Source organism: Vigna unguiculata, chromosome 3 (genome assembly GCF_037176805.1).
Source record: "Vigna unguiculata cultivar grain cowpea cultivar isolate G323 ecotype 2 chromosome 3, ASM3717680v1, whole genome shotgun sequence".
NCBI classification, from domain to species: domain Eukaryota; kingdom Viridiplantae; phylum Streptophyta; class Magnoliopsida; order Fabales; family Fabaceae; genus Vigna; species Vigna unguiculata.
This window is the reverse complement of record NC_140794.1, coordinates 35,233,208-35,294,155: the sequence shown is the minus strand read 5'-3', so window position 1 is coordinate 35,294,155 and position 60,948 is coordinate 35,233,208. Positions and strand designations below refer to the sequence as shown.

Below are 60,948 nucleotides of genomic sequence, written 5' to 3'. Positions count from 1 at the left end.
TTCTGATTGGTTGCTTCCATTGTCTGTTTCAACTCATTGATTTGTCCCTTCATCATGTCAGCCATCATTTTCATCAATGCCTCCATGTTTGAATCACCAGAGGTTGCAGCTGGTTGTGGTTGTTGCCTCTGTTGAGGTGGAACATAGACTTGTTGGTGTTGAGGCTGTTGATTTCCCCATTTCTGGCTGGGATATTCCTTCCAATCTGGGTTGTACTTGTTGGAGGACAAATCATGGTTGTATTGCTGCCGAGGTGGTCTATTATTGCCATAGATGTTTGCAGCATATGCCTGAGGTTGTTCATTGTCTAACGTCCCTGTCTCTTTTTTAACATAGAACAAGCCTCTGTAGGATGATTAGTAGAAGCACAAATTCCACATAAAGTAGAAGGGATAGGCTTTTTCTGTAAGTCTGTCAAGGTCCTTACCATGGCTGCTAAGTCATCCAACTTCCCTTCTAATTTCTTGTGATCTGTAACATATGAAGCTTCTACTCCATGGGTTCCCTTCAATAGAGTTATAGAATTACTCCTTGTGGAAAATTGTTGATGGTTCGACGCCATAGTTTCAATCAATTGTCTTGCATTTGTTGGCGTTTTGTCCACCAATGACCCTCCACTTGCAGCATCTATCATTTGTCTATCCATGATACTCAATCCCTCATAAAAGTATTGAATGAGGAGATGCTCGTTTATTTGGTGATGAGGACAGGAAGCACACAACTTTTTGAATCTCTCCCAATACTCGTGAAGACTTTCTCTTTCTTGTTGCCTTATCCCATAAATATCTTTGCGAATAGCAGCAACTCTAGATGCTGGAAAAAACTTTTCCAAAAATAATCTTTTCAGAGTCTCCCAGGTATTGATGGATCCTGGCGGAAGGCAGTATAACCAATTCTTAGCGGCATCTTGCAATGAGAATGGAAAAGCCTTAAGCTTGATATGTTCCTCTGTCACTGTTGTAGGTCTCATGGATGAACAAACAACATGAAATTCCTTCAAGTGATGGTATGGGTCTTCTCTTGCTAATCCATGGAATTTGGGTAAAAGATGGATTAACCCAGACTTAAGCTCACATTCTCCATCTGGATATTGGATGCACATGTTTTGTGTAATTGCTGCATCCGGCGAAGCCAACTCTCTTATTGTTCTTTCTTCCATTCTATCTTCTTGAATTTCTCGTTCAAGTGATGGATCAGAAGATATGCTAATCACCGGAGGTGATTCTAGTGGTACACTTTCAGTGGTAGGTTCAGATGATGATGGTGCTCCTTCAGTAGAACACCTGAGTTCAAGTCTCCTACGTGATTTACGCAAGTTCCTTTCAAGTTCTGAATCAAGTTGATAAAATTGACCCGGATTGGCCCGAGTCATGCACTATGCAGTCCACCTGAAAAGTGTTTCCCTGTGTGTTTTTTTTTTCTTCCTATTCTTGTTTTGGAGAAAGATTTCAAGAAAGAAATAAGTTAAGATGTCGTTGGGTCTACTCCCAGGAAAGAGAGGTGCGTCACAGTGGACAACTTAAATACCAAGTCTTTCCTAGACAGAGTTTTCCAAACTAGTCTCAAAAATTTCTTAAAAGAAATTCTTAATCAAAACAAAAATAGAACTTTGCTTGGAGTATATTAACTGAAAACTAGATACTACAAAATAACAAACTATATCAAACGTATATGCGTAAAAAAAATAAAAAATAAAATAAAATAAAATAAAATAAAATAAAATAAAATAAAATAAAAATAAAATAAAATAAATAAATAAAAACAGAATCAAAATAAAAGAAATACTAACCGTATTCCCCGGCAACGGCGCCAAATTTGATATCGCTGTCGTTAGGCGATCAAATTACCACTACTTTAGCAACTTCAGTATTGCCAGTTTGTAGTGAAGAAAATAGTTAGGGTTAAGATAACCCTGAGTCGTCTCACAACGAATACGGAATTGATCTCAAATATTTGATTCTCAAAAATGCAATTAAAACTAGCAATTATAAAAATAGGGGGTTTTGATATGCAAAGAAAATGACACGGAAGATTGTAAACACAATAATAGTAAATAGGTCAATTCCACTGCTTTTTCTAAATAAGATTCTTCATTGGTTATCTAGAGATTATTGTTAAATTAATTATTGTTGTTGATTTACAAATCAATCAATGTAAAGACTAAATTAATTTGTTGGCGTTCTCACTTTTAACCAAAGTACAGTCTCAATTAAAAGTGAGAACTTTTAGATTATCCATAGTAAATTCAATCAAAGTACAATCTCAATTAATTTTACTATGCCTAATCATGTCTATTCCTTTGTTTCTTTACCAAATAGAAAACTTAATTAATCAAAGTAAAGTCTTGACTAATTTTAGTTAAAGTAATTACCTCTAATCAAATTAAAGTCTCAATTATTGGCAAAAACTTATTTAATCAAATGAAAGTTTCTAAACAAAATCAAAGTAAAGTCTCAGTTTAATTTAAAAACCTTTTAACTCATATGATTAGCATGTATGTAGATTTAAAATCATTATTTTCTATTCAATTAAGAAGCAAAGGACATAGATAAACAAAAACCACAACAATAATCAAAATAACAAAACATATATATTCATCTAACCTCAGAATCCATTTAAGAAATTACAGTGGAATCAACCCTAAAAGCTTAGCCATCATGGCTTTGATGAAATACATGATGATATGAAGGAAAGAAAATAAAAGAAAGAATGAGAGATGTGGTGGAGACGGTATCTGCCAAAACCAGAAAGTTCTAAGTGTCTAAGCTGTTAGCTGTAAAATGTCAGTCCCTCTTCTGCTCCCTTAAGTCTCTTTATATAGGCTTCCACTGGACTTTGGGCTTTATCTGTCAGTTGCTAAAATCTTTTATTTTTATTTAATTAATTAGCAACTTAATTCCTGTCCAATTTCCAATTCTGCCCCTCTCATTTAGCCATATTTGCAAAATTGACCAGAGTTTGACCAGTTTGACCAGAGTTGACCAGTTTTGACCATTTCAGTGTCCATTGAGAGGATGACACGTGGCAGCTCCTTCTCTCTCCCAAATTAGGGTTTCCGCTTGCTCCTTTGGCTGCAAAGAAGTGCAAGGTTCGTGTGGAAGCTGCTGCGACGGCGTGGTGGCTTCTCCGGTGGGCGCGGTGGTTGCAGGTGCAGTGCTCGCGAGAAGATGGTGTTGTGCGATGGTTATGGAACGCGAGATGCGTTTCTGGCGAGTTTCAGTGGTGGCCATGGTGGTTGCGCGTTGCTGCGCAGGTTGGTAGTGGCCGGCGATGGTGGTGGAAAACGGCGGCGCTGCTGCAGCTGCGTGGTGTGCGCGAGGAAGCTCCATGGTTGTTGCTGCCGCTGGTTTTGCTCCGGTGGTGTTGCGAAGGCGCGCTGGTTTCCATCGCTGCTCGCGGAGGCGTGGTGGTCTTGCGGTGGCAGTTTCGATGGCTGCGGTGACTGCGGAAATGGTGGCCGGCGGGAAGGAGATGAATGTGCGGTGGAGATGGCGGCGGCGGCGGCTGCCATGGTGGTGGAAGGAGAGAAGAAAATTAGGGTTAGGGTTTTGGGAGATGAAGATGATGACGTGGCAGAATCTGAGTGGTCAATTTGGTGAGTGGAGGATTATGACACGTGGCGGCTTATTGTTGGCTAATTTTAAAAGGTGGGGATTGCCACATGGCATGATCTGGTTGAATGGAGTTTAAGTGGTAGGAGGGGTGCAACTTAGTGAAAACTGGGGGTGCAGAACAGGTTTTTGGTGGTCCACTTGAGCAAGGAGTGTGCAAATAAAAACTGGGGGTGCATTTAGCTCCTGATTTATTCTTTTTCAGAATTTCTTGTTCTTGGACTTATTTTGTAACTTTGAATATTTTAAAATAATTGACCAAAAATAAATTCCAGCTGCATTAACAAACGTTAGAATATCCAATAATATTTTATGCAACTAAAATCAATTTTTACGCCACTTTTACCAAACTTACTCAATAAATCCAATAATCAAAAATCCTAATTAAATCAATCTTTAAGCACAGAAAATTCAATTAAATCCCCAAATTTAAATATTAAATGAGGGCAAAAATTTGAACTCATCAGACCCCTATGAACTCTTATTTAAAGGGTGCTCCTTGTCTTGTAAAAGGGTTGATCATTTTGTTTCTAAACTATTGTGTTTCAACCATTAAATTTTCATGAGCTCTCCTTCCTAGAAGTGAATTCACCTTTGTCTTATCTTGCTTGCAAGTGGCGGCACCATCACTCATCTCTAGGGCTTGGTTGGCTTAGATCCTCCCCTATGAGTGGCGTGCTTCTTTCATTTTGGTTCTTTAAGTGTTGTTAATGCCGTGTGAGTTTAAGCTTGAATCCAACTCTCTTCTTCCTTTCATGAGCTTGAGAAATGAACCTTCACATCTAGATAGCTTGATATCTTAATGTCCAGTGGGAATTTTCAAAAAGCTTTCTTAAACAACTTCACCATATTCATAACTCTAAAAGAAAACCAGATAATCCTTCATCACATCCACTCATCTTCAAGGTTGCCATGGCTTCTAGCCTAGCCTTGTAGTGGCGTGCTTCTCACATTTTTACCATTTCTTTCCTTTCCATTTTATTCTTTCTTCTTCCTTTAATTGTTCTTGGTTTTCTATGGTTTATGTGCCTTCCATTTCCTTTTTGTTTTGAATCAATCCATCATCTTCTTCTCTTGAGCTTTGTGAAAGGAACCTTCACATCTAGATAGCTTGCTATCTTAATGTCCAGTGAGGATTTCACTTAGCTTTCTTAATCAACTCACACCATATTCAATCATCTTAAAAAGGAACAAGATAATCCTTCATCATAATGGTTGATTGTAACTAATTTTAAGGCTACCAAAAGTCATCCACAAACTTTGAGCAAAGGTCCTCTTGATCTTCCAAAGGTTGGTTCTTAAGTTGGCATATGGACCCTTACTTCAACTTGAAGATAAAGCAAAACTAAAGCCCATTAATTGGTTAAGCACAAATACAATTTGGTCAGCCAATTTTACAAAGCATTGGGCCCTTATTTAAATAAAAGAAATTGCATCAACACGGCGCATTACTCATCCTCCATTTGACCCATATGCAATTCAAATCATACCCTCCTTCTTCGAGAAGATTTGTCCCGAATCTTAAGACTTTAATTTTAATGTAAGTTTATCATGATCTTGTAAAGGACTTTTATTTTTTCACAAGTTGAAACTAAATCTCTTCTTCTAGGATCAAATTCAACTTGATATTTGTTACTTTCCAATGATTCCAATCCGTCGATAACATTTCTTGGCAACACTACCCCACCTTGTTATGTAACAATAAATAATTCCAAGCATTGTGTTTGACGAATTAGCTTCTTATCGACAAACCAAATGCATAATAAAGCACTATGAACAAGCTTCCTTTTTAAACATGGAAGTTGGTGTGTTTTATTCACATGTTTATCCTTTTGTTCCTGTAAAATGACATCACAAACTGTAGAAAAAAAAACATTGACGAATAAACTTTCTCTAGTTCCATTTCTTTTTCTTTATTTTCCCTTCCTTCTGCAGTTTATATTATTTCTTTTTCTATTCTTTCTTTTTTTGTTTTCTCCTTCAGCCTACGTTGATCCTTACTGACTTGTTTTGGTGTCATAAATATCTATTTCTTTTGATGTCCCTCATGCCTCAAATAAAGGGAACATTCATCAAGATGGAGTGTTTTAAAACAAAGCCATGCCCATCCCAAAAGAAGATGACAAAAGTCCATGGGAGAAATATCACATAATACTTCTTTCACACATTGCCATGTACTGAATTTGATCCATGCTTGATCCAGATGAAAGGTTGCTGGTAACTGGAGTTTCTCCACTAATCTTTGGCTCACAACATTGTTTTCGCTTCCGCAATCGAATGCAACTAAACATGGATGGCCTTCGGTTAAACACTTTGTATAATAAACTACCTTTCCTATTCCAAATCTAGATAGCCAGGCTCTGAATACCAAATGATGTTAATTCACAGGGTTCGATTCGTTTGACTGATAAATCATTGTTGGAATGCTAACAAGCAAGAAATTTGAGAAATTATTTAGGACGGGAAAATGGAAACATAAAAGAAGATGGAACTGAAATTGATAGACATCACACTTCCAAGAATGGAATATACGCCTAAGAGTTGAAACACACAAAGGGATAAAGGACATTTGATTAAACTCATGGATTCCTGAATCACTCAAGAACTTAGGAGAATCACTCTCACTAAGATAGATGTGATAAAACTCGTTTATTTTCTGAATAAACCTCAACTTGCCTTCATTCATGAAAATGGTTCAAGTTATATAGGAGCTTTAACCATCAGAATTACAAAAGACACATAAATTTCAATTACAACCCGATTAAAGCTATTAAGTAATGATCCACTCAAGCTAATGACGATGCGCTACTTAATGGTTGATTGTAACTGAATTTAAGGCTACCAAAAGTCATCCACAAACTTTGAGCAAAGGTCCTCTTGATCTTCCAAAGGTTGGTTCTTAAGTTGGCATATGGACCCTTACTTCAACTTGAAGATAAAGCAAAACTAAAGCCCATTAATTGGTTAAGCACAAACAGAATTTGGTCAGCCAATTTTACAAAGCATTGGGCCCTTATTTAAATAAAAGAAATTGCATCAACACGGCGTATTAGTCATCCTCCATTTGACCCATATGAAATTCACATCATACCCTCCTGCTTCGAGAAGATTTGTCCCGAATCTTAAGACTCTAGTTTTATTGTAAGTTTATCATGATCTTGTAAAGGACTTTTATTTTTTCACAAGTTGAAACTAATTCTCTTCTTCTAGGATCAAATTCAACTTGATATTTGTTACTTTCCAATGGTTCCAATCCGTCGATAACATTTCTTGGCAACACTACCCCACCTTGTTATGTAACAATAAATAATTCCAAGCATTGTGTTTGACGAATTAGCTTCTTATCGACGAACCAAATGCATAATAAAGCACTATGAACAAGCTTCCTTTTTAAACATGGAAGTTGGTGTGTTTTATTCACATGTTTATCCTTTTGTTCCTGTAAAATGACATCACAAACTGTAGAAGAAAAAACATTGACGAATAAACCTTCTCTAGTTCCATTTCTTTTTCTTTATTTTCCCTTCCTTCTGCAGTTTATATTACTTCTTTTTCTATTCTTTCTTTTTTTGTTTTCTCCTTTAGCCTACGTTGATCCTTACTGACTTGTTTTGGTGTCATAAATTTCTACTTCTTTTGATGTCCCTCATACCTCAAATAAAGGGAATATTCATCAAGATGAAGTGTTTTTAAATGAAGCCATGCCCATCCCAAAAGAAGATGACAAGAGTCTATGGGAGCAATATCACATAGTACTTCTTTCACACATTGCCATGTACTGAATTTGATCCATGCTTGATCCAGATGAAAGGTTGCTGGTAACTGGAGTTTCTCCACTAATCTTTGGCTCACAACATTGTTTTCGCTTTCGCAATCGAATGCAACTAAACATGGATGGCCTTCGGTTAAACACTTTGTATAATAAACTACCTTTCCTATTCCAAATCTAGATAGCCAGGCTCTGAATACCAAATGATGTTAATTCACAGGGTTCGATTCGTTTGACTGATAAATCATTGTTGGAATGCTAACAAGCAAGAAATTTGAGAAATTATTTAAGACGGGAAAATGGAAACATAAAAGAAGATGGAACTGAAATTGATAGACATCACACTTCCAAGAATGGAAGATACGCCTAAGAGTTGAAACACACAATGGGATAAAGGACTTTTGATTAAACTCATGGATTCCTGAATCACTCAAGAACTTAGGAGAATCACTCTCACTAAGATAGATGTGATAAAACTCGTTTATTTTCTGAATAAACCTCAACTTGCCTTCATTCATGAAAATGGTTCAAGTTATATAGGAGCTTTAACCATCAGAATTACAAAAGACACATAAATTTCAATTACAACCCGATTAAAGCTATTAAGTAATGATCCACTCAAGCTAATGACGATGCGCTACTTAATGGTTGATTGTAACTGAATTTAAGGCTACCAAAAGTCATCCACAAACTTATAGCAAAGGTCCTCTTGATCTTCCAAAGGTTGGTTCTTAAGTTGGCATATGGACCCTTACTTCAACTTGAAGATAAAGCAAAACTAAAGCCCATTAATTGGTTAAGCACAAACAGAATTTGGTCAGCCAATTTTACAAAGCATTGGGCCCTTATTTAAATAAAAGAAATTGCATCAACACGGCGTATTAGTCATCCTCCATTTGACCCATATGAAATTCACATCATACCCTCCTGCTTCGAGAAGATTTGTCCCGAATCTTAAGACTCTAGTTTTATTGTAAGTTTATCATGATCTTGTAAAGGACTTTTATTTTTTCACAAGTTGAAACTAATTCTCTTCTTCTAGGATCAAATTCAACTTGATATTTGTTACTTTCAATTGGTTCCAATCTGTCGATAACATTTCTTAGCAACAGTACCCCACCTTGTTATGTAAGAATAAATAATTCCAAGCATTGTGTTTGACGAATTTGCTTCTTATTGACGGACCAAATGCATAATAAAGCACTATGAACAAGCTTCCTTTTTAAACATGGAAGTTGGTGTGGTTCATTCACATGCTTATCCTTTTGTTCCTGTAAAATGACATCACAAACTGTAGCAGAAAAAACATTGACGAATAAACCTTCTCTAGTTCCATTTCTTTTTCTTTATTTTCCCTTCCTTCTGCAGTTTATATTACTTCTTTTTCTATTCTTTCTTTTTTTGTTTTCTCCTTCAGCCTACGTTGATCCTTACTGACTTGTTTTGGTGTCATAAATTTCTACTTCTTTTGATGTCCCTCATACCTCAAATAAAGGGAATATTCATCAAGATGAAGTGCTTTTAAACGAAGCCATGCCCATCCCAAAAGAAGATGACAAGAGTCTATGGGAGCAATATCACATAATAATTCTTTCACACATTGCCATGTACTGAATTTGATCCATGCTTGATCCAGATGAAAGGTTGCTGGAAACAAAAGTTTCTCCACCAATCTTTGGCTCACAACATTGTTTTCGCTTCCGTAATCGAATGCAACTAAACATGGATGGCCTTCGGTTAAACACTTTGTATAATAAACTACCTTTCCTATTCCAAATCTAGATAGTCAGGCTCTGAATACCAAATGATGTTAATTCACAGGGTTCAATTCGTTTGACTGATAAATCATTGTTGGAATGCTAACAAGCAAGAAATTTGAGAAATTATTTAAGACGGGAAAATGGAAACATAAAAGAAGATGGAACTGAAATTGATAGACATCACACTTCCAAGAATGGAAGATACGCCTAAGAGTTGAAACACACAAAGGGATAAAGGACTTTTGATTAAACTCATGGATTCCTGAATCACTCAAGAACTTAGGAGAATCACTCTCACTAAGATAGATGTGATAAAACTCGTTTATTTTCTGAATAAACCTCAACTTGCCTTCATTCATGAAAATGGTTCAAGTTATATAGGAGCTTTAACCATCAGAATTACAAAAGACACATAAATTTCAATTACAACCCGATTAAAGCTATTAAGTAATGATCCACTCAAGCTAATGACGATGCGCTACTTAATGGTTGATTGTAACTGAATTTAAGGCTACCAAAAGTCATCCACAAACTTTGAGCAAAGGTCCTCTTGATCTTCCAAAGGTTGGTTCTTAAGTTGGCATATAGACCCTTACTTCAACTTGAAGATAAAGCAAAACTAAAGCCCATTAATTGGTTAAGCACAAACAGAATTTGGTCAGCCAATTTTACAAAGCATTGGGCCCTTATTTAAATAAAAGAAATTGCATCAACACGACGTATTAGTCATCCTCCATTTGACCCATATGAAATTCACATCATACCCTCCTTCTTCGAGAAGATTTGTCCCGAATCTTAAGACTCTAGTTTTATTGTAAGTTTATCATGATCTTGTAAAGGACTTTTATTTTTTCACAAGTTGAAACTAATTCTCTTCTTCTAGGATCAAATTCAACTTGAAATTTGTTACTTTCCAATGGTTCCAATCCGTCGATAACATTTCTTGGCAACAGTACCCCACCTTGTTATGTAAGAATAAATAATTCCAAGCATTGTGTTTGACGAATTTGCTTCTTATTGACGGACCAAATGCATAATAAAGCACTATGAACAAGCTTCCTTTTTAAACATGGAAGTTGGTGTGTTTCATTCACATGCCTATCCTTTTGTTCCTGTAAAATGACATCACAAACTGTAGAAGAAAAAACATTGACGAATAAACTTTCTCTAGTTCCATTTCTTTTTCTTTATTTTCCCTTCCTTCTGCAGTTTATATTACTTCTTTTTCTATTCTTTCTTTTTTTGTTTTCTCCTTCAGCCTACGTTGATCCTTACTGACTTGTTTTGGTGTCATAAATTTCTACTTCTTTTGATGTCCCTCATACCTCAAATAAAGGGAATATTCATCAAGATGAAGTGTTTTTAAACGAAGCCATGCCCATCCCAAAAGAAGATGACAAGAGTCTATGGGAGCAATATCACATAATACTTCTTTCACACATTGCCATCTACTGAATTTGATCCATGCTTGATCCAGATGAAAGGTTGCTGGTAACTGGAGTTTCTCCACTAATCTTTGGCTCACAACATTGTTTTCGCTTCCGTAATCGAATGCAACTAAACATGGATGGCCTTCGGTTAAACACTTTGTATAATAAACTACCTTTCCTATTCCAAATCTAGATAGCCAGGCTCTGAATACCAAATGATGTTAATCCACAGGGTTCGATTCGTTTGACTGATAAATCATTGTTGGAATGCTAACAAGTAAGAAATTTGAGAAATTATTTAAGACGGGAAAATGGAAACATAAAAGAAGATGGAACTGAAATTGATAGACATCACACTTCCAAGAATGGAAGATACGCCTAAGAGTTGAAACACACAAAGGGATAAAGGACTTTTGATTAAACTCATGGATTCTTGAATCACTCAAGAACTTAGGAGAATCACTCTCTGATGAGTCATTATTTTCTTCCATTTCACTAGCCTTTGTGTACCGATTAGACAGTTGATTAGTGCTTAATTGTTCATCATTAGAGTGTTTTTCATCTGTTGGGCTTTATTGGGCCAGTGTTCCGAATTTGGACTAATTTCACATTATTTGGCCTAATTTTTGTTTTTAATTATTTTAAGGTATTTGGGTGAAGCAATTTTGGAGCTTGGACATTAATATTTAGTTGAAGAAACTTTCCACATCATTGCCACATCATTTCCATGTCATTTCCACGTCAGCAAAGTCAATGGGTCAACATTTGAGGCCCAGAGTGGCATTTTTGTAATTCTACGGCTCATAATGGCAATTTTGTAATTCTGAGTGGCATGGGTGATATGACCACGAATTAGGTCTGCATGAGGAAGAGGCAGCCGCTCCATCATCTTCAAGCTCTCTTCAAAACCTCCATTTTCGTTCTCCAAGCTTCCATGGACGCCCATCTTGCGGTTTTTCACGTTTTTGGCTCATTTTTACCGTTTTTATGCATATTTGACAGCACCCATTGAGGGTTTTACGTTTTGAATTCGTTTTCTTGCTTGGGCAGTTCGTTTTGTGGGTTTTATTGACTTGGAACAATACCCATTCATGGGGTTTTCGCATTTATATATGATAACACCGTTTTGCATTCCATTTAAGCTTTGAAATCTCAATTTTTGCTCTTAAATTGTGTTTTCAGATTTGATAAGTTAGGGTTCTTGGTTCTGATTTTTGTGATTTCAGTTTTGAAGTGTTTAATTACTCATTTCCATGTCTAGCTAAATTCGTGTATTGACTCCTTGATGAAAAATGCAATGAAGCTTTGAGGTTGTGCTTGTTTTGTGAAATCTGCCATGTTTTTGTTCTGAATTCGTGGAATGCATGTGGTGAATCTGCCAATGCTTAATTTACAGAGTACTTGCATGTGTTTTGTTTAAGATACGTTCATGCTTAATGTATGTAGCTTGGTTGTCACGAATTTAAGGATGTGTGCATTGCTTAATTGCACAATGAAGCTAGATTGTAATTTTCGCTTAGTGAATTATTACCTAGTGGATCGAGACAAGGCAGGGTTGGTGTTAATTTGGTGGCCTATGATAAGTGAAATTGCGTTTGAATCAGGGATGTCAATACGGTTTTAGTCACTGTAGCATTTAAATTAATCTATTGATTAGCATTCTGAATCTGTCTGCCAACCCCCCCCTGTGTTTTATTGTTGTGTTCATCTGGGAAATTCGCTTTGAATGAAAATATTGGTCGTTGGGAGATGACTTGGTTCACTTTCATGTACTGCATTTAATATGTTTTTATTCCCCCCTGTGTTTTATTGTTGTGTTCATCTGGGAAATTCGCTTTGAATGAAAATCTTGGTCGTTGGGAGACGACTTGGTTCACTTTCATGTACTGCATTTAATATGTTTTAATTTGGTCGGGTACGACCTCTATCACTCTCACTAAGATAGATGAGATAAAACTCGTTTATTTTCTGAATAAACCTCAGCTTGCCTTCATTCATGAAAATGGTTCAAGTTATATAGGAGCTTTAACCATCAAAATTACAAAAGACAGGTAAATTTCAATTACAACCCGATTAAAGCTATTAATTAATGATCCACTCAAGCTAATGACGATACGCTACTTAATGGTTGATTGTAACTGAATTTAAGGCTACCAAAAGTCATCCACAAACTTTCAGCAAAGGTCGTCTTGATCTTCCAAAGGTTGGTTCTTAAGTTGGCATATGGACCCTTATTTCAACTTGAAGATAAAGCAAAACTAAAGCCCATTAATTGGTTAAGCACAAATACAATTTGGTCAACCAATTTTACAAAGCATTGGGCCCCTATTTAAATAAAAGAAACTGCATCAACACGGCGTATTAGTCATCCTCCATTTGACCCATATGCAATTCACATCATACCCTCCTTCTTCGAGAAGATTTGTCCCGAATCTTAAAACACCAGGTTTAATGTAAGTTTATTATGATCTTCTGAAGGACTTTTATTTTTTCACAAGTTGAAACTAATTCTCTTCTTCCAGGATCAAATTCAACTTGATATTGTTACTTTCCAACGGTTGCAATCCGCCGATAACATTTCTTGGCAACAGTACCCCACCTTGACATCTAACAATAAATAATTCCATGCATTGTTTTTGACGAATTTGCTTCTTATCGACGGACCAAATGCATAATAAAGCATTATCAACAAGCTTCCTTTTTAAACATGGAAGTTGGTGTGTTTCATTCACATGCTTATCCTTTTGTTCCTGTAAAATGACATCACAAACTGTAGAAGAAAAAACATTGACGAATAAACTTTCTCTAGTTCCATTTCTTTTTCTTTATTTTCCCTTCCTTCTGTAGTTTATATTACTTGATTTGCTATTCTTTCTTTTTTTGTTTTCTCCTTCAGCCTACGTTGATCCTTACTGACTTGTCTTGGTGTCCTAAATTTTTACTTCTTTTGATGTCCCTCATGCCTTAAATAAAGGGAACATTCATCAAGATGGAGTGCTTTAAAACGAAGCCATGTCCATCCCAAAAGAAGATGACAAGAGTCCATAGGAGCAATATCACATAATACTTCTTTCACACATTGTCATGTACTGAATTTGATCCATGCTTGATCCAAATGAAAGGTTGCTGGTAACTGGAGTTTCTCCACCAATCTTTGGCGCACAAAATTGTTTATGCTTCCGTAATCGAATGCAACTAAGCCTTCGGTTAAACACTTTGTATAATAAACTTCCTTTCCTATTCCAAATCTAGATAGCCAGGCTATGAATACCAAATGATGTGAATCCACAGGGTTCGATTCGTTTGACCGATCTATCATTGTTGGAATGCTAACAAGTAAGAAATTTGAGAAATTATTTAAGACGAGAAAATGGAAACATAAAAGAAGATGGAACGAAAATTGATAGACATCACACTTCCAAGAATGGAAGATAAGTTAGACTAACTCGGCCTAGGTTGAATACTTGACTGCTTTGATGCATTTCTTACTTATTTGATTGAGTTTGGTTAGGTGTGGTACACAAATCCCCCAGCCTTGTCCGATAGGAGTTATCGGTCAAGGGTGATATGTGTTGGTATGCTAGCGGAACCAGCTAGGTGTGAGACACAAGTACCCCAACCTTTAAGTGTGATGAACAATGTTAAGGCTAAAAAAGTGGTAACCGTTTGAAGGTAGGTGAGGGGGTGTCAGGGGTCAAATCAATATGTTTTGGCGTCGTCGTTTTTAAAGGTCGCATCTTTCGCAATGATGGTGTCGATTGGTCTGGGGTATTATTTTGGCGGGAAAATTTTTCGTCATTTGGGATCCTGGACTATAAATATAGGTTTCAAAACGGGGGAAGGGTTACTTGGTTCATTTACGAGAGTTTTGCATTCAGAGGTCTTGTGTGCGCATCATACTGTCTGACTAGTTCCCAAATTCAACCGACATCTTCCCGTAAAAATGAAAACAGGTATGTCTAGTAGCGATAGCATATCGTTATCTACGTCATCTAGTAGTAGTGAGAGTACTGAGTCTAAGAGAAGTAAGGGTGGACGATTTGACGAGGAGGATATGAGTTCTGGGGCCGTGACAAGTGGGATTCCAATGGAGACTATAAGGGAGGTTCGAGAAGATCCCCCCGAAGAGTTGGCGGAAAGTGACTGGCCGACGAAAGGTGGCTATGGGTGGGCGGCTGCCGACGTCCGCAGCTAATCATCCCTGTTCCGGTGGTCCCGTCTACTGAACTCTTGGTTAAACTGCTCACTTGTTATCTCCAAGGGTGTCAGTGGGGACATTGTTTCCCTAGAGAGGGTTAGTGCCGTCGATCGGGGATGCCATGGGCAGGAGGGGGCTACCGATAAGTTTTTCTACATGTATATGTGCCATTTCTCTCAACTTCATATGCGATTGTTGTTAGATGATTTCACTATGGGCGTATTGCGGGCTTTGAATGTGGCACCTACACAGCTACATCCGAATAGCTGGGCCTACTTGCATGCTTTTCGCATCCTGTGCCAATCCTTGTATTTGGAGCCCACTCCTTATGCTTTTTTATATTTTTACGATACCAGACCCCGGCGGCCGGCTACTTGGTTATCTTTGATAAGTCGGCCCAGTATCAGTAGACTGAATGACTTTTCCCAATCTTTCAAGCATTTCAAAGATGGGTATTTCAAGGTTGTCATCAAGGAAGGAGGCAAATCTCATTTTTTTAATGCAGATGGAAGTACCAAGTTTCCCTTTATTTGGACCAGCAATCCTTCCCGGTATAAAGACATGGGGATGGAGGAGTTGTCAGCTAGTTATAAGGAGGTGGTGGGGATGTTGTTGAAGTTTGTTGATAAGTTGCCCACTAAGGGTCTAGTTAGAGTTTATAATTCGGTGCATCCGATAATAGATATCGAAGGTATTTGTTTGTTACTTAAACTGTGTTAATAATTCTAAGTTGTCTTCATCCAAATTGTAATGTATTATTGTAGGGCATATGGCGTAGTCTGGAAAGAAGAACTTAGCGCTTTTCCAAACGCTGAGGAAGGAGATGGCCGCCAAGGCCAAGGCAACCGGGAAGACTGATGTTCCCAACTTACAAGAATTTGTGGTGGAGGTGCATGTGCACGGCAGAACGAAGAGGAAGGCTGAGTTACCACCTCGACCTGGGAAGGGAAAAGACGTGAAGAAGGTAAGGGCGGCCCTGCTCGGAACGGGGTCGGTTAGTGGAGCAGGATCGGCCAGTGGCGAGAAAGGGCCGGAATCTGGGTAGATCGAGCTGCCGAAAATATCCGTGAGGAAGGACATTTCGATTACCCTCCCAGATACCATTTTGAATTCTATTGACGGCATGGATGCGGACCACCTTGTGAGGACCATGGTGGAGTTTGGGAGCAAGGTTTAGTTTTGAGCCGGCGCGTGGGGTCCCTTTATAGGAGAGAAGTGAAGGAGGGTGGTCGGGAAAAAATGGAGGAGTTGTAGGGGAAGGTGGTTAAGCTGGAGGAGGAAAAGGCTGCGTTGGAGAAGGTTGTTGGTAACTGGAGTTTCTCCACCAATCTTTGGCTCACAACATTGTTTTCGCTTCCGTAATCGAATGCAACTAAACATGGATGGCCTTCGGTTAAATACTTTGTATAATAAACTTCCTTTCCTATTCCAAATCTAGATAGCCAGGCTCTGAATACCAAATGATGTGAATCCACAGGGTTCGATTCGTTTGACTGATCTATCATTGTTGGAATGCTAACAAGCAAGAAATTTGAGAAATTATTTAAAACGAGAAAATGGAAACATAAAAGAAGATGGAACAGAAATTGACAGACATCACACTTCCAAGAATGGAAGATAAGCCTAAGAGTTGAAACACACAAAGGGATAAAGGACCTTTGATAAAACTCATGGATTCTTGAATCACTCAAGAACTTAGGAGAATCACTCTCACTAAGACAGATGAGATAAAACTCGTTTATTTTCTGAATAAAACTTAGCTTACCTTCATTGATGAAAATGGTTCAACTTATATAGGAGCTTTAACCATCAGAATTACAAAAGACACATAAATTTCAATATCATCTCGCTTAAAACTATTAATTAATGATCCACTCAAGCTAATAACAATCCGCTACTTAATGGTTGATTGTAACTGAATTTAAGGCTACCAAAAGTCATCCACAAACTTTGAGCAAAGGTCCTCTTGATCTTCCAAAGGTTGGTTTTGAAGTTGGCATGTGGAACCTTATTTCAACTTGAATATAAAGCAAAACTAAAGCCCATTAATTGGATAAGCATTAATGCAATTTGGTCAGCCAATTTTACAAAGCATTGGGCCCTTATTTAAATAAAAGAAACTGCATCAACACGGCGCATTTGTCATCCTCCATTTGACCCATATGCAATTCACATCATACCCTCCTTCTTCGAGAAGATTTGTCCCGAATCTTAAGACACTAGTTTTAATGTAAGTTTATTATGATCTTGTGAAGGACATTTATTTTTTCACAAGTTGAAACTAATTCTCTTCCTCTAGGATCAAACTCAACTTGATATTTGTTACTTTCCAATGGTTGCAATCCGTCGATAACATTTCATGGCAACAGTACCCCACCTTGATATGTAACAATAAATAATTCCATGCATTGTGTTTGACGAATTTTCTTCTTATCGACGTACCAAATGCATAATAAAGCACTATGAACAAGCTTCCTTTTTAAACATGCAAGTTTGTTTCATTCACATGCTTATCCTTTTGTTCCTGTAAAATGACATCACAAACTGTAGAAGAAAAAAACATTGTCGAATATACTTTCTCTAGTTCCATTTCTTTTTCTTTATTTTCCCTTCCTTCTGTAGTTTATATTACTTCTTTTTCTATTCTTTCTTTTTCTGTTTTCTCCTTCAGCCTACGTTGATCCTTACTGACTTGTCTTGGTGTCATAAATTTCTACTTCTTTTGATGTCCCTCATGCCTCAAATAAAGGGAACGTTCATCAAGATTGAGGGTTTTAAAATGAAGCCATGCCCATCCCAAAAGAATATGACACGAGTCCATGGGAGCAATATCACATAATACTTCTTTCGCACATTGCCATGTACTGAATTTGATGCATGCTTGATCCAGATGAAAGGTTGCTGGTAACTGGAGTTTCTCCACCAATCTTTGGCTCACAACATTGTTTTCGCTTCCGTAACCGAATGCAACTAAACATGGATGGCCTTCGGTTAAACACTTTGTATAATAAAGTTCCTTTCGTATTCCAAATCTAGATAGTCATGCTTTGAATACCAAATGATATGAATCCACAAGGTTCGATTCGTTTGACTGATCTATCATTGTGGGAATGCTAACAAGCAAGAAATTTGAAGAATTATTTAAAATGAGAAAATGGAAACATAAAAGAAGATGGAACAGAAATTGACAGACATCACACTTCCAAGAATGGAAGATAAGCCTAAGAGTTGAAACACACAAAGGGATAAAGGACCTTTGATTAAACTCATGGATTCTTGAATCACTCGAGAACTTAGGAGAATCACTCTCACTAAGATAGATTAGATAAAACTCATTTATTTTCTGAATAAAACTCAGCTTGCCTTCATTGATGAAAATGGTTCAACTTATATCGGAGCTTTAACCATCAAAATTACAAAAGACACAGAAATTTCAATATCATCCCGCTTAAAGCTATTAATTAATGATCCACTCAAGCTAATAACGATCTGCTACTTAATGGTTGATTGTAACTGAATTTAGGGCTACCAAAAGTCATCCACAAAGTTTGAGCAAAGGTCCCCTTGATCTTCCAAAGGTTGGTTCCTAAGTTGGCATATGGACCCTTATTTCAACTTGAAGATAAAGCAAAACTAAAGCCCATTAATTGGTTAAGCACAAACACAATTTGGTCAGCCAATTTTACAAAGCATTGGTGATGAGATGGCTCGAGCCAAGGGACCTACAACAAGAACCATGGATAGGAGAATACAAGAGGAATGGACTTTAAATGCACATGCAAGCCCCAAGATGAACTTCACATGAGCCAAGGAAGATGTGAAGACCTAGCCTAGGACATTTTGCTTGTAAATACTAGATTAGGATTTTATTTTGGGCTTTGTTTTTTGGGCCCAGTAGAATAGGGTTTTCTTTGGGCCATGTATTGGGCCTTAGAGGAAATTAGGCTTTAGAAGTAATTTTGGACCAAAAAGGGGAATTGGGCCAAATGGGCCAAGAGTAGTGTGTCTACTCTAGAAAAGCCTAGAAGCTTCTCAAACTTGCTCTCCAAGGATGAGAGTTAGCTTCCCATGGCAAGACAAGTGTGACTTGCTTAGTAGCAAGTCACACCTCCCACATGCTCCTTTTTCGCTCCAAAATTCAACTTTCTAGACTCCTTTTTCCCTCCACTTTTTGTAGACCCCTTGCTCTCATTTTAGCCTATAAATAGAAGGCTTAGGAGATGTATTTTTCAGCTTGAAATTGAGTAATGAATTGCTGCCCAAATTTGTGCACAAATCTCTTTTGAGCTCACCTTAGAGTAAACTCTTCTCTAGTTTACTCTAGTCTTCTTCCTTAGGAGTTGGCCTCACCTCTCTTAAGAATCCTTTCACCTACACCAAACCAAACACCTTAAGCTTCTTTCGTTCATGCTTCCGCATTCAACACCATCCATGGAGCCTCCATTCTTCATGCAAGCTTCAATGGAGACAAGAAGAAGCCATCATGTGGTATCATGAGCCTTGGTTTTAGTGAGTTAAGTGCTTCTTCTCCATTTTTTTTCAATTCCGTGTTGTTCATCACTTCTCCTACTTGTCTTACTGTTTATGTTCATTTTATTTTGAGTATTAATGTCTTTTTACTTTGGTTCATCTTCATTTGCTTCATCTTGAACCATCCTTGTGTGCTTTAGGTATTCTATTTGGTTTCTACCATTTACTTTTCATTTTAATTGAGTATTTGTTATTTTTGTTCAGTTCATTCTCTTGATTCTTGAGTTTATTTTGATTTTAAGAACCATATGTTTTGTCTAGAGTCATGTTTAGTCCATATATGTCATTAATTCCTTGTTTAGCTTTTAATTTTCTTTGAATTTGTTGGTGATGTGTTGCTGAATTTTTTTTCAGATTTGAGTGCAGTTTTTAATCCTTAAAAATTGACACTCTCTTCTCTCTTTGAGCCTTGGAAATGAACCTTCACATCTAGATAACCTTAGTTATCTTAATGTCCAGTGGGAATTTTCCTTGTGCTTGCTTAAAATCACCATAAACCACACTAAATTTCCTTTCAATTAATTTTGCTTTGGTGCTTTTTCATTTCTGTTTTTGAGTTTGAGAACATTATTTTGTTGCATTCTACTGCTGTTCCAGTTTCTGTCTGACTGCACACTGTTTGTATTTGATTTATCATAAAAAATTGGCCGATGCAAATCCAAATCTAATTTTTGCCCCTTTTAGCTAAGACATAGACGAAAAAGTGAAAAAAAGAATCATTGAAAAATGTTGAGAAATGAAAAAATGAAAAATATCTGAAGCAGAGGCCTGAATTCACGTTTTTGGACTGGCAGTGAGTGAAAAATCAAATTTCAGTGCAGTTTTCTAGCTTATTTTGGTTGTTTTTCATCCATTCTAGTGCCATTCATTAGGTAATTCATTTGAGTGTTTATCTTGTTTCTTTACCTTATTTCTAGTTTGTCATTTCTTTGGTAATCCTTTGAGTTTGTCATGGCATTATTCACTTTTGGTTTAACAATTATAATTTTGTGCTTTTCTTGCTTTATTTTTTGACCTCTTTTGGTTTGGTTTCTATATTTGGTGCATACTTCTTTTTGGAGGTGATCTAATTTTCCTAAGGTAGCATCCTAGGAGGTGGAGTACCTAGTCCCGAAAGAGAATCCTCTTTGGTGAGATCAAGAGGAAGTGCAAGAGTGAAACACTTGTAAGGACCAAGCCAAGAAGACAAAGCCAAGAAGACCTTTTACATTTTGTGCACTTTGATTGTATTCAAATTGAGTTGTAAAATTGTAATGCTTTCCTTCTTGTGTTCATGGCCTAGTTAGGTGTCTTGGGGGAGTCTTAGGTACTCAATCCCATCTCCTAACTAGAACCTCTTCTATACATTAGTGAAACGCTTTTAGTGGTGAGGTTTGAAGGTTCCAAGTGCCTTCTACTTCTACCAAAACTTAGGCCGCATATAGCTTATAATCTTTCTTGTTTTTAATTTTCTTGTTTGATAGTTTAGTGTGTGTCAACTTAGTCTTTGAATTAATTTCATTTAAGAAGTTTTGTACAAAAGTTTCAAGTTCCCTTGGCTAGGAAAGACTTGGTATGTAAGCAATCCAAGTGATTCACCTATCTTTCCTGGAGGAGAACTAAAAGCTTTTGCTATCTACTTCTTCTTTGAAATTTTCTTTTAAAGACCAAAGTCTTCTAAAATCTTAAAAAAAAAATGTCTCAACCTCCTTCTCAATGTATGAGTGCTTCAAATGAAGAACAAATAAGTTTGAAACAAATTGCCTTTGATTTGAGAGCACTACTACGTTGGAAGGAAGATGAAATAATTGCAAGGGAAAGGGAAAAACAAGAAAGAGATAGGTTTCATCAACTTTTAGATGAAGAGAGGAGGGGAACAAGAAATATGGAAAGGTTGCATGAGAGGATGAGTAATAGGAGTCAACATTTGTACTCCCACACTCCAACACTAGTCACACACTATGAAGAAGATAGTAGACTAGTTGACAACTTCTATCAACCTCCTCCTCCTCTAAGAAGAGAAAGAAGAGAGCCTAGGGAACCAAGAGCCATTAGAATAGACCTCCCTCACTTTTATGGGAAAGATGATGTTGAAGCTTATCTTGATTGGGAAATGAAGGTTGAGCAACTCTTTGCTTGCCATCAAATAAGTGAGGAGAGGAAAGTACCCTTAGCTACCCTTAGCTTCCAAGGCAATGCTATGTATTGGTGGACTGCCCTCGAAAGAGATAGGAGAATCAATCAAAGTCCAGAGGTCAAATATTGGAATGACCTCAAAGGAGCCCTTAGGAGAAGACATATTCCCTCCTATTATCATAGAGAGCTAATGGATAAGCTCCAAAGGCTCCATCAAAATAAAATGAAAGTGGAAGAATATAGACAAAAGATGGAGTTATATATGATGAGGGCTGGGATTAGGGAGTCCAAGGATACCACCATTGCAAGGTTTCTTAGTGGCTTAAGTCTTGAGATAAGAGATAGAGTAGAATTGTTGCGCTACCAAGACTTAAATGACTTGGTTCAACTTTGCATAAAGGTAGAGCAACAAATTCTAAGGAAAAATTTTCGAAATGACTACTCTAACTCTTATACCAAGAAAGAATTCAAGAGGGAGGGTAAGCAAGTCAAAAAGGAACCCTCCAAAAGTTTCAAGGAAAAGGAGAAACCAAGGGAAGGCACATCTTCACACACTCGCACTAGTAAAATCAAATGTTTCAAGTGTCTTGGTAGAGGTCATGTTGCATCTCAAAGCCCCACCAAAAAGACCATAATCTTAAGGGGTGTTGACCACTATAGTAGCCAAGATGAGCAAGAAAGTGAGAGTGAGACTTCTAGTGAGGAGTCTAATGATGAGGCTAAGGAAATTGCCTATCCTTGTGAAGGAGACCTTCTAATGATTAGAAGACTTCTTAGCAACCAACCCATTCCAAAAGAGCCAACATGAAGAGAGAACATCTTTTATACAAGATGTAAAATTTTAGAAAACACTTGTTCTCTCATTGTTGATAGTGGTTCATGTTGCAATTGTTGTAGTACAAGGTTGGTTGATAAGTTGGCTTTGACTATCATTCCCCATCCAAAACCTTACAAATTGCATTGGCTTAATGGAAGTGGGGATTTGACAGTCCAACATCAAGTGAAGGTCAAGTTATCCATAGGGTAATATGAAGATAGTGTGCTATGTGATGTAGTACCTATGGAAGTTTGCCATGTTTTATTGGGAAGACCTTGGCAATTTGACAAGAAAACCATGCATAATGGTCTTACCAATGAAATCACCTTCACTCACAAGGATAGAAAATTTGTCTTGCATCCTTTATCACCATCCCAAGTGGTAGAGGATCAAATCCAAATGAGAAAGAAGTTGGAAAAGGAGAGAAAAGAGGATAAAAAAAAGTCCTCCCTCTCTCCTAAAAAAGTAACTAAAGATGAATCTGAGGTGGGAGAGATTGGTGTTCCTTCTCCCAAGGTCATTCAACATGAGAACATTTTGACTATAAAATCTTTGAACCAAGTTCTCAATGATGAACAACCTTCATGCCTCGTGTTGTGTAAAGGAACACTCACATGTACTGCCACAGCTCTTCAACTTAAGAATTTACCTCCTAAAATTGAAAATCTTTTGAAAGAGTTTGAGGATATATTCCCTAAGGAAGGGCCTATTGGGCTTCCTCCCTTTAGAGGAATTGAACATCAAATAGATGTAGTGCCTTGGGCTAGTCTACCAAATAGACCAGCCTATAGGACAAATCCTCAAGAAACAAAGGAGATAGAGTCTCAAGTCCAAGAGTTGTTGGAGAAGGGTTGGGTTCAAAAGAGCCTTAGCCCTTGTGCTGTGCCTGTTTTGTTAGTACCTAAAAAGGATGGGAAATGGAGAATGTGCTGTGATTGTAGAGCCATAAATAACATCACCATTAAATATAGGCATCCAATCCCTAGACTTGATGACATGCTTGATGAGTTGCATGGGTCCCTCATGTTTTCTAAAATTGATCTAAAGAGTGGTTATCACCAAATAAGAATCAAAGAAGGTGATGAGTGGAAAACCGCTTTTAAGACCAAATTTGGACTATATGAGTGGTTGGTGATGCCCTTTGGGCTTACTAATGCACCTAGCACATTCATGAGGCTAATGAACCATGTCCTTAGAGAGTGCATAGGAAAGTTTGTGGTTGTCTATTTTGATGATATCTTGATTTATAGCAAGAGCTTGCATGAGCACATAGACCATTTGAGGTCTGTCCTTACCATCCTTAGGGTAAATAGTTTGTTTGCTAATAAAGAGAAATGTACTTTCTGTGTAGATAGTGTAGTTTTCTTAGGTTTTGTTGTGAACAAAAATGGGGTCCATGTTGACCCTACAAAAATAAAGGCCATCCAAGAATGGCCTACTCCTAAAAATGTTGGAGAGGTTAGGAGCTTCCATGGTTTGGCAAGCTTTTGTAGGAGGTTTGTTCCTAACTTCTCTACTTTGGCTTCACCCCTCAATGAACTTGTCAAGAAAGATGTATCTTTTAATTGGGGTGAAAAACAAGAGTCTGCTTTTCAGCAACTCAAGGAAAATCTCACCAATGCACCCATTCTAGCTTTACCAAACTTTTCAAAAACCTTTGAGCTAGAGTGTGATGCATCCGGTGTAGGAATAGGTGCTGTGTTGTTGCAAGGAGGGCACCCAATTGCTTATTTCAGTGAAAAACTTCATGGTGCCTCCCTCAACTATCCCACCTATGATAAGGAATTGTATGCCTTAGTTAGGGCCCTTCAAACTTGGGAACACTACCTTGTGTCGAAAGAGTTTGTCATTCATAGTGACCATGAGTCGCTAAAATATTTGAAGGGCCAACATAAGCTGAATAAAAGACATGCTAAGTGGATGGAATTCTTGGAACAATTTCCTTATGTGATAAAGTACAAGAAGGGCAAAAGTAATGTGGTGGATGATGCCTTGTCTAGAAGGCACACTTTGTTTTCAAAATTGGGAGCCCAAATTCTTGGATTTGATCACATTCCAGAAATGTATAATCAAGATTCTGAGTTTTCCTCTACTTATGCTGAATGTATGGAAAGACCTCAAGGAGGTTTCTATGTGAATGAGGGGTATTTGTTTAAAGAAGGAAAAATTTGTATTCCCCAAGGTTCACAAAGAAAACTTGTTCAAGAAACACATGAAGGGGGATTAATGGGTCATTTTGGGGTACAAAAAACCCTAGGTCTTTTAAAAGAGAAATTCTTTTGGCCCCATATGAGGAAGGATGTCCAAAGGCATTGTAATAGATGTATTTCATGCTTACAATCTAAGTCTAAAACAATGCCTCATGGATTATACACCCCCTTGCCTGTTGCTTCAGCCCCTTGGAAAGATATAAGTATGGATTTTGTCTTAGGACTCCTGAGAACACAAAGGGGTTTTGATACCATTTTTGTGGTGGTAGATCGTTTTAGCAAAATGACACACTTTATACCCTGCCATAAAGTGGATGATGCTAGCAACATTGCTAGGCTTTTCTTTAGAGATGTGGTCAAGCTTCATGGTATACCCCGCACCATAGTTTCTGATAGAGACACCAAGTTCCTTAGCCACTTTTGGAAAACACTTTGGTCAAGGTTAAGAACTAAGCTTAATTTCTCTACTTCATGTCACCCACAAACTGATGGGCAAACTGAAGTTGTTAATAGATCTCTGTCAGGGCAATTTTGAAAGGGAACCATAAATCTTGGGATGAATGCCTTCCCCATATTGAGTTTGCCTACAATAGAGTAGTTCATAGGACTACTAAAATCTCTCCATTTGAAGTTGTTTATGGCTTTAATCCTCTCACTCCCATGGACTTGCTACCACTTCCTACATCTTTTGATTTTATTCATAAAGAAGGGGTGGCAAAATCTGATTTTGTTAAAAAGATGCATGAAAAGATTAAAAGCCAAATCCAGCAACAAACAGAGAGGTATGCTAAGTACAACAATAAGGGGAAGAGGGAAATGATTTTTGAAGAAGGGGATTGGGTGTGGCTACACCTTAGAAAAGATAGATTTCCTAAGCAAAGGAAGTCTAAACTTAGTCCTCGAGGTGATGGTCCCTTTAAAGTGCTGAAAAGAGTAAATGATAATGCGTATAGGCTAGAGTTGCCTGAAGGCTATGATGTGCATGCCACCTTTAATGTTGCTGACTTAATACCTTTTGTAGGTGGTACAAATGATGAGGCAGCGACTATAGATTTGAGGACAAATCCTTCTCAAGAGGGAGGGGATGATGAGATGGCTCGAGCCAAGGGACCTACAACAAGAGCCATGACTAGGAGAATACAAGAGGAATGAGCCTTAAATGCACATGCAAGGCCCAAGATGAACTTCACATGGGCCAAGGAAGATGTAAAGACCTAGCCTAGGACATTTTGCTTGTAAATACTAGATTAGGATTTTATTTTGGGTTTTGTATTTTGGGCCCAGTAGAATAGGGTTTTCTTTGGGCCATGTATTGGGTCTTAGAGGAAATTAGGCTTTAGAAGTAACTTTGGACCAAAAAGGGGAATTGGGCCAAATGGGCCAAGAGTAGTGTGTCTACTCTAGAAAAGCCTAGAAGCTTCTCAAACTTGCTCTCTAAGGATGAGAGTTAGCTTCCCATGGCAAGACAAGTGTGACTTGTTTAGTAGCAAGTCACACCTCCTACACGCTCCTTTTTGGCTCCAAAATTCAACTTTCTAGACTCCTCTTTCCCTCCACTTTTTGGAGACCTCTTGGTCTCATTTTAGCCTATAAATAGAAGGCTTAGGAGATGTATTTTTCAGCTTGAAATTGAGTAATGAATTGCTGCCCAAATTTGTGCACAAATCTCTTTTGAGCTCACCTTAGAGTAAACTCTTCTCTAGTTTACTCTAGTCTTCTTCCTTAGGAGTTGGCCTCACCTCTCTTAAGAATCCTTTCACCTACACCAAACCAAACACCTTAAGCTTCTTTCCTTCATGCTTCCGCATCCAACACCATCCATGGAGCCTCCATTCTTCATGCAAGCTTCAATGGAGACAAGAAGAAGCCATCAATTGGGCCCTTATTTAAATAAAAGAAACTGCATCAACACGGCGCATTAGTCATCCTCCATTTGACCCATATGCAATTCACATCATACCCTCCTTCTTCGAGAAGATTTGTCCCGAATCTTAAGACACTAGTTTTAATGTAAGTTTATTATGATCTTGTGAAGGACTTTTATTTTTTCACAAGTTGAAACTAATTCTCTTTTTCCAGGATCAAACTCAACTTGATATTTGTTACTTTCCAATGGTTGCAACCCATCGATAACATTTCTTGGCAACAATACCCCACCTTGATATGTAACAATAAATAATTCCATGCATTGTGTTTGACGAATTTGATTCTTATCGACGTACCAAATGCATAATAAAGAACTATGAACAAGCTTCCTTTTTAAACATGGAAGTTTGTGTGTTTCATTCACATGCTTATCCTTTTGTTCCTGTAAAATGACATCACAAACTGTAGAAGAAAAAACATTGACGAATAAACTTTCTCTAGTTCCATTTCCTTTTCTTTATTTTCCCTTCCTTCTGCAGTTTATATTACTTCTTTTTCTATTCTTTCTTTTTCTGTTTTCTCCTTCAGCCTACGTTGATCCTTACTGACTTGTCTTGGTGTCATAAATTTCTACTTCTTTTGATGTCCCTTATGCCTCAAATAAAGGAAACGTTCATCAAGATGGAGTGTTTTAAAATGAAGCCATGCCCATCCCAAAAGAAGATGACAAGATTCCATGGGAGCAATATCACATAATACTTCTTTCACACATTGTCATGTACTGAATTTGATGCATGCTTGATCCAGATGAAAGGTTGCTGGTAAATTGGAGTTTCTCCACCAATCTTTGGCTCACAACATTGTTTTTACTTCCGTAATCGAATGCAACTAAACATGGATGGCCTTCGGTTAAACACTTTGTATAATAAACTTCCTTTCCTATTCCAAATCTAGATAGTCATGCTTTGAATACCAAATGATGTGAATCCACAGGGTTCGATTCGTTTGACTGATCTATCATTGTTGGAATGCTAACAAGCAAGAAATTTGAGGAATTATTTAAATTTAGAAAATGGAAACATAAAAGAAGATGGAACAGAAATTGACAGACATCACACTTCCAAGAATGGAAGATAAGCCTAAGAGTTGAAACACACAAATGGATAAAGGACCTTTGATTAAACTCATGGATTCTTGAATCACTCAAGAACTTAGGAGAATCATTCTCACTAAGATAGATGAGATAAAACTCGTTTATTTTCTGAATAAAACTCAGCTTGCCTTCATTGATGAAAATGGTTCAACTTATATAGGAGCTTTAACCATCAGAATTACAAAAGACACACAATTTTCAATATCATCCCGCTTAAAGCTATTAATTAATGATCCACTCAAGCTAATAACGATCCGCTACTTAATGGTTGATTGTAACTGAATTTACGGCTACCAAAAGTCATCCACAAACTTTGAGCAAAGGTCCCCTTGATCTTCCAAAGGTTGGTTCTTAAGTTGGCATATGGACCCTTATTTCAACTTGAAGATAAAGCAAAACTAAAGCCCATTAATTGGTTAAGCATAAACACAATTTGGTCAGCCGATTTTACAAGCATTGGGCCCTTATTTAAATAAAAGAAACTTCATCAACACGGTGCATTAGTCATCCTCCATTTGACCCATATGCAATTCACATCATACCCTCCTTCTTCGAGAAGATTTGTCTCGAATCTTAAGACATTAGTTTTAATGTAAGTTTATAATGATCTTGTGAAGGACTTTTATTTTTTCACAAGTTGAAACTAATTCTCTTCTTCCAGGATCAAACTCAACTTGATATTTGATACTTTCCAATGGTTGCAATCCGTTGATAACATTTCTTGGCAACAGTACCCCACCTTGATATGTAACAATAAATAATTCCATGCATTGTGTTTGATGAATTTGCTTCTTATCGACGTACCAAATGCATAATAAAGCACTATGAACAAGCTTCCTTTTTAAACATGGAAGTTGGTGTGTTTCATTCACATGCTTATCCTTTTGTTCCTGTAAAACAACATCACAAACTGTAGAAGAAAAAAACATTGACGAATATACTTTCTCTAGTTCCATTTCTTTTTCTTTATTTTCCTTTCCTTCTGCAGTTTATATTACTTCTTTTTCTATTCTTTCTTTATCTGTTTTCTCTTTGAGCCTACGTTGATCCTTACTGACTTGTCTTGGTGTCATAAATTTCTACTTCTTTTGATGTCCCTCATGCCTCAAATAAAGGGAACGTTCATCAAGATGGAGTGTTTTAAAATGAAGCCATGTCCATCCCAAAAGAAGATGACAAGAGTCCATGGGAGCAATATCACATAATACTTCTTTCACACATTGTCATCTACTGAATTTGATGCATGCTTGATCCAGATGAAAGGTTGTTGGTAACTGGAGTTTCTCCACCAATCTTTGGCTCACAACATTGTTTTCGCTTCCGTAATCGAATGCAAGTAAACATGGATGGCCTTCGGTTAAACACTTTGTATAATAAACTTCCTTTCCTATTCCAAATCTAGATAGCCAGGCTCTGAATACCAAATGATGTGAATCCACAGGGTTCGATTCGTTTGACTGATCTATCATTGTTGGAATGCTAACAAGCAAGAAATTTGAGAAATTGTTTAAAATGAGAAAATGGAAACATAAAAGAAGATGGAACGGAAATTGACAGAGATCACACTTCCAAGAATGGAAGATAATCCTAAGAGTTGAAACACACAAAAGGATAAAGGACCTTTGATTAAACTCATGAATTCTTGAATCACTCAAGAACTTAGGAGAATCACTCTCACTAAGATAGATTAGATAAAACTCGTTTATTTTCTGAATAAAACTCAGCTTGCCTTCATTGATGAAAATGGTTCAACTTATATAGTAGCTTTAACCATCAGAATTACAAAAGACACACAATTTTCAATATCATCCCGCTTAAAGCTATTAATTAATGATCCACTCAAGCTAATAACGATCCGCTACTTAATGGTTGATTGTAACTGAATTTAAGGCTACCAAAAGTCATCCACAAACTTTGAGCAAAGGTCCTCTTGATCTTCCAAAGGTTGGTTCTTAAGTTGGCATATGGACCCTTATTTCAACTTGAAGATAAAGCAAAACTAAAGCCCATTCATTGGTTAAGCACAAACACAATTTGGTCAGCCAATTTTACAAAGCATTGGGCCCTTATTTAAATAAAAGAAACTGCATCAACATTGCGCATCAATCATCCTCCATTTGACCCATATGCAATTCACATCATACCCTCCTTCTTCGAGAAGATTTATCCCGAATCTTAAGACACTAGTTTTAACGTAAGTTTATTATCATCTTGTGAAAGACTTTTATTTTTTCACAAGTTGAAACTAATTCTCTTCTTCCAGGATCAAATTGAACTTGATATTTGTTACTTTCCGATGGTTGCAATCCATCGATAACATTTCTTGGCAACTGTACCCCACCTTGATATGTAACAATAAATAATTCCATGCATTGTGTTTGACGAATTTGCTTGTTATCAACGAACCAATTGCATAATAAAACACTATGAACAAACTTCCTTTTTAAACATGGAAGTTGGTGTGTTTCATTCACATGCTTATCCTTTTGTTCTTGTAAAATGACATCACAAACTGTAGAAGAAAATACATTGACGAATAAACTTTCTCTAGTTCCATTTCTTTTTCTTTATTTTCCCTTCCTTTTGTAGTTTATATTACTTCTTTTCCTATTCTTTGTTTTTCTGTTTTCTCCTTCAGCCTACGTTGATCCTTACTGACTTGTCTTGGTGTCATAAATTTCTACTTCTTTTGATGTCCCTCATGCCTCGAATGAAGGGAACGTTCATCAAGATGGAGTGTTTTAAAACGAAGCCATGCCCCATCCCAAAAGAAGAGGACAATAGTCCATGGGAGCAATATCACATAATACTTCTTTCACACATTGCCATGTACTGAATAAAATCTGTCCCAACCATACCTAAAGTACATGGCCTCAGCCTCTAAAGTCTACACATCGTTTCCCTCCTCACGACTGAAAGGCTGATGTCCCAACCATACCTAAAGTACACGGCCTCGGCCTCTAAAGTCTACGCGTCATTTCCCTCCTCAAGACTGGAAGGCTGATGTCCCAACCGTACCCAAGGTACACGGCCTCCACACCCCTAAGCATGCAACCTCAGTAAACCCAACCACCACACACCCTGTGTCGGCTACCTCTTCTTCAACATGCGGCCCTCAACAAACACCCGGGCCGCACACTTCTCGCTAGACATCCCCTCCTATAGTACGCGACCACCAAACACACTCCAGACCGCATACCTTGTACTAAAGAATGCCCCTCCCTTCCCAGGCGTCCGCCAACGAACCTCTGAGGCCGCATTCTCAATCACAAACAAAAGGTTTTGCGGCAACAAATTCCCTAAGCCGCCTATCCCGCACTACGAATACCCCTCCCTAGGACAATCCAAATCCATGACGTAACCATTTCGATCAATATGATGAGATCAACCATCCGTAGACATTCTCACGACCGAGTGCTGAATACCGCCTACCCCTAAGGGATCTCCTGGTAATTTCCCCCTCAACACTGGATCCAAGAATAGCCAAGAAGGGAATATTGGGCCAAAAGCCCATCCCAGGTAGGACCCACAGGTAAAAAAGGTATAAATAACACACTATCCTATGCATTGATTACGCATTAAATATTCTCTGTAACCACTGACATCACTCAGCACTGACTTTGGCATCGGAGTGTCTTTTGCAGGCACACCTACGCCGTGACCATAGCCCCTCGAAGCCAGAAGACTCACTCGGCATCCGAACATCAAGATAGTACGCGAGACTTGTGAAGTACAGCTTGGTCCCATAAGAACAAAATCCATGCTTGATCCAGATGAAAGGTTGTTGGTAACTAGAGTTTCTCCACCAATCTTTGGCTCACAACATTGTTTTCGCTTCCGTAATCGAATGCAACTAAACATGGATGGCCTTCGGTTAAACACTTTGTATAATAAACTTCCTTTCGTATTCCAAATCTAGATAGCCAGGCTCTGAATACCAAATGATGTGAATCCACAAGGTTCGATTCGTTTGACTAATCTATCATTGTTTGAATGCTAACAGGCAAGAAATTTGAGCAATTATTTAAAACGAGAAAATGGACCCTTATTTCAACTTGAAGTTTGGTTCTTAAGTTGGCATATGGACCTTTATTTCAACTTGAAGATAAAGCAAAACTAAAGCCCATTAATTGGTTAAGCACAAACACAATTTGGTCAGCCAATTTTACAAAGCATTGGGCCCTCATTTAAATAAAAGAAATTGTATCGACACATCAATCATCCTCCATTTGACCCATATGCAATTCACATCATACCCTTCTTCTTCGAGAAGATTTGTCCCGAATCTTAAGACACTAGTTTTAATGTAAGTTTATTATGATCTTGTGAAGGACTTTTATTTTTTCACAAGTTGGAACTAATTCTCTCCTTCCAGGATCAAATTCAACTTGATATTTGTTACTTTCCAATGGTTGCAATCCATCAATAACATTTCTTGGCAACTGCACCCCACCTTGATATGTAACAATAAATAATTCCATGCATTGTGTTTGACAAATTTGCTTCTTATCGACAGACCAAATGCATAATAAAGCACTATGAACAAGCTTCCTTTTTAAACATGGAAGTTGGTGTGTTTCATAAACATGATTATCCTCTAACCATCAGAATTACAAAAGACACCTAAATTTCAATTACAACCCATTTAAAGCTATTAATTAATGATCCACTCAAGTTAATAATGATCCGTTACTTAATGGTTGATTGCAACTGAATTTAAGGCTACCAAAAGTCATCCACAAACTTTCAGCAAAGGTCATCTTGATCTTCCAAAGGTTAGTTCTTAAGTTGGCATATGGATCCTTATTTCAACTTGAAAATAAAGCAAAAATAAAGCTCATTAATTGGTTAAGTCAAAACATAATTTGGTCTGCCAATGTTACAAAGCATTGGGCTCTTATTTAAATAAAAGAAACTGCATCAACACGGCGCATTAGTCATCCTCCATTTGGCCCATATGCAATTCACATCAAACCCTCCTTCTTCGAGAAGATTTGTCCCGAATCTTAAGACACTAATTTTAATGAAAGTTTATTATGATCTTGTGAAGGACTTTTATTTTTTCTCAAGTTGAAAATAATTCTCTTCCTCCAGAATCAAATTCAACTGGATATTTGTTACCTTCCAATGGTTGCAATCCGTCGATAACATTTCTTGGCAACAGTACCCAAACTTGATATGTAACAATAAATAATTCCATGCATTGTGTTTCACGAATTTGCTTCTTATCGACAGACCAAATGCATAATAAAGCACTATGAACAAGCTTCCTTTTCACACATGGAAGTTGGTGTGTTTCATTCACATGCTTATCCTTTTGTTCCTGTAAAATGACATCACAAACTGTAGAAGAAAAAACATTGATGAATAAAATTTCCATCATATTTTTCTCTTGTTCCATTTCGTTTTGTTCATTTTCCTTTCCTTCTGCTATTTATATTACTTCCTTTTCTATTCTTTCTTTATTTGTTTTCTCTTTGAGCCTACGTTGATCCTTACTGACTTGTCTTGGTGTCATAAATTTCTACTTCTTTTGATGTCCCTCATGCCTCAAATAAATGGAACGTTCAGTAAGATGGAGTGTTTTAAAACGAAGCCATGCCCATCCCAAAAGAAGATGACAAGAGTCCATGGGAGCAATATCACATAATATTTCTTTCACACATTGCCATGTACTGAATTTGATCCATGCTTGATTTCGATGAAAGGTTGTTGGTAACTGGAGTTTCTCCACCAATCTAGATAGCCAGGCACTCAATACCAAATGATGGGAATCCAAGGTTTCGATTTGTTTTACTGATCTATCAAAGTTGAAATGCTAATAATCATGAAATTTGAGAAATTATTTAAAACGAGAAAATGGAAATATATAAAAAGATGGAGCGAAAATTGATAGACATCACACTTCCAAGAATGGAAGATAAGCCTAAGAGTTTAAACACACAATGGGATAAAGGACCTTTGATAAAACTCAGGGATTCTTGAATCACTCAAGAACTTAGGAGAATCACTCTCACTAAGATAGATGAGATAAAACTTGTTTATTTTCTGAATAAAACTCAGCTTGCCTTCATTGATGAAAATGGTTCAACTTATATAGGACCTTTAACCATGAGAATTACAAAAGACATATAAATTTGAATTACAACCCACTTAAAGCTATTAATTAATGTTCCACTAGAGCTAATAATGATCTGCTACTTAATGGTTGATTGTAACTGAATTTAAGGCTACCAAAAGTCATCCACAACTTTGAGCAAAGGTCCTATTGGCCTTCCAAAGGTTGGTTCTTAAGTTGGCATATGGACCCTTATTACAATTTAAAAATAAAGCAAAACTAAAGGCCATTAATTGGTTAAGCCAAAACACATTTTGGCTAGCCAATTTTACAAAGCATTGGGCCCTTATTTAAATAAAAGAATCTGCATCAACATGACACATTAGTCATCCTCCATTTGACCCATATATGCAATAAACACCATACCCTCATTCTTCGAGAAGATTCGTCCCGAATCTTAAGCCACTAGTTTTAATATAAGTTTATTATGATCATCTGAAGGATTTATTTTTCCAAAACTTGAAACTCATTCTCTTCCTCCAAGATCAAATTCAACTTGATATTTGTTACTTTCAAATGGTTGCAAATCGTGGAGTGCTTTTTTTGCCAACACTAACCTACCTTGATATGTAACAATAAATAATTCCATGCATTGTATTTGACGAATTTGCTTCTCATCAGCGGACCAAATGCATAATAAAGCACTGTGAACAATTTTCTATTTCAAACATGGAAGTTGGTGTGTTTCACTCACATGCTTATCCTTTTGTTCCTGTAAAATGACATCACAATCTATAGAAGAGAAAACATTTACAAATAAACTTTCCATCATAGTTTTCTCTACTTCCATTTCTTTCTCTTCATTTTCCCTTCCTTCTGCAGTTTTTGTTGCTGCTTTTTCTATTCTTTCTTTTTCTATTTTCTCCTTCAGCCTATGTTAACCCTAACAGACTTGTCTTGGTGTCATAAATTTCAACTTCATTTTCTCTCCCTCATGCCTCAAATAAAGGGAACGTTCATCAAGATTGAGTGTTTTAAAATGAAGCCACGCCCATTCCAAAAGAAGATGACAAGAGTCCATGGGAGCAATATCATATAATACTTCTTTCACACATTGACATGTACTGAATTTGATCCATGCTTGATTCCGATGAAAGGTTGTTGGTAACTGGAGTTGCTTAACATATCTTTGGCTCACAACATTGTTGTCGCTTCTGTAACCGAATGCAACTGAGCATGGGTGGCCTTTGATTAAACACCTTGTATAATAAACTTTCATTCCTTTTCCAGATCTAGATAGCCAGGTCCTGAATACCAAATGATGTGATTCGAGAAGGTTGGATTCGTTTTACTGATCTATCAAGGTTGGAATGCTAATAAGCAAGAAATTTGAGAAATTATTTAAAACATCACTTAAGCTAATAATTTTATATAGGAGCTTTAACCATCAGAATTACAAAAGACACATAAATTTCAATTACAACCCATTTAAAGCTATTAATTAATGATCCACTCAAGCTAATAATGATCCGTGACTTAATGGTTGATTGCAACTGAATTTAAGGGTACCAAAAGTCATCCACAAACTTTCAGCAAAGGTACTCTTGATCTTCCAAAGGTTAGTTCTTAAGTTGGCATATGGTCCCTTATTTCAACTTGAAAATAAAGCAAAACTAAAGACCATTAATTGGTTAAGTGAAAACACAATTTCGTCTGCCAATGTTATAAAGCATAGGGCCCTTATTTAAATAAAAGAAACTGCATCAACACGGCGCATTAGTCATCCTCCATTTGACCCATATGCAATTCACATCAAACCCTCCTTCTTCGAGAATATTTGTCCCGAATCTTAAAACACTAATTTTAATGAAATTTTATTATGATCTTGTGAAGGAATTTTATTTTTTCTCAAGTTGAAACTAATTCTCTTCTTCCAGGATCAAATTCAACTTGATATTTGTTACTTTCCAATGGTTGCAATCCATCGATAACATTTCTTTGCAACAGTACCCCACCTTGATATGTAATAATAAATAATTCCATGCATTGTGTTTGACGAATTTGCTTCTTATCGACAGACCAAATGCATAATAAAGCACTATGAACAAGCTTCCTCTTTAAACATGGAAGTTGGTGTGTTTTATTCACATGCTTATCCTTTTGTTCCTCTAAAATGACATCACAAACTGTAGAAGAAAAAACATTGACGAATAAACTTTCTCTAGTTCCATTTCTTTTTCTTTATTTTCCCTTCCTTCTGCAGTTTATCTTACTTCTTTTTCTATTCTTTCTTTTTTTGTTTTCTCCTTCAGCCTACGTTGATCCTTACTGACTTGTTTTGGTGTCATAAATTTCTATTTCTTTTGATGTCCCTCATGCCTCAAATAAAGGGAACATTCATCAAGATGGAGTGTTTTAAAACGAAGTCATGCACATCCCAAAAGAAGATGACAAGAGTCCATGGGAGCAATATCACATAATACTTCTTTCACACATTGCCATGTACTGAATTTGATCCATGCTTGATTCCGATGAAAGGTTGTTGGTAACTGGAGTTTTTGCACATATCTTTGGCTCACAACATTGTGGTCGCTTCCGTAATCAAATGCAACTAAGCATGGGTGGCCTTCGATTAAACACCTTGTATAATAAACTTCCATTCCTATTCCAAATCTAGATAGCCAGGCTTTGAATACCAAATGATGTGATTCCAGAGAGTTGGATTCGTTTTACTGATCTATCGAAGTTGGAATGCTAAAAAGCAAGAAATTTGAGAAATTATTTAAGACGAGAAAATGGAAACATAAAAGAAGATGGAACTGAAATTGATAGACATCACACTTCCAAGAATGGAAGATAAGCCTAAGAGTTGAAACACACAAAGGGATAAAGGACCTTTGATTAAACTCATGGATTCTTGAATCACTCAAGAACATAGGAGAATCACTCTCACTAAGAAAGATGAGATAAAACTCGTTTATTTTCAGAATAAAACTCAGCTTGCATTCATTCATGAAAATGGTTCAAGTTATATAGGAGCTTTAACCATCAAAATTACAAAAGACACATAAATTTCAATTACAACCCGATTAAAGCTATTAATTATGATCCACTCAAGCTAATAACGATCTGCTACTTAATGGTTGATTGTAACTGAATTTAAGGCTACCAAAAGTCATCCACAAACTTTGAGCAAAGGTCGTCTTGATCTTCCAAAGGTTGGTTCTTAAGTTGGCATATGGACCCTTATTTCAACTTGAAGATAAAGCAAAACTAAAGCCCATTAATTGGTTAAGCACAAACACAATTTGGTCAGCCAATTTTACAAAGCATTGGGCCCTTATTTAAATAAAAGAAACTGCATCAACACGGCGCATTAGTCATCCTCCATTTGACCCATATGCAATTCACATCATACCCTCCTTCTTCGAGAAGATTTGTCCCGAATCTTAAGACACCAGGTTTAATGTAAGTTTACTATGATCTTCTGAAGGACTTTTATTTTTTCACAAGTTGAAACTAATTCTCTTTTTCCAGGATCAAATTCAACTTGATATTTGTTACTTTCCAATGGTTGCAAACCGTCGATAACATTTCTTGGCAACAATAACCCACCTTGATATCTAACAATAAATAATTCCATGCATTGTGTTTGACGAATTTGCTTCTTATTGACGGACCAAATGCATAATAAAGCACTATCAACAAGCTTCCTTTTTAAACATGGAAGTTGGTGTGTTTCATTCACATGCTTATCCTTTTGTTCCTGTAAAATGACATCACAAACTGTAGAAGAAAAAACATTGACGAATCAACTTTTTCTAGTTCCATTTCTTTTTCTTTATTTTCCCTTCCTTCTGAAGTTTATATAACTTGATTTTCTGTTCTTTCTTTTTCTGTTTTCTCCTTCAGCCTACGTTGATCCTTACTGACTTGTCTTGGTGTCCTAAATTTCTACTTCTTTTGACGTCCCTCATGCCTTAAATAATGGGAACGTTCATCAAGATGGAGTGTTTTTAAACGAAGCCATGCCCATCCCAAAAGAAGATGACAAGAGTCCATGGGAGCAATATCACATAATACTTCTTTCACACATTGCCATGTACTGAATTTGATCCATGCTTGATCCAAATGAAAGGTTGCTGGTAACTGGAGTTTCTCCACCAATCTTTGGCTCACAAAATTGTTTACGCTTCCGTAATCGAATGCAACTAAACATGGATGGCCTTCGGTTAAACACTTTGTATAATAAACTTCCTTTCCTATTCCAAATCTAGATAGTCAGGCTGTGAATACCAAATGATGTGCATCCACAAGGTTCGATTCGTTTGACTGATCTATCATTGTTGGAATGCTAACAAGCAAGAAATTTAGGAAATTATTTAAGACGAGAAAATGGAAACATAAAAGAAGATGGAACTGAAATTGATAGACATCACACTTCCAAGAATGGAAGATAAGCCTAAGAGTTGAAACACACAAAGGGATAAAGGACCTTTGATTAAACTCATGGATTCTTGAATCACTCAAGAACTTAGGAGAATCACTCTCACTAAGATAGATGAGATAAAACTCGTTTATTTTCTGAATAAACCTCAGCTTGCCTTCATTCATGAAAATGATTCAAGTTATATAGGAGCTTTAACCATCAAAATTACAAAGGACACATAAATTTCAATTACAACCAGATTAAAGCTATTAATTAATGATCCACTCAAGCTAATGACGATGCGCTACTTAATGGTTGTTTATAACAGAATTTAAGGCTACCAAAAGTCATCCACAAACTTTGAGCAAAGGTCGTCTTGATCTTCCAAACGTTAGTTCTTAAGTTGGCATATGGACCCTTATTTCAACTTGAAGATAAAGCAAAACTAAAGCCCATTAATTGGTTAAGCACAAACACAATTTGGTCAGCCAATTTTACAAAGCATTGGGCCCTTATTTAAATAAAAGAAACTGCATCAACACGGCGCATTAGTCATCCTCTATTTGACCCATATGCAATTCACATCATACCCTCCTTCTTCGAGAAGATTTGTCCCGAATCTTAAGACACTAGTTTTAATGTAAGTTTATTATGATCTTATGAAGGACTTTTATTTTTTCACAAGTTGAAACTAATTCTCTTTTTCCAGGATCAAATTCAACTTGATATTAGTTACTTTCCAATGGTTGCAAACCGTCGATAACATTTCTTGGCAACAATAACCCACCTTGATATGTAACAATAAATAATTCCATGCATTGTGTTTGACGAATTTGCTTCTTATCGACGTACCAAATGCATAGTAAAGCACTATCATCAAGCTTCCTTTTTAAACATGGAAGTTGGTGTGTTTCATTCACATGCTTATCCTTTTTAAACATGGATGTTACTTGATTTTCTATTCTTTCTTTTTCTGTTTTCTCCACCAATCTTTGGCTCACAAAATTGTTTACACTTCCGTAATCGAATGCAACTAAACATGGATGGCCTTCGGTTAAACACTTTGTATAATAAACTTCCTTTCCTATTCCAAATCTAGATAGCCAGGCTGTGAATACCAAATGATGTGAATCCACAGGGTTCGATTCGTTTGACTGATCTATCATTGTTGGAATGCTAACAAGCAAGAAATTTGAGAAATTATTTAAGACGAGAAAATGGAAACATAAAAGAAGATGGAACGGAAATTGATAGACATCACACTTCCAAGAATGGAAGATAAGTTAGACTAACTCAGCCTAGGTTGAATACTTGATTGCTTTGATGCATTTCTTACTTATTTGATTGAGTTTGGTTAGGTGTGGTACACCAGTCCCCCAGCCTTATCCGATAGGAGTTATCGGTCAAGGGTGATATGTGTTGGTATGCTAGCGGAACCGGCTAGGTGTTGATACACAAGTCCCCCAGCCTTTAAGTGTGATGAACAATGTTAAGGCTAAAAAAGTGGTAACCGTTTGAAGGTAGGTGAGGGGGTGTCAGGGGTCAAATCAATACGTTTTGGCGTCGTCGTTTTTAAAGGTCGCATCTTTCGCAATGATGGTGTCGATTGGTCTGGGGTATTATTTTGGCGGGAAATGTTTTCGTCGTTTGGGATCCTGGACTATAAATATAGGTTTCAAAACGGGGGAAGGGTTACTTGGTTCATTTACGAGAGTTTTGCATTCAGAGGTCTTGTGTGCGTATCATACTGATGAGTGCGTATTTTTGCCCTCATTTAATGTTTAATTATGGGTATTTAATTGAATTTGTGTGTTTAAAGATTGATTTAATTGGGATTTCCTATAATTGGGTTTATTGAGCTTGAGATACAAAAACATGTTAAAAATAGCTTTTTAGTTGCATAAATGTTCGTTGGATATTTTGAGGTGTGTTAGTGCAGCTGCAGCTAAGTTGAGCTCATGGAGGTGTGGAAATATATTGATTAAAGCTTCATGACACCTTAAAGATAAATCCAAGAATAAGAAATTATCAAAAGCACAAAAATTCAAGCCAAGCATTGCATGAAGACGGCAAGAAAAACTTGAAAAAGTGAAGAAGTTTGGCTAAACCAAGAAGAGAGGAACAAAAAAATTGGACCTTGCGATTTTCTTTATCTTTATGATAGAAGATAATTTGGGAAAAATATATCTTTAGATATTTTATTTGATATTTTTAAATAATTATCTTATTTAATTATATCATAAAATATTAAAAGATATTAACTACCAAATCTTTTTAAATATGACAAGATCTTCTGGAATCTTTTTAGATCCACAACAAACAAATATATCTTGAAGATATTGGATTATTTAGAAGATAATTTAAGGAGATTGCAAAGGGTTGATTTGGAAAATTAATTCAAATATTAATTGGTGATAATTTATCATATATCTTTAAGTAATTAATTAATTTAATTATATTAGATATTGATATTATTAACCAACTATATTTGTCAAATAGTATATATCTCTCTAAATATTTTTAAATATTTATATTTATCTTTATTTTAAAAGATATTTGAGAGATTTTAGCAACAGAAAAGCCCAGTCCAATTCTTATATAAAGAGACCAAGGGAGAAGCAGAAAAGAAGCTCGGCACGTCGAAATTTAGGAACCCTTAGGGGGATCTAATTTCTTTCTTCTCTCCATTCTTCTATTTTTATTTTGTATTCCATGGATTGCTAAACTTCTTGGGTTGATTCCATTGTAATTTCATTATGGATTTTGAGGTTAGAATGAAATAATTTCTTTGTTCTTTTTATTATTGTTGAGGTTTTAATTCATCTATGTCTTTTATCTTTGAATCACGTAAAAAGTAATGATTTTAAATCTATATGCATGTTGATCATATGAGTTCAAGGGTTTTTAAATTTAATTAAGACTTTACTTTGATTTTATTTCAAAACTTTCATGTGATTGAATGAGTTTTTACCAATAATTGAGACTTTACTTTGATTAAAGGTATTTACTCTAACAAAAATTAATTGAGACTTTACTTTGATTAATTAAGCTTTTTATTTGGTGAGGAGATAAAAGAATAGACATGATTAGGCATAGTAAAATTTGATTGAGACTGTACTTTGGTTGAATTTACTGTGGATAATCTAAAAGTTCTCACTTTTAATTGAGACTGTACTTTGGTTAAAAGTGAGAACGCCAACAAATTAATTGAGACTTTACATTGATTAATTTGTAAATCTACAACAATAATTAATTGAGCAATAATCTTTAGATAACCGATGATGAATCTATTTTGAAAAAGCAATGGAATCAATCTATTTTCTTTACTATTGTTTATATCTTATTTTATCTTTTTATCTTTATCCCTCATATTTTATAATTTTATTTGACTAACACTTGTATAGTTTTATAAGAACTAATTTGTTAAAAATCAATTCTGTGTTCGTTGGGAGACGACTTTGGGTTACTTTACCCTTACTATTTTGTTGACTACTTTCTTAACAATACTGAAGTTGTTATAGATAAGTAGTATTAATTTGATCGCGTCAACGATAGCGTTATCAAATTTGGCGCCGTTGCCGGGGAACACGGTTAGAATTTTTATCATTTTAGTTCTTATTTTTATTTTTATTCTTTTGATTTTATTTTTTATTTTTTATTTTTATTTTTTGTTTATAACATTTTCTTTTCTCAATTTTTGTTCTAACATTTTTTTTCTTTAGTTATTTTATTTTATTTTATTTAGTTTTTTTTTAAGCTAGTTTTTGTTTGAGGAATTTTGTTGGGAAATTATTGAAACTAGTTGGGAAAAACTTTGGCTAAGGAAAGACAAGGTACTTAAGTTGTCCATTGAGACGCACCTCTCTTTCCTGGAAGTCTACTCAACAAGCTTTCAACTTATTTCTTTTCAGAAAACCTCTTTCAAAAATGCAAAATAGTTTTTCATATGAAAATAATCAACAGTGTGATTTTCAAGTGAATTATGATTACTATCCACAGCAACCACGTGATTCATATGATTATCAGCAACAAATTGTCACACCTAATTCTGCACCTGATACAAGTGGGTTAACTTTACGACAATTTAATGATCTATATCATAGATCATCTTTTTTGGGATATGAGCAACAACCATATTCTGAGTGTCCACCTCAGCAATCATATGTTCCAAATAGTTTTCAGCAACAATATGTACCACCACAGCAAATTGAAGCAACCAATGGACCATCCTATAGGGAAGTTATGATATTAATGGGTGAAGTTATAGAGAAATTAGAGTCAATGGATGAAAGGTTGCGAGTTGATCAAAGATGCAAAAATATTGAGCAAGAGTGGTACGAAAATAAGCAAATATTGTCTGATATGTTGAGGGATGCAAGTAAGAACAACTTCATAGAATTACTTATAACTGTTAATACCACCCCTCAACCCCATCAGACATTTCCTGAAAATCCAGATTTTAATGCACTTCGTCATGAAATCAAAGATGTGACAAATTTAGATACCAATGTACAAAATAAAAAATTATTGGTTACCAAAATAATATGAATAAAAAAATTATAATTGGTTGTTAAATTTGTTACTAACTAAATAGAGACTAATTTAAAAACAAATTCCTTTGGTAGCAAAAACCTTAGTAGCTATGTTTAAAGACCAAATTCCTTTGGTAGTTAAAATCTTGATAGCTAAAATTTAGAGACTAATTTTAATTTGTTTATTAATAATAGTGACTATTTTAATAACCAATAATATTTTATTTCATAAATTGGTATTTAAATTGGTCACTATAGTGAATAACAGCTTTTGGTCACTAAAATTGCTTGTTAATGGGACAAGAGAGAATTACTTTTTTTTCATATAGAAGAGAATAAATGAGAAATGAGAGCAAAAATAATGAATTTTTTACTCTTGAGAAACAAAAGAAAATATGAGAGTAGAGAATCAGAACAATTTATAAGAAACTCAAAAGAAATGAGTGAGAAAATTAAAAACATCGTAAGAAATATTTTTATTCTTTATTATATTTGATTTTTGTATTTTTTTATTTATTAACATTAAATATTATTTTTATAAAGGAAATAGAAAAATATTTAATTTAATCTATAACAATATATAAAGAGATACTTTATTTTGTGTTCATATTTCGTTTTTTCAGTTTTACTCTTAATTATTATTTTAAAAATTAATTATCTTATAAACAGTTCACCTTTAACCGTTATTCTAAAAACATCTTTTATCTTTAATCATTATCGTAAAAAAAATCGTTTTGTCACTACTAGAAAAATACAATTTAGCCATCGAAATAATTTAGTCGCAAATTGTGACTGAAATAGTCACTGAATAATCGTAGTCACAAATTAGCCATGATTTTAAATCTATATGCATGTTGATCATATGAGTTCAAGGGTTTTTAAATTTAATTAAGACTTTACTTTGATTTTATTTCAAAACTTTCATGTGATTGAATGAGTTTTTACCAATAATTGAGACTTTACTTTGATTAAAGGTATTTACTCTAACTAAAATTAATTGAGACTTTACTTTGATTAATTAAGCTTTTTATTTGATGAGGAGATAAAAGACTAGACATGATTAGGCATAGTAAATTTGATTGAGACTGTACTTTGGTTGAATTTACTGTGGATAATCTAAAAGTTCTCACTTTTAATTGAGACTATACTTTGGTTAAAAGTGAGAACGCCAACAAATTAATTGAGACTTTACATTGATTAATTTGTAAATCTATAATAATAATTAATCGAGCAATAATCTTTAGATAACCGATGATGAATCTATTTTGAAAAAGTAATGGAATCAATCTATTTTCTTTACTATTGTTTATATCTTATTTTGTCTTTTTATCTTTATCCCTCCTATTTTTATAATTTTATTTGACTAACACTTGTATAGTTTTATAAGAACTAATTTGTTAAAAATCAATTCTGTGTTCGTTGGGAGACGACTTTGGGTTACTTTACCCTTACTATTTTGTTGACTACTTTCTTAACAATACTGAAGTTGTTATAGATAAGTAGTATTAATTTGATCGCGTCAACGACAGCGTTATGACATACTGTCTGACTAGTTCCCAAATTCAACCGACATCTTCCCATAAATTCGAAAACAGGTATGTCTAATAGCGATAGCATATCGTTATCTACGTCATCTAGTAGTAGTGAGAGTACTGAGTCTGAGAGAAGTAAGGGTGGACGATTTGACGAGGAGGGTATGAGTTCTGGGGCCGTGACACCTGTTATCTCCAAAGGTGTCAGTGGGGACATTGTTTCTCTAGAGAGGGTTAGTGTCGTCGATCGGGTATGCCATGGGCAGGAGGGGGCTACCGAGAAGTTTTTCTACATGTATATGTGCCATTTCTCTCAACTTCATATGCGATTGCTGTTAGATGATTTCACTATGGGCGTATTGTGGGCTTTGAATGTGGCACCTACACAGCTACATCCGAATAGCTGGGCCTACTTGCAAGCTTTTCGCATCCTGTGCCAATCCTTGTATTTGGAGCCCACTCCTTATGCTTTTTTATATTTTTACGATACCAGACCCCGGCGACCGGCTACTTGGTTATCTTTGATAAGTCGGCCCAGTATTAATAGATTGGATGACTTTTCCCAATCTTTCAAGCATTTCAAAGATGGGTATTTCAAGGTTGTCGTCAAGGAAGGAGGCAAATCTCATTTTTTTAATGCAGATGGAAGTACCAAGTTTCCCTTTAGTTGGACCAGCAATCCTTCCCGGTATAAAGACATGGGGATGGAGGAGTTGTCGGCTGGTGATAAGGAGGTGGTGGGGATGTTGTTGAAGTTTGTTGATAAGTTGACCACTAAGGGCCTAGTTAGAGTTTTTAATTTGGTGCATCCGATAATAGATATCGAAGGTATCTGTTTGTTACTTAAACTGTGTTAATAATTCTAAGTTGTCTTGATCCAAATTGTAATGTATTATTGTAGGGCATATGGCGTAGTCTGGAAAGAAGAACTTAGCGCTTTTCCAAACGTTGAGGAAGGAGATGGCCGCCAAGGCCAAGGCAACCGGGAAGACTGATGTTCCTAACTTACAAGAATTTGTGGTGGAGGTGCATGTGCACGGCGGAACGAAGAGGAAGGCTGAGTTACCACCTCGACCTGGGAAGGGAAAAGACGTGAAGAAGGTAAGGGCAGCCCTGCTCGGAACGGGGTCGGTTAGTGGAGCAGGATCGGCCAATGGCGAGAAAGGGCCAAAATCTAGGTTGATCGAGCTGCCGAAAATATCCGTGAGGAAGGACATTTCGATTACCCTCCCAGATACCATTTTGAATTCTATTGACGGCATGGATGTGGACCACCTTGTGAGGACCATGGTGGAGTTTGGGAGCAAGGCTTTAGTTTTGAGCCGGCGCGTGGGGTCCCTTTATACGAGAGAAGTGAAGGAGGGTGGTCGGGAAAAAGTGGACGAGTTGTAGGGGAAGGTGGATAAGTTGGAGGAGGAAAAGGCTGCGTTGGAGAAGATTTGTCCACTAGACATGACCACCTCCTTAGAGAAGATTGGAGAAGAGTTGTAGGGGAAGGTGGTCATGATGAAGGCATGACCACCTCCTTAGAAGCTCCATCAAGAAGGATCACTAGAATCATGTCTAGAGGGGAGTCTTCTATTCCATCACCTTTATCTTTGTTTTGCATTACTTTAGTTTGAATTCCCTAAGTTGGTTTCTAGTTGATTTATTTTGGTTGACTTGTTGACTTTGATCCAAAGTTGACCTTTGACCAAGATTAGATTAACTTAAACCAACATGCTAATCCTTGTTTGTCTTGTTTTTGATGAAGGATTGACCCCAACCAAGGATGGAGGCGCATGCTTAAGAAGACTAAGCATGTTTAGAAAGAAAGTTCACTAATCCTTCATCCCTTTCATTTGTGTTTGTTATTTTTGATTCCCTAAGTTGACTTAGTTGAATCAACTTTAGTTGACTTGTCGACCTTTGACTAGGTTTGACTTGTTGACTATAGTTGACTTGACTTAAGCCAACATGCTAATCTATCTTTATTTGCTTTGTAGGTTAATTAGGAGTAAGAAAGCAATGCTAGGTGGCGCATGGTGATTGGGGAGCATAAATGATGTGGAGGAGAGAGTAAAGCAAAGGCATAAAGCATAAAGTAAAAGGCATGAAGCAAGTGTACCTATGTACCTTTGGTCTCCTTTGTTTTTAGCACACTTTGGCCACATTTTGGAGACATATGAGACACATTCTTTGTCTCCTTTTATGCTAGAACGAAATTAGCCTTGCACACACCATAGTTAGCTCTTTTGTCTCTCATTTTTTGTAACCTTATTTGACCTAGTTTCTAGAAGCTAGGGTTAGGATTTTGTAGAGACATCCTTAGGTATCTTTTATTTGCTTAGAGGCCCCTAAACTCTTCTATATAAGGGGTGCTCCTAGACATGTAAAAGGGTTAAACATTTTGAAGTAAAAACACTTTTGTGTCTCAACCAATTGTGAGAGTTTCCTCCCTTGGGAGTGAATACTTTTAAGCCTTATCTTGCATAGCAAGTGGCGGCACACATCCACTCATCTTCAAGGTTGCCATGGCTTCTAGCCTAGCCTTGTAGTGGCGTGCTTCTCACATTTTTACCATTTCTTTCCTTTCCATTTTATGTTTTCTTCTTCCTTTAATTGTTCTTGGTTTTCTATGGTTTATTTTCTTTCCATTTCCTTTTTGTTTTGAATCAATCCATCATCTTCTTCTCTTGAGCTTTGTGAAAGAAACCTTCACATCTAGATAGCTTGCTATCTTAATGTCCAGTGGAGATTTCACTTAGCTTTCTTAATCAACTCACCATATTCAATAATCTTAAAAAGGAACAAGATAATCCTTCATCATTTGGTATCTAGAGCTTTGGTTGTCCTTGAATATGGTGTTTTCATGTTCTAACCTTGTCTTGTGTAGCTATCTTTGAATGTTCCACATAAAAACAGTGTTGGCAGCAACGTGTGCGTTTTTGAAAAAAATACTTCAGCTAGCTCAGTGGTCCAAAAGTAACGTTCTTTATATCAAAAGAAAGCTCTGTGAGTCTAGTTTCCAACAAAAAAAGAATTAACGCATTTGGAGTTCTGTGGAGAGAGTTATGATCAAATGAGTGAGCAAAGGTCAGAGCTGCGAGAATACGAAAAACAACGTTTTCAGGTTATGTTGTCGCAATTTTGGCTTCGGTTTTGTGACTCTTTTGCTCCTAAATGTGGTTGGATAACATGTCTTTTGATGCTTAGTCTTTGAGCCTCAAATCCATGAGTTTAAATGCATGATACATGTTTGTGTCTTTGTGTATGTCATGTTGAGTCTTTAAATGTGTCTAACTTTTGCATGAGTCATATGTCATATGCTTCTTTGAGTTTTCTTGTTCTTGTTTCTAAGTATTTGAGCTATTGCATGAGATATATGCCTTTTGTTGTAGCATGCTCCTTGAAATTGATTTTGACCTAATTTTTAAGGAACTAAGTGTTCAAGACACCCTAAAATATCCTTCTCATCATCTTAAGTACCTAGTTTTGAAAAGAAAAATTATTTTCATGACCAAAAACAGTTTGGCCGAGAGCTAATGTGTTGCTTGGTGAATCCATTTGGCCATTTTTACTAGGTGTTATGCTACCAAATTTTATACTTGGATTTTGGGTGATATTGGCAAATTAGTTCCATGCTTTAACTTGGTTATGATCTTTCTTGGTGTATGCATAATTTGAGGTATAATCTTGGCTTGTTCAAATGCTTTCCATAGAGTCTTTAAAAGTGTTTTTCATTGCTTTAGTCTTGTTCAAGTTTTGTCTTTAAAACAAAATTTCCTTAGAAGTTAAACTTTCTTGTTTTTGTGCTTTTCTTGCTTGTTACTAGGTGTTCTTTGTTTTGTCTTAGTAGTTTTCTTTTCTTGAAACTCTTGGGGTGTTGTGGCCGAATCACTTGTCTTGCATTTGAAAGGTTTTAAACCAGTTTTAAAAAGTGTTTGCTTCACTCCTTTGGTGGATTTTGGGTGCTAGCCTTGCCTTGTTACTTTGGGAGAGTGATCTAAACACTTGGGTTACATTTTGGGTTGGATTTGGTCTCGGTTTTCATGTTGTCTAACCTCTAATCCATTTATTTTGTCTCGAATTTGAGTGTTTTTGTTGTAGGAATCATGGCAAGTTCATCAAATGCACCTACACCAAAGAAAAACAATACATTGATGAGATTGCTTCGGGATTTGGAGTTGTCTAGGAAGGAGGCCTTTGAACAATTGAGAAAAGATAAGGAGCAAAGTGACCTAAGAATCCAAGAGCACATTGAAAGGCTTGAAGCTAAAGAGCAAGAACGGGAGGCTAGGAAAAGAGGGCATTCCAGGCGCAACCCATCACAAGAGAAGCAAACTCCAAAGATTCCTAAGTTCTATGGAGGAAGTGATCCCAAAATCTTCCTTGATTGGGAAGCTAAAGTTGATCAAATTTTCAATGAAAATCATGTAAAGGATAAAGCACAAGTTGATCTAGTAGTTTTAGGAATTTTGGAGTATACCAATACTTGGTGGCATAAAGTTTGTAAGAATTATGACCAAGGGCCACCCGCGGCTTCTTGGATGGACATTAAAACTCTTATGCGCGCTAGATTTGTTCCTCCCTCCTATAGGAAGGAACTTCTTTTGAAGCTCCAAAGGCTTCACCAAGGTTCTATGAGTGTGAGTGAGTACTTTAAAGAATTAGAGTCTCAAATGCGTAGGGTTGGAATAAAAGAAATTAACAAAGAGAAAATAAAAAGATTTGTGAGTGGTCTTATGAGAGACATACAAGACCAAGTAGAGTTGTATGAGTACTCCACTCTTGAAAATGTTTTCACACTTGCCCTTGGGATTGAAATTCAATTGAAAAGAAAAAGAAGGGCAAAGAAGAGTTACTCACCCAACCACTACTTTAGTCACTCATGGAAGGGAAAGGATAAAGAGAAACATGATAAGTTCCGTTCTAACTCTCATCAAGAACCACCAAGTGAAAGTAAGTCTCTAAGTGATCACATTCACCATTCCACTTCTCAAAGATCAAGTTCCATTAAATGTTTTAAATGTTTGGGTTATAATCACATTGCTTTAAATTGCCCAACCAAAAGAACCATTATCTTAAAGAAGAGTAATGATGTTGAAAGTGAACACTCATCTCCCCATTCTCTTTCATAAGAATCTTCTTCCTCTAGTAAAACTAAAATTTTTGAGAAAGACCCTATGTTATTAAGGCGCATGATAGGTCAAGATCAAAGTGAGCTTGAGCCAACTCAAAGAGAAAACGTTTTTCAATCTAGATGCAAAATTAACAAATGGATTTGCTCTCTAATTATTGATGGAGGAAGTAGTACCAATGTAGCTAGCACAAGGTTGGTGGAAAAGCTTAGCTTAGAGACCATTCCTCATGCTAAGCCCTACAAGCTTGCTTGGATAAGTAAAGAGGGAGAAACAAATGTCAATAAACAAGTCCTAATTAATTTATCTATAGGAAACTACAAAGATGAGGTGCTATGTGATGTTGTTCCCATGGAAGTCACACATATCTTACTAGGTAGGCCATGGCAATTTGATAAACAAACTTTACATGATGGCCATACCAACCAATACATTTTCTTCAAAAATGGGAAAAAGACAACTTTACTACCTCTATCACCTCAAGAAGTTAATAAGGATAGAAATATAATAAGAAAAGATAAAAAAGAAAAACAAAAGGGGCAAGCTTTCACCAAGGTGTTACTTGCCTACAAAAAAATTCTTCCAAAGCAAGATGTGCATCACCCTTCCTTCCCTTCCCAAGCCAAAAAGGAAGGCCCAAAGCACAAGAAAGAGAGGAAGAGTAGTCTAGAAAATAAAGATGGCCTAACCAAAGCTAGAGGTAATACCCTTAAAAAGGATGGAACAAGAGCTCATAAAAGGGAGGCGCAAATCCTCCCCCAAATCAAGTCAAGCTCCATCTACAAAGGCTTAAAGAATTTGTGGTCAAATTCTCTCCAAGGAGGAGAGGATGATGAAGGATTGACCCCAACCAAGGATGGAGGCACATGCTTAAGAAGACTAAGCATGTTTAGAAAGGAAGTTCACTAATCCTTCATCCCTTTCATTTGTGTTTGTTATTTTTGATTCCCTAAGTTGACTTAGTTGAATCAACTTTAGTTGACTTGTCGACCTTTGACTAGGTTTGACTTGTTGACTATAGTTGACTTGACTTAAGCCAACATGCTAATCTATCTTTATTTGCTTTGTAGGTTAATTAGGAGTAAGAAAGCAATGCTAGGTGGCGCATGGTGATTGGGGAGCATAAATGATGTGGAGGAGAGAGTAAAGCAAAGGCATAAAGCATAAAGTAAAAGGCATGAAGCAAGTGTACCTATGTACCTTTGGTCTCCTTTGTTTTTAGCACACTTTGGCCACATTTTGGAGACATATGAGACACATTCTTTGTCTCCTTTTATGCTAGAACGAAATTAGCCTTGCACACACCATAGTTAGCTCTTTTGTCTCTCATTTTTTGTAACCTTATTTGACCTAGTTTCTAGAAGCTAGGGTTAGGATTTTGTAGAGACATCCTTAGGTATCTTTTATTTGCTTAGAGGCCCCTAAACTCTTCTATATAAGGGGTGCTCCTAGACATGTAAAAGGGTTAAACATTTTGAAGTAAAAACACTCTTGTGTCTCAACCAATTGTGAGAGTTTCCTCCCTTGGGAGTGAATACTTTTAAGCCTTATCTTGCATAGCAAGTGGCGGCACACATCCACTCATCTTCAAGGTTGCCATGGCTTCTAGCCTAGCCTTGTAGTGGCGTGCTTCTCACATTTTTACCATTTCTTTCCTTTCCATTTTATGTTTTCTTCTTCCTTTAATTGTTCTTGGTTTTCTATGGTTTATTTTCTTTCCATTTCCTTTTTGTTTTGAATCAATCCATCATCTTCTTCTCTTGAGCTTTGTGAAAGAAACCTTCACATCTAGATAGCTTGCTATCTTAATGTCCAGTGGAGATTTCACTTAGCTTTCTTAATCAACTCACCATATTCAATAATCTTAAAAAGGAACAAGATAATCCTTCATCATTTGGTATCTAGAGCTTTGGTTGTCCTTGAATATGGTGTTTTCATGTTCTAACCTTGTCTTGTGTAGCTATCTTTGAATGTTCCACATAAAAACAGTGTTGGCAGCAACGTGTGCGTTTTTGAAAAAAATACTTCAGCTAGCTCAGTGGTCCAAAAGTAACGTTCTTTATATCAAAAGAAAGCTCTGTGAGTCTAGTTTCCAACAAAAAAAGAATTAACGCATTTGGAGTTCTGTGGAGAGAGTTATGATCAAATGAGTGAGCAAAGGTCAGAGCTGCGAGAATACGAAAAACAACGTTTTCAGGTTATGTTGTCGCAATTTTGGCTTCGGTTTTGTGACTCTTTTGCTCCTAAATGTGGTTGGATAACATGTCTTTTGATGCTTAGTCTTTGAGCCTCAAATCCATGAGTTTAAATGCATGATACATGTTTGTGTCTTTGTGTATGTCATGTTGAGTCTTTAAATGTGTCTAACTTTTGCATGAGTCATATGTCATATGCTTCTTTGAGTTTTCTTATTCTTGTTTCTAAGTATTTGAGCTATTGCATGAGATATATGCCTTTTGTTGTAGCATGCTCCTTGAAATTGATTTTGACCTAATTTTTAAGGAACTAAGTGTTCAAGACACCCTAAAATATCCTTCTCATCATCTTAAGTACCTAGTTTTGAAAAGAAAAATTATTTTCATGACCAAAAACAGTTTGGCCGAGAGCTAATGTGTTGCTTGGTGAATCCATTTGGCCATTTTTACTAGGTGTTATGCTACCAAATTTTATACTTGGATTTTGGGTGATATTGGCAAATTAGTTTCATGCTTTAACTTGGTTATGATCTTTCTTGGTGTATGCATAATTTGAGGTATAATCTTGGCTTGTTCAAATGCTTTCCATAGAGTCTTTAAAAGTGTTTTTCATTGCTTTAGTCTTGTTCAAGTTTTGTCTTTAAAACAAAATTTCCTTAGAAGTTAAACTTTCTTGTTTTTGTGCTTTTCTTGCTTGTTACTAGGTGTTCTTTGTTTTGTCTTAGTAGTTTTCTTTTCTTGAAACTCTTGGGGTGTTGTGGCCGAATCACTTGTCTTGCATTTGAAAGGTTTTAAACCAGTTTTAAAAAGTGTTTGCTTCACTCCTTTGGTGGATTTTGGGTGCTAGCCTTGCCTTGTTACTTTGGGAGAGTGATCTAAACACTTGGGTTACATTTTGGGTTGGATTTGGTCTCGGTTTTCATGTTGTCTAACCTCTAATCCATTTATTTTGTCTCGAATTTGAGTGTTTTTGTTGTAGGAATCATGGCAAGTTCATCAAATGCACCTACACCAAAGAAAAACAATACATTGATGAGATTGCTTCGGGATTTGGAGTTGTCTAGGAAGGAGGCCTTTGAACAATTGAGAAAAGATAAGGAGCAAAGTGACCTAAGAATCCAAGAGCACATTGAAAGGCTTGAAGCTAAAGAGCAAGAACGGGAGGCTAGGAAAAGAGGGCATTCCAGGCGCAACCCATCACAAGAGAAGCAAACTCCAAAGATTCCTAAGTTCTATGGAGGAAGTGATCCCAAAATCTTCCTTGATTGGGAAGCTAAAGTTGATCAAATTTTCAATGAAAATCATGTAAAGGATAAAGCACAAGTTGATCTAGTAGTTTTAGGAATTTTGGAGTATGCCAATACTTGGTGGCATAAAGTTTGTAAGAATTATGACCAAGGGCCACCCGCGGCTTCTTGGATGGACATTAAAACTCTTATGCGCGCTAGATTTGTTCCTCCCTCCTATAGGAAGGAACTTCTTTTGAAGCTCCAAAGGCTTCACCAAGGTTCTATGAGTGTGAGTGAGTACTTTAAAGAATTAGAGTCTCAAATGCGTAGGGTTGGAATAAAAGAAATTAACAAAGAGAAAATAAAAAGATTTGTGAGTGGTCTTAGGAGAGACATACAAGACCAAGTAGAGTTGTATGAGTACTCCACTCTTGAAAATGTTTTCACACTTGCCCTTGGGATTGAAATTCAATTGAAAAGAAAAAGAAGGGCAAAGAAGAGTTACTCACCCAACCACTACTTTAGTCACTCATGGAAGGGAAAGGATAAAGAGAAACATGATAAGTTCCGTTCTAACTCTCATCAAGAACCACCAAGTGAAAGTAAGTCTCTAAGTGATCACATTCACCATTCCACTTCTCAAAGATCAAGTTCCATTAAATGTTTTAAATGTTTGGGTTATAATCACATTGCTTTAAATTGCCCAACCAAAAGAACCATTATCTTAAAGAAGAGTAATGATGTTGAAAGTGAACACTCATCTCCCCATTCTCTTTCATAAGAATCTTCTTCCTCTAGTAAAACTAAAATTTTTGAGAAAGACCCTATGTTATTAAGGCGCATGATAGGTCAAGATCAAAGTGAGCTTGAGCCAACTCAAAGAGAAAACGTTTTTCAATCTAGATGCAAAATTAACAAATGGATTTGCTCTCTAATTATTGATGGAGGAAGTAGTACCAATGTAGCTAGCACAAGGTTGGTGGAAAAGCTTAGCTTAGAGACCATTCCTCATGCTAAGCCCTACAAGCTTGCTTGGATAAGTAAAGAGGGAGAAACAAATGTCAATAAACAAGTCCTAATTAATTTATCTATAGGAAACTACAAAGATGAGGTGCTATGTGATGTTGTTCCCATGGAAGTCACACATATCTTACTAGGTAGGCCATGGCAATTTGATAAACAAACTTTACATGATGGCCATACCAACCAATACATTTTCTTCAAAAATGGGAAAAAGACAACTTTACTACCTCTATCACCTCAAGAAGTTAATAAGGATAGAAATATAATAAGAAAAGATAAAAAAGAAAAACAAAAGGGGCAAGCTTTCACCAAGGTGTTACTTGCCTACAAAAAAATTCTTCCAAAGCAAGATGTGCATCACCCTTCCTTCCCTTCCCAAGCCAAAAAGGAAGGCCCAAAGCACAAGAAAGAGAGGAAGAGTAGTCTAGAAAATAAAGATGGCCTAACCAAAGCTAGAGGTAATACCCTTAAAAAGGATGGAACAAGAGCTCATAAAAGGGAGGCGCAAATCCTCCCCCAAATCAAGTCAAGCTCCATCTACAAAGGCTTAAAGAATTTGTGGTCAAATTCTCTCCAAGGAGGAGAGGATGATGAAGGATTGACCCCAACCAAGGATGGAGGCACATGCTTAAGAAGACTAAGCATGTTTAGAAAGGAAGTTCACTAATCCTTCATCCCTTTCATTTGTGTTTGTTATTTTTGATTCCCTAAGTTGACTTAGTTGAATCAACTTTAGTTGACTTGTCGACCTTTGACTAGGTTTGACTTGTTGACTATAGTTGACTTGACTTAAGCCAACATGCTAATCTATCTTTATTTGCTTTGTAGGTTAATTAGGAGTAAGAAAGCAATGCTAGGTGGCGCATGGTGATTGGGGAGCATAAATGATGTGGAGGAGAGAGTAAAGCAAAGGCATAAAGCATAAAGTAAAAGGCATGAAGCAAGTGTACCTATGTACCTTTGGTCTCCTTTGTTTTTAGCACACTTTGGCCACATTTTGGAGACATATGAGACACATTCTTTGTCTCCTTTTATGCTAGAACGAAATTAGCCTTGCACACACCATAGTTAGCTCTTTTGTCTCTCATTTTTTGTAACCTTATTTGACCTAGTTTCTAGAAGCTAGGGTTAGGATTTTGTAGAGACATCCTTAGGTATCTTTTATTTGCTTAGAGGCCCCTAAACTCTTCTATATAAGGGGTGCTCCTAGACATGTAAAAGGGTTAAACATTTTGAAGTAAAAACACTCTTGTGTCTCAACCAATTGTGAGAGTTTCCTCCCTTGGGAGTGAATACTTTTAAGCCTTATCTTGCATAGCAAGTGGCGGCACACATCCACTCATCTTCAAGGTTGCCATGGCTTCTAGCCTAGCCTTGTAGTGGCGTGCTTCTCACATTTTTACCATTTCTTTCCTTTCCATTTTATGTTTTCTTCTTCCTTTAATTGTTCTTGGTTTTCTATGGTTTATTTTCTTTCCATTTCCTTTTTGTTTTGAATCAATCCATCATCTTCTTCTCTTGAGCTTTGTGAAAGAAACCTTCACATCTAGATAGCTTGCTATCTTAATGTCCAGTGGAGATTTCACTTAGCTTTCTTAATCAACTCACCATATTCAATAATCTTAAAAAGGAACAAGATAATCCTTCATCATTTGGTATCTAGAGCTTTGGTTGTCCTTGAATATGGTGTTTTCATGTTCTAACCTTGTCTTGTGTAGCTATCTTTGAATGTTCCACATAAAAACAGTGTTGGCAGCAACGTGTGCGTTTTTGAAAAAAATACTTCAGCTAGCTCAGTGGTCCAAAAGTAACGTTCTTTATATCAAAAGAAAGCTCTGTGAGTCTAGTTTCCAACAAAAAAAGAATTAACGCATTTGGAGTTCTGTGGAGAGAGTTATGATCAAATGAGTGAGCAAAGGTCAGAGCTGCGAGAATACGAAAAACAACGTTTTCAGGTTATGTTGTCGCAATTTTGGCTTCGGTTTTGTGACTCTTTTGCTCCTAAATGTGGTTGGATAACATGTCTTTTGATGCTTAGTCTTTGAGCCTCAAATCCATGAGTTTAAATGCATGATACATGTTTGTGTCTTTGTGTATGTCATGTTGAGTCTTTAAATGTGTCTAACTTTTGCATGAGTCATATGTCATATGCTTCTTTGAGTTTTCTTATTCTTGTTTCTAAGTATTTGAGCTATTGCATGAGATATATGCCTTTTGTTGTAGCATGCTCCTTGAAATTGATTTTGACCTAATTTTTAAGGAACTAAGTGTTCAAGACACCCTAAAATATCCTTCTCATCATCTTAAGTACCTAGTTTTGAAAAGAAAAATTATTTTCATGACCAAAAACAGTTTGGCCGAGAGCTAATGTGTTGCTTGGTGAATCCATTTGGCCATTTTTACTAGGTGTTATGCTACCAAATTTTATACTTGGATTTTGGGTGATATTGGCAAATTAGTTCCATGCTTTAACTTGGTTATGATCTTTCTTGGTGTATGCATAATTTGAGGTATAATCTTGGCTTGTTCAAATGCTTTCCATAGAGTCTTTAAAAGTGTTTTTCATTGCTTTAGTCTTGTTCAAGTTTTGTCTTTAAAACAAAATTTCCTTAGAAGTTAAACTTTCTTGTTTTTGTGCTTTTCTTGCTTGTTACTAGGTGTTCTTTGTTTTGTCTTAGTAGTTTTCTTTTCTTGAAACTCTTGGGGTGTTGTGGCCGAATCACTTGTCTTGCATTTGAAAGGTTTTAAACCAGTTTTAAAAAGTGTTTGCTTCACTCCTTTGGTGGATTTTGGGTGCTAGCCTTGCCTTGTTACTTTGGGAGAGTGATCTAAACACTTGGGTTACATTTTGGGTTGGATTTGGTCTCGGTTTTCATGTTGTCTAACCTCTAATCCATTTATTTTGTCTCGAATTTGAGTGTTTTTGTTGTAGGAATCATGGCAAGTTCATCAAATGCACCTACACCAAAGAAAAACAATACATTGATGAGATTGCTTCGGGATTTGGAGTTGTCTAGGAAGGAGGCCTTTGAACAATTGAGAAAAGATAAGGAGCAAAGTGACCTAAGAATCCAAGAGCACATTGAAAGGCTTGAAGCTAAAGAGCAAGAACGGGAGGCTAGGAAAAGAGGGCATTCCAGGCGCAACCCATCACAAGAGAAGCAAACTCCAAAGATTCCTAAGTTCTATGGAGGAAGTGATCCCAAAATCTTCCTTGATTGGGAAGCTAAAGTTGATCAAATTTTCAATGAAAATCATGTAAAGGATAAAGCACAAGTTGATCTAGTAGTTTTAGGAATTTTGGAGTATGCCAATACTTGGTGGCATAAAGTTTGTAAGAATTATGACCAAGGGCCACCCGCGGCTTCTTGGATGGACATTAAAACTCTTATGCGCGCTAGATTTGTTCCTCCCTCCTATAGGAAGGAACTTCTTTTGAAGCTCCAAAGGCTTCACCAAGGTTCTATGAGTGTGAGTGAGTACTTTAAAGAATTAGAGTCTCAAATGCGTAGGGTTGGAATAAAAGAAATTAACAAAGAGAAAATAAAAAGATTTGTGAGTGGTCTTAGGAGAGACATACAAGACCAAGTAGAGTTGTATGAGTACTCCACTCTTGAAAATGTTTTCACACTTGCCCTTGGGATTGAAATTCAATTGAAAAGAAAAAGAAGGGCAAAGAAGAGTTACTCACCCAACCACTACTTTAGTCACTCATGGAAGGGAAAGGATAAAGAGAAACATGATAAGTTCCGTTCTAACTCTCATCAAGAACCACCAAGTGAAAGTAAGTCTCTAAGTGATCACATTCACCATTCCACTTCTCAAAGATCAAGTTCCATTAAATGTTTTAAATGTTTGGGTTATAATCACATTGCTTTAAATTGCCCAACCAAAAGAACCATTATCTTAAAGAAGAGTAATGATGTTGAAAGTGAACACTCATCTCCCCATTCTCTTTCATAAGAATCTTCTTCCTCTAGTAAAACTAAAATTTTTGAGAAAGACCCTATGTTATTAAGGCGCATGATAGGTCAAGATCAAAGTGAGCTTGAGCCAACTCAAAGAGAAAACGTTTTTCAATCTAGATGCAAAATTAACAAATGGATTTGCTCTCTAATTATTGATGGAGGAAGTAGTACCAATGTAGCTAGCACAAGGTTGGTGGAAAAGCTTAGCTTAGAGACCATTCCTCATGCTAAGCCCTACAAGCTTGCTTGGATAAGTAAAGAGGGAGAAACAAATGTCAATAAACAAGTCCTAATTAATTTATCTATAGGAAACTACAAAGATGAGGTGCTATGTGATGTTGTTCCCATGGAAGTCACACATATCTTACTAGGTAGGCCATGGCAATTTGATAAACAAACTTTACATGATGGCCATACCAACCAATACATTTTCTTCAAAAATGGGAAAAAGACAACTTTACTACCTCTATCACCTCAAGAAGTTAATAAGGATAGAAATATAATAAGAAAAGATAAAAAAGAAAAACAAAAGGGGCAAGCTTTCACCAAGGTGTTACTTGCCTACAAAAAAATTCTTCCAAAGCAAGATGTGCATCACCCTTCCTTCCCTTCCCAAGCCAAAAAGGAAGGCCCAAAGCACAAGAAAGAGAGGAAGAGTAGTCTAGAAAATAAAGATGGCCTAACCAAAGCTAGAGGTAATACCCTTAAAAAGGATGGAACAAGAGCTCATAAAAGGGAGGCGCAAATCCTCCCCCAAATCAAGTCAAGCTCCATCTACAAAGGCTTAAAGAATTTGTGGTCAAATTCTCTCCAAGGAGGAGAGGATGATGAAGGATTGACCCCAACCAAGGATGGAGGCACATGCTTAAGAAGACTAAGCATGTTTAGAAAGGAAGTTCACTAATCCTTCATCCCTTTCATTTGTGTTTGTTATTTTTGATTCCCTAAGTTGACTTAGTTGAATCAACTTTAGTTGACTTGTCGACCTTTGACTAGGTTTGACTTGTTGACTATAGTTGACTTGACTTAAGCCAACATGCTAATCTATCTTTATTTGCTTTGTAGGTTAATTAGGAGTAAGAAAGCAATGCTAGGTGGCGCATGGTGATTGGGGAGCATAAATGATGTGGAGGAGAGAGTAAAGCAAAGGCATAAAGCATAAAGTAAAAGGCATGAAGCAAGTGTACCTATGTACCTTTGGTTGTCCTTGAATATGGTGTTTTCATGTTCTAACCTTGTCTTGTGTAGCTATCTTGGAGTGGTCCACATAAAAAACAGTGCTGGCAGCAACGTGTGCGTTTTTGAAAAAAATACTGCAGCTAGCTCAGTGGTCCAAAAGTAACGTTCTTTATATCAAAAGAAAGCTCCTTGAGTGTAGTTTCCAACAAAAAAAGAATTAAGGCATTTGGAGTTCTGTGGAGAGAGTTATGATCAAATGAGTGAGCAAAGGTCAGAGCTGCCGAGAATACGAAAAACAACGTTTTCAGGTTATGTTGTGGCAATTTTGGCTTCGGTTTTGTGACTCTTTTGCTCCTAAATGTGGTTGGATAACATGTCTTTTGATACTTACTCTTTGAGCCTCAAATCCATGAGTTTAAATGCATGATAACTACATGTTTGTGTCTTTGTGTATGTCATGTTGAGTCTCTTGTCATATGCTTCTTTGAGTTTTCTTGTTCTTGTTTCTAAGTTTTTTGAACTATTGCATGAGATCTATGCCTTGTGTTGTTGTATGCTCCTTGAAATTGATTTTGACCTAATTTTAAGGAACTAAGTGTTCAAGACACCCTAAAACATCCTTCTCATCATTTGAAGTACCTAGTTTTGAAAAGAAAGTGTTTTCAAGACCAAAAACAGTTTGGCCGAGAGCTTTTACAATGCTTGGTGAATCCATTTGGCCATTTTTACTAGGTGTTATGCTACCAAAATTTATACTTGGATTTTGGGTCATATTGGCAAATTAGTTCCATGCTTTGACTTGGTTATGATCTTTCATGGTGTATGCATAATTTGAGTTATAATCTTGGCTTGTTCAAATGCTTTCCATAGACTCCTTAAAAGTGCTTTTCATTGTTTTAGTCTTGTTCAAGTTTTGTCTTTAAAAACAAGTATCCTTAGAAGTTAAACTTTCTTGTTTTTTTTAGCTTTGCTTGCTTGTCTTTAGGTAATCTTTGTTTTGTCTTAGTAGTTTTCTTTTCCTTGTCTTCCTAGAGTATTGTGGCCGAGCCACTTGTTTGAGCTTTGAAAAGGTTTTCATCTCTTTTGATGAAAGATTATCTTGTTCCTTTTTAAGATTATTGAATATGGTGTGAGTTGATTAAGAAAGCTAAGTGAAATCCCCACTGGACATTAAGATAGCAAGCTATCTAGATGTGAAGGTTCCTTTCACAAAGCTCAAGAGAAGAAGATGATGGATTGATTCAAAATAAAAAGGAAATGGAAAGCACATAAACCATAGAAAACCAAGAATAATTAAAGGAAGAAGAAAACATAAAATGGAAAGGAAAGAAATGGTAAAAAATGTGAGAAGCACGCCACTACAAGGCTAGGCTAGAAGCCATGGCAACCTTGAAGATGAGTGGATGTGTGCCGCCACTTGCTATGCAAGATAAGGCTTAAAAGTATTCACTCCCTAGGGAGGAAACTCTCACAAATGGTTGAGACACAAGAGTGTTTTTACTTCAAAATGTTCAACCCTTTTACATGTCTAGGAGCACCCCTTATATAGAAGAGTTTAGGGGCCTCTAAGCAAATAAAAGATACCTAAGGATGTCTCTACAAGAACCTAACCCTAGCTTCTAGAAACTAGGTCAAATAAGGTTACAAAAATGAGAGACAAAAGAGCCAACTATGGTGTGTGCAAGGCTAATTTCGTTCTAGCACAAAAGGAGACAAAGAATGTGTCTCATATGTCTCCAAAAAGTGGCCAAAGTGTGCTAAAAACAAAGGAGACCAAAGGTACATAGGTACACTTGTTTTATGCCTTTTACTTTATGCTTTATGCCTTTGCTTTACTCTCTCCTCCACATCATTTATGCTCCCCAATCACCATGCGCCACCTAGCATTGCTTTCTTACTCCTAATTAACCTACAAAGCAAATAAACATAGATTAGCATGTTGGCTTAAGTCAAGTCAACTATAGTCAACAAGTCAAACCTAGTCAAAGGTCAACATGTCAACTAAAGTTGGTTCAACTAAGCCAACTTAGGGAATCAAAAAATAACAAACACAAATGAAAGGGATGAAGGATTAGTGAACTTCCTTTCTGAACATGCTTAGTCTTCTTAAGCATGTGCCTCCATCCTTGGTTGGGGTTAATCGTTCATCATCCTCCCCTTCTTGGAGAGAATTTGACCACGAATTCTTTAAGCCTTTGTGGATGGAACTTGACTTGATTTGGGA

At 36.5% G+C, this 60,948-nt stretch overlaps 1 pseudogene; it reads left to right on the top strand.

Moving 5' to 3' along the window:
• Positions 1-20,973: 20,973 nt before the first annotated feature.
• On the top strand, positions 20,974-45,402 carry LOC146887778 (uncharacterized; annotated as a pseudogene).
• Positions 45,403-60,948: the final 15,546 nt, after the last annotated feature.